Source organism: Podarcis bocagei (genome assembly GCF_964188305.1).
Source record: "Podarcis bocagei genome assembly, chromosome: 9".
Taxonomy (NCBI): Eukaryota; Metazoa; Chordata; class Lepidosauria; order Squamata; family Lacertidae; genus Podarcis; species Podarcis bocagei.
The window spans coordinates 31,303,668-31,375,559 of NC_138134.1; the positions used below are offsets into that span (position 1 = coordinate 31,303,668).

At 43.2% G+C, this 71,892-nt stretch overlaps 2 protein-coding genes across 2 annotated transcripts; one reads left to right on the forward strand and one right to left on the reverse strand.

Annotated features, from left to right (window-relative positions):
* The first annotated feature begins 3,005 nt into the window (after positions 1-3,005).
* AGA (aspartylglucosaminidase) lies at positions 3,006-18,391 on the forward strand. Its single transcript, XM_081208975.1, has 9 exons — positions 3,006-3,166; positions 5,141-5,294; positions 6,420-6,532; positions 8,078-8,190; positions 10,050-10,167; positions 12,393-12,468; positions 13,472-13,579; positions 14,592-14,725; positions 15,371-18,391. The coding sequence occupies exons 1-9, from the start codon at positions 3,025-3,027 to the stop codon at positions 15,469-15,471; spliced, it is 1,059 nt and encodes a 352-aa protein (XP_081065101.1). The 5' UTR covers positions 3,006-3,024; the 3' UTR covers positions 15,472-18,391.
* Positions 18,392-30,623: 12,232 nt separating this feature from the next.
* Positions 30,624-57,589, reverse strand: NEIL3 (nei like DNA glycosylase 3). Its single transcript, XM_081208900.1, has 10 exons — positions 56,933-57,589; positions 51,535-51,653; positions 50,191-50,325; positions 49,000-49,213; positions 47,239-47,313; positions 45,519-45,685; positions 39,847-40,016; positions 35,308-35,686; positions 32,839-33,013; positions 30,624-31,356 (listed from the first exon to the last, which is right to left on the reverse strand). The coding sequence occupies exons 1-10, from the start codon at positions 57,101-57,103 to the stop codon at positions 31,174-31,176; spliced, it is 1,788 nt and encodes a 595-aa protein (XP_081065026.1). The 5' UTR covers positions 57,104-57,589; the 3' UTR covers positions 30,624-31,173.
* Between the last annotated feature and the right edge of the window lie 14,303 nt (positions 57,590-71,892).

A 71,892-nucleotide genomic window follows, 5' to 3' on the forward strand; every position in this document is an offset into this window, starting at 1 on the left:
CATCTACTATATTTTTTTGGAAATGATTTGTCTGTCTGTCCAACTGTTCTCTGTTGGTTTGGATGCTTATCATTGCCAAACTCAGCACAAGGTTTCCTGAGATGGGGGTAGCAGTCATCAACATTTGGAAAGTGGACACCATTTTGAATCAAGATAGAGGACTGAAATATAATTCAAACATGACTGACTTTTTGCCTTGGGTTTGATTGTTTCTCTAGATATTGTCACCAAACTTGGCATGAAAGGTGTGAGCAGTAGTCTCCATCAATGTTTGGTGCCAGGCAACAAATTAAATCAAAATGGTGGACCAAAACATGACTTTGCCATAACATCACCATTTTGAGGGGTGGGGTCCAAACTCACAAATTACACTATTCACTTAAAAATCACAATTTTGGGGTACTACAAATTTCCAGGCATGGCTAGGTACTCCCCACTAGCAGCATATAATTTAGCCTGAGTGAGTAGAACATGTATATGATTGCTACTTTTTATCCTCCAACTTAAGTCTGAATGTGGAGGCTGCATACAGCAAAATTATTATTTCCTTAAGAACAGCATGTATATATTATCTAGGTCTTTACCACAGCATAATTGTCTATGTTGTTTTTTTCTTGCTACAATTGAGAATTGCCGTGTGTGTGTGTGTGTGTGTGTGTGTGTGTAATGGAGCTCACTGAAAAATCACTGTTGTTTTTGTCTGCTTGTTTGAGAACAGATATTCATTGTGTCCCTTTTTAACTTTTCTCTCCATTTAACCACATACATGTTTCACTCCCCCCCCCCGAAAGTCTATAAAAAAGAATAGGGTAGGAATACAACATTTCATATCAGAAATGAACTAACATCAGTATGTTGGCTAAATTATATGTTGTTGTTTTTTCTGGACCTCCTGTAATATCATCCTTATGGAACTTCTGATCAGAGGTCAAGTTATTGCAGCTCTTTATGGGTTTTATTATTTTTTGCAGACTTTTATAATAATAGGCTGTGAGGTAACTAGTCTTCCAAAGCCTGCAGCACCTTTTTTCTCTTTTTGTTGTTCTAATAATAATAATAACATAGCCTCAGGCTTTTTACAATAGTTTGAACGCTCTAAAAATATGCATGCATCTTCAAAACTTATCTTGTCTTACATGAGGTCCTGCCAAGTTGTCGTCCCATTTTTAAGAAATATGAACTATGCATATGGAACCAAATTAACCTCTGGCACTTCTCCACTATGTAGGAGTATATTCTGCAAGTGAAATAATATTATAAACGAAGTGCATTTTCAGGACGGTTATTCCGAAACCTGAAGTAGCACCTGTACCTAAAAAAGAAATACAGCTCTAAATTATGTGTTAATTTAGTATTCATATTCATGTGTAGAATTGTGTTTGCCACTATTGTATAAGCATCTCTGTGACGACTTTCTGTGCTCTCGTGTTGAAAATAATAATAATAAAAGGGGGGGTGAGAAACGAAAGTGTTTTTTCCCCCAGTAGTTATTCTATAACCTCCCTGCCACTGAAAAGTAGCATCAGCACCTGATTTATCCTAGGTGATTGTTGACTGGGAGTTACTGCTCATATGAGGCTATTCCTGTTATAACTCCTGTGAAAACAGGACATTCAATCCAACTAATGGCCAAACTGCATGTTATGATAGTCACAGTTTGCCCTTAAGTGGAGGATTTTCCTCCCCCAACTTGTAACTGCAATGGGTCTGATCTGGACTAGCAATCCTCCCCCTTCCCACTCGCAGGTGCTAACACACACATGCAAACACAAGTGCAGTTATTCTGTGGTGTTTAAAATATTTTACTTTGTCACTCTCATCATGTATTTGAAGTGGACAATCTCAGGTCTAGGGACCCAATGTGGCCCTCCAGACTTCTCTTACTGGCCCATGGGATGCTTCCTTAGCCATACACACACCCTTTCTTCCCAGGACACAATCCTCACCGGTTTGCTTTACACCTTCCTTGAGTGTTTTGTCTGGCTGGAATATGACCTTCAATGACTCTTAAGTGGCCTGGATGGAGGATAAACAGCCGTTTTAGAATGTGAACAATCAGATTATTCCTTAGGGTGGGAATGATCATATATGCAAATATAGGGTGGGGGACACCTGTCTTGACAGCAAGTACATGTGAAAAGGATCTAGGGATCTTAGTAGACCAAAACTAATATGAGGGCAAACTTAACATGCATCAATAGTATGATGCAGTGGCAGAAAAAGCTAATGCCAGTGTCCAGAGTAAGGGAAGTAATATTTTGCCTTGGTCACACTTCATCTGGAGTCCTGCGTCCAGTTCTGGACACCACAGTTCAAGAAGGATATTGACAAGCATGCCGATGAGGGTGACCAAGACAATAAAGGGTTTGGGAAAACCAAGCCTTATGGGGAGGCATGGACAGGTAAGCCGAGGCTGTAACTCTCTCTGGGCAGCACCAGGTGCCTAATCCTTGCTTGCCTGTCTCTGGCATGTTGGGGAGACGTGCTGAGTGGAGGAGGGACCCTTCAACACACACACACACACACACACGCACACACACACCCCATCTGAAATATACTCGGAGTCGAGTGTGAATTTCATGCTCTTTATTCAGCTCGTAGTAACGGACGTTTCTTTCCTTCGTGGCGTGCAAAAGATGAAACATAAATGCAAACAAGCGCTTAGCCAGGAACCAACTCTGCGAAGCAACAGGAGCGGCCTATTAAGGCGACTAAGATGGTCTCACCAACACCCCTCGTGGAACTCGACGATGATTCCCCCTCTAGCTCTCCAGTGCTGTTCTGATGAGAGGACGGAGGGGCCCCGCAACTGCCGCTCGGAGAGTAGGGGCGTCTGGAGTGACAAAGAGGAACCGCGCGGCGCACCCAGAAGGCGGAACTTGCCACCAGAGGCCGCTCCGCGCAAGACTTTTACGCGCGCCACAGTCTCCGCCCTTCGCGGGCTACTGCGCGTGCGGCGCATCCGCCGGGTGGTCACGGGATGTGGGGCTGACAGGGGAGCGACTCAGTGGGGCTGGCGGAGCCATGGGGCGCGGGAGCCGCCCGAGGGGACCTTTCTTGCTGCTGCTGCTGCTGCTGCTGCTGCTGGCGGCGGTGGCGAGCGGCGAGGCGCCCTCGCTGCCTCTGGTCCTCAACACCTGGCCCTTTAGGAAAGCCGCCGAAGCAGGTGCTGTCTCGCTTCCTCCAGGGCTTCCGTGGTTGCGCAGAGGAGAGGCTCGAGCGGGCGGGGAGGAACCCCTCGCCCCGTCCTAGGTTTGCCCCAAACTTTGTTTGGGCTCCCCCGCACCCCGTTCATGATCCAGCCCGGGTCTCAGCGCCACATCTGTAAAGATCCTTGCAGGCGGTTGTGTGCGTGCTGGCATCTGTGGGAGAACATCGCGCGCTGGCATTAGATGTCTCGAGCAGGATATGTTGAGCCTTCCTAAAGTCAGGCGTTGAGGAGAAACAGAAGAGCAAAGCAGTCGCTTTTTCGGAGCCCAGGCCCTCCGATCACTTGGGGCTAGTGAAGCAGTAAGGAGGCCCCCTGCTTGGAGGGTTGGGGAGGAATTCAAGCTAACCAGATTTGGGCTGGTTGGAGAGGGAGACTTCACCTTCAGCAGTGTCCTGCCGGACCCTGGGACCCAGTTGTTCTCTCCTCCCCCCTCCCTTCCCCTTCTTCTTATTTACGGGAGCCACTATCTCAGTCCCAAAAATCTGTCTGTGGGGAGAGGAGTGGGAAAAGCACTCTGTGCATGTTCAACAGTGCCCTTTTTTAAACAAGACTTAATGTTTGCATTGAAATACGAGAAAGGGTGGTGACAGGGTGGTGAAAGGGTGGTAAGCCTGGTCAGATGAACTAGCCGTCCACACTGCTACTGTTAAACTTCCTTGGCTTTTCTCTGCTACTTTCCTCTTCCTTGTTTGGTGTGGGACATTTTACGTTCTGGTTTAACGAGACATAATCTACATTACTTAGTGCACGTTAGTCAGCTTCTTAGTGTAGCACTGTTACAGGCAGGGCACTTCCCCCTTCCATTTCAGTGTAGGTCTTTTGGTGAAGGGGTTCTGAGCCACAGTAATGTGGCAGAAGGGCTCTTAGCATGACATTTTATTAACACTGGAAACACTGGTGTGCTGCTGTGTCTGCAGAAGTTCAGCTTGTGTTGTGTTCTGTATTAGCTACATAATTTGGTCTATTAGGCCACAGCAACATCTTGTGGCCAGTTGTGCAACATAGATTTCTGCTGGCAGCTCTTGTGGTGGGTGTCTTCACTGGATTCATAACAGCAACATCAGACAGTGCACAGATATGATTTTACACAGTGTGTAAAAAGCGTCCTCTCCCTTGCCCAATATATCCATAAAGTTTGTGCTAAAGTCCATCTTGAGGAAATTCTTGCACCATAAGTGACATGCCTGGCTTGTGAAGGAAGCATATGGAGCAACATTAAATGGTTTTAAACCCCTCAGTGAAATGCCATACAAATGGTTTTAAAATATTTTTTCCCCTTTAACTAGCACATTGTTGCCATATAGTGAGGGTTATCCCATCTCCACCCAGCCCTCCACCACCAGTCCATTCCTGTTTTGCTGCAACTTGATGCAGACGTGTAGCCAGGAAAACTTTCCCCGCCATTTATCACCATGCCAGAAAAAGCTTCCCCACTTAAAAGAGCAGGGCCAGGTTTTTTTATTATTAAAAATGGAAGTTATCTACCCTTGTGCTGCTTTGCTTTTACTTCTAAACATAATTGGCTCATTGGAGACTCTGGGCTTGAAGAAAAAGAAATTAGAATGAACTCAACATTTGTCACATCAGACAAATACGCCATTTTTAATCTATAGCTTGCTTGCCAACTGTGGCTGATGCCAGATTGGCAGGGCAGGGGGAGAATACAATGAGAAGCAGACAGTTGACAATTAATGTCTAGGAATCCCAGGTTTAAGAGTTTTGCCACCGATGCTACATTCCCTGAACATGATGGATTTAGTTTTCTTGTACTTATTGACCAGCCTCCAAAAAATCAGGACAATGAACACTTACACATTTGCACTGTACTGTGTATTCTAGGGATGGGAATTGGGGGTGTGCTTTTTAAGAATATGACTTCTACGTACTTTACATGTGGAGTGAGTGGGATTTTGTTGTTGTTCTTTTCAGCTTGGAGTACCTTACTGGCAGGTGGTTCTGAACTGGATGCAGTAGAGAAAGGCTGTGGTCAGTGTGAAGTTGAGCAATGTGATGGAAGTGTGGGGTATGGAGGACACCCAGATGAACATGGAGAAACAACATTGGATGCTATGATTATGGATGGGTAAGGAATCCCACATCATTCCTAACAGGCATAGGGGTTCTGCTATCAATTGCACGCAGCTCCTCCATGTTCAGAATCTTCCCCATTCACTTCAAAGAGTAGACAGTTTTGTTCTTGCTGCCCTCTCCATTGAAAAGCTGATGGGAACCTATGAGCCCAGAAGGGCATGCGTGCATCTGAGACTGAATGGGCTGTTACTAGGGATGGGGTTTTTCTTCTAAATCTTTATGTCAGTCTTATCCACACATATATATTTTTTTTCTAGTTTCTGTTTCACTCCTTGATCTCAAGAAGTACAGTTTCTTTACTGGCTTATTGCATTATTATGCACATTATTTCATTCACACTCCAGGGTCTCTAAAGTAACTAGCAGATAAACAAACATATGGCAATGTATGTAACTGGCCCTGCTCTCATGAGAAGCTGTGCACTAGTAGCAATAGAGTGTATGCATTTGGTTTAGCAAGTCAGGTTTAGCTCTATTTTTTCCTATCACTAAATATGCTTTAAAATGTCAGTTTAAAGAGAGCACATGCCCATCTGAACTGTAGTCTATAGCAGTGGTCCCCAAACTTTTTTACCCACAGACCACTTGCAAATTATTGAGGCTGACCACTTAAATGGTTTTTTCTGCCTGCTGTAGCAATCATACTGTGCTAGATGCTGTATGAATTTTAATTGTGTCTTTATTGCTGCTTTAATTTCCTGCATATTGCATTTTATTCTATTACAATGTGAATTCCATAGAATTCACATTATAATACATTAAAATGCAATATGAGAAATTAAAAGCAATTAGAATGCAGTTAAAAGTCAGAATGAATATTTAAAGCAATAGATGTGTTATATTCAACTACAAATCCACAGACATGCCACAAACCACCTGAATAAACCACTCATGTTCTGTGGACAGTCATTTGGGAATTCCCCATCTACAGGTTCAACCCATTTAGTCTAATGGGATTGCAAGTAACGTTTGGACACCAATCTTCATTTTTATACTTATCTCATGCTTGTCCTTTAGATGTGGCATACATTATTCTTATACTCTGCGTTTCTTGATTTAAACTTAAGACTCTGTTTGTCTGTTTTGCTTTTGGGTACATTTGTCTGTCTTTGGTCCAGTAATACTATGGAAGTTGGGGCAGTAGCTGATCTCAGACGCGTAAAAAATGCTATTGGCGTGGCACGGAAAGTGATAGAGCATACTCAGCACACCTTACTGGTTGGAGAGTCAGGTAACTTCCTTCATTTTGCTCCCTTGAAATTTTGGCTCCGCCATGCAGTGGTGGAAGGCAGCCGCCTCTGTCCAAATGAAGTTAAGTTGCCTTGCTGGTGTCAAGAACTTTGTCACAAGTTGGTTGTGACAAGTTACTTGATTTCATTAAGATACAGTGCAATGCTTTAGCGCAGGTGTGAGGAACCTCTGGCCCTCCAGATGTTGCTGAACGACCACTCCCATCATCCCTGGTCATGCTCGCTGGGGCTGGTGGGAACTGTCGTTCAGTAACATCTGGCAGGCCAAAGGTTCCCCCCACCCGCTTTAAATGGATAGGGGCCACTGTGCTCTGGTTTGGCTTGATAGGTTATTTCTGCTCTCTTCATCATGCACTCCAGTCTCATTAAGTTCACAATTTTGTTTTGTTTGTTTATTAAATTTCTATACTGCCCTTCATCCGAGGATCACAGGGCGATTTACAATATAAACACACACACACACACACACACACACACACACACTGGCAGCCAGTGCAGTTGAGCCAGGATTGGTGTTATATGCTCAAACCATCTTTCTACGGTTTTTATTGTACATGTTGAGCCATCTTCAGAGGCAGCCCCATGTATAACACATTGCAGTAACCTAACCTAGAGGTGTGGTGCTTACTCCCAGTTTAGAAAGGTCCCTTCTCCTCAAGGTGGGCAGTTGAGGCATTTTTGTTCTGCCAGATTTTTGATGTGTTAATTTTATCAAATTATGGTTTTGTTTGTGTATTTATTATGACTGAATGCCCTTGTGTGTAGAAGAGGGTTTTTGGTTTTTTATATACTTGGTTGGGGAACTCTTTTTGGAGAGCAAAGGTAAATGTTTTTTATAGATTAAAATAATAAATTTGTATTGAATCGCAGCCTTCAGTGAAAAAACTCATCACTGATTTTTGGAATTTTAGCATTAGGAATTATTATTTAAAAAGTATAGCTGCAACAGATAGCTCAGAAAGGATTCTGTGAAAACACAAGCTGTGCAATTATAAATATGATGTCCCCAAAAGCACTTCTCTCTTTTAAAAATTTATGGCAACAGGAAAAAAATAGAAACATACTTCAGATATATTAGATAAAAGCAACAGGATTTTTTTTTAAAAATAATACAGTCTCAAACATTCTACTTTTAATTCTTAAAGTTTCTATCTGACAGTGTTGTGGAACTTTGCTGTTTCTTATCACAAGTCTTTTATTTATGGATTCCATGTTGCAAATTGATATACTTCCTCTTAGTTTTCTATCAGTCTTCAGGATTCTGAAGCCCCCTGATATATGTTCTTGTTCTAGAAAATGAGAAAGGCATTTCTGTTGAGGACTAAATCATAATAATGTATACACTTGTATAGGGCAGTGACTTTGGCTCTGACTGCTGTAATACAATATGAAAATGGTTTACAAGTGTCATGCCGTGTTTTCATAGGGATCTCGATGAGCTGAAAAGTGTCCTCTTGCACGCTTGTTGAATTGCAAATACAGTTATATAGAAAAAGAAATTACTCATTATTTTCTGTTCCATAAAGCCTCACTATTTGCAGAAAGCATGGGGTTTCCAAGTGAAGACCTGACTACACAGAGCTCCCTTTCAGTGTACTTACAGTGGCTTAATCGAAACTGTCAGCCAAACTTCTGGAAGGTAAAACACAACTTTCCCCCTTGTTTTTTCTTGTTTTATAAACTTGGTGACTACATTGTATTAAATATTGTTCTGCAGTATGCCTCTGAGTGCCAGCTGCAGGGAATTGTAAGCGGGGAGAGTGTGGTTGCACCCAAGTCCTGCTTACAGGCTTCCCATGGGCATCTGACTGGCCTTGGGCCTGATACAGCAGGGCTCTTCTTATGTCTGCAACATTTCCAGCACCCCACTGCATCATTGGAGCAAGCTGTGTACCAAAGAACAAATATATGTGAATGTGTACAAGAGAGTTCTCCGAAGGAGCTAGGCCTATGGAGCCAAATGGTCCTGTTGATCAGCTTTGAGGGTCCTGCTCTTCAGTTCTCTTTGGCCTCCAATCGAGCTAGAATTGGTCACTGCTGATACCAGCTTCTGCTAACCAGTTCAGCTTGAATCCTTCCACTGCATCTGATGCTTGCTGTTTCATATTGTCTGCCTTGTAAGTGTTGGGCACCTGATAATCCTATCTGTGTCCCCCTGCCATCACTGGACAGTTGCTTTTAAGGAGTTTCATGTACCCAGGGACTTCCCCATGTTCTTCTATTCACCAGATCCTCTGTGGGAGCTAGGTTTAAGCTTCTTGGTTATCTTTCTCATATGTTTTCTGCTCTTCCCCCACCTTGGAACTTTTAAGCTTTGTGCCATGATTAGAATCCACACATTGTTATTTCATATAAACAAGCCCAAGCTCTGCCTGCTGTTTGCCTTATTTTTAAAATCCTAAACTATTTTTATGTTCTGGTTAAGATTTTTTTAAAAAAAATTGCCTCTAGCCATGCATCTGGTATGCAGGCTCATTTTAAGATCTGTTCTGAGCCTGCTGTGATCCTGATAAGTGTGTAACCATTAAGTCTATGTGGACCCGTTCAGCATGGGCATTTTTGTTTTTATGCTACCTCACTCAGATGTATAACTATGGGCACACTTAAAAAAACAAATCTCCAATTAGATATTTGCTGTTAAGAAATATAATATGGAGCTCCAGTACTATTCATTTATCATTGAATCAGAAGCCTATTGTGATTTGTGTAAAATGTTTTCTTCCTTCGTTGTGCATGCAAATCCCACCCTCTTGACTATCTATACCCTTCAAGTTATCCCTGCAGAAAACACAGACTATGTAGAAACCTGTAGAGGGACCTCTGCACCCAAGACCGTAGGAAGAAAGTTGAAAGATAACAACCTTTAAGGCTAGCAGGAGAAGTCTGTGTGGCTGAAGCAAAGTCTTTCTTAATTATTTCAACTTGAGCCACCAGCAAAAGGGGAAAAAACAGGGTGTGTTAGATTGTAAAGGGTGTTTGCAGGGTATGTGGAGTGGAAGTAGAGCAAGTTGAATTATCCGGCTTCAGCGCCTTTAGCCGTATGGTTTGTCTATAAAGTTGTCTCATCACAATCAGCATGGATGCTCATGAGGATTGAGAAAAACTGATCTTGAATTATAGCGGTAGGTGGTAAGACAAATTATCATGCTGCGTTTTTTGCACATAGAATGTTGATGTATTATTTCTCTGCTGGCTGTTCATTGTAGGAAACATTTGCAAATCACATAACGTGGAATCTGAGCGGGGCTGCGATAACTAGAGTGTTTTGAGTATTGAGTTACTCTAAATTGAGGGAGATGCTTTTGTCTGTTCATTGTTTAAAGCATCTGAGCTACAGTAATTTGCCTTCGATGAAACTTCTTCATCCTTGGCATATACAGAAATCTTACACTATTCTTTTAGGATGACGGGGGGGGGGGGAGGGATAGAAGACAGGTTTGTTTGAAATGCCAGTTTGTTTTTAATGTGATTTTAATGTGAATGAAACTTTGATTGCAGAGTGTGACGCCAGATGCTTCAAAATCATGTGGCCCATACAAGCAGGCGGCAAAGTTCACCAAAGAAGAGCGGAGTGTATCAAAGAAAAGAATAGATGCTCATAACCATGACACTATTGGTATGCCTTCTTGACAGCAGCTTATTTCATGCTGCAATCCCTCTGCTTGTTTTAAATGAGTCACCAGAGAAACTGAATGTGAATAATTTTAAGCAGGATATAAGGACGCAATCCACTTAAGAACAAACTCTGCCTGATGCAGAGATAACATCAGTGATTCAGCAAGACATTTCCCAAGCGTGAAGCCCTAGCACCCCATAATGTTGAATGCTGTGCTGTCAGATTACACATAGTTGCCTCTCTGCTGGTTGTGGGGCTCTGCCCAGGAGGGTGAAACGCTACTGCGTGTAGGAGCCTTGAAATGAGGAGTCTTGAAGCTGATCATCAGCAGCCTTGGATCCACTTGATCCAAAAGTTCCTCGGGCTTCTCAGCTATGTCAATATATTGCTGGCATAGTGAAAAATTTCACGGAAGCCACCTTCCACCTTGGCCAGCATGAGCTGGTAGGACTTGGGATGTGGAAGGACACCTGCCTTGTTACCCCTCACCCCATTCTGTAAATCACCCTACTTACTGTAGGAACCTGGCCTGTGCTTCTCTGTTTAGTTCTAGAATTAGGAATGTGACATTCTATTCGCCTTTCACCCTTCCTTCCCAGTCCCCGTACATTCATACATTCATTCTACAGATATACGATGAGCATTTTACATGGTCTGATGAGGCAGAACTTGTGTTGGTAGAACATGATTATCATCCAAAATCGAAGCACCACTTTGTTTTCAAGCAGGAACAGCTTAATTTACTCTTTTTGCTTGCTAGTTTGCTGAACGTGCATCAAGAGTGCTCCTTCTTGAAGAAGTAATTTCAAAATGAGCTTATATATTCCAGCGAATTGATCATCCTAGTGGATATTCCAGAACTACATAGGTCTGGAAGTTTTTTTTTTTCAAATAAGCTCAAGTTTCAACTTTACATTTTGCAAAATTAGCTGAAGATGGGATGGGGCGGGGGACGACGACTTTGTTTGGATCCAGCCTCTTCCATCTGCATAGTAATTAAATTTGGAATTTACAGAAGCACCTAAGTGACTTGGGAGCACAAGCTTCATTCCCAGACACTTAAGAGGCACTTCTAGTGTGATGATTAAATTCGTCACCACCAAGTAATTAGCATTTTAAAAATGTCAAATGCCAGGGTTCTTGCTAATCTAAAGGTGTGTCCTTATGAACTTTTGCACCTTGGCAGTTTGCCCAAGCCAGTGATTTATTTTTGCTTCCCTTCTTTGGGAGGCAAAGAAAGAGCAAAACTGAACTAGGCTACTGTAGGCAGTTGCATTCTGTAGGCAAATTGCCTACTTGGCAAATAATTGAATGCAAACTTTGAACAATTGCTTCATGCTGTGTCAGTTGACACTATGTTTATGGCACTCGCTGCCTTCCAGTAGCCAGTGCGTGAATTATCTGGATGTGGGTCTATAAATTAACAATTAAGTGTCCTAAAATATGTATTTCCACACTTGAAGTGAATGATTATAATGCCTCCCATCTGAAGCCAGGAGCCAAAGCCCATGTTTCTGACTTAATCTGCAGAATTATGGGGCAGACTGTGATCCTGGTGATCATCTGTCTTCGCAGATGGAAGATTTTCTTTCTTTAAACGTAATAGATGGACTCTAGGGTGGAGTTACTCCAAACGTGAAAGAGGCCTAAGGAAGGCAAACAGTTCCCAGGTGAAGTGGATCCCATCACCATCTAGTTGTGATAAGAAAAGATTGTGGCGACTGTCGTATATTACCGGGAACTCTTAAAATAGGTGTGAGGGACCCCCAGCTTCCAAACCTGATTGCACCTGTCAGGCCTCCCATTTGGCCTTCAAGACCATTTTGGCCCAACTGCACACAGCTGCTGTCATATATGTTGTCAGTATGGGCCAGGTCAAAAGGTGGCTTAGCTGAAAAGGGGTTTGCAGGCCCAGCTGATCAGCAGTGCCTGCAAAGCACTATGTAAAACAATGGGCAAGATCGTGCTTTGTCCAAGGGTTACATTGCCCAGAATTTAGAAAGGGAATTCCTGAGCTCCACCCACCTGTCAAATTTGGCCCATGAGGGGATGGGGAGATAAACATTGTAACTCACTGGTCAAACCCAGTTCCCCACTTTTGTCTGAAGGACAGCAGGAGTCTGGTCTGTTTTAAAGGGTGGTCGCCTAACATTACCCCTATCCAATTAACAAAATCATTAACCCATAATGCTGCTTCTAAATTCCCTACCTGTTTTCACTTGTAGGCATGATTGTGATTGGTCAGAATGGAAGCATTGCTGTGGGGACGTCAACAAATGGTGCAGACCACAAAATTCAGGGGTTAGTGTCACAATAAAATCAAGATTCCTTATTGATGAGATTTGTTTTCCTTTCTTGAGTGTTGCTTATAGTGAGCATAAGTGTGTATGTGAACTGCTGCTGTAGTGGTAATGATTTTTATATCACTTGAAAGAAGGATTTTGTGGGAAAGTGGATATGTGAAGAATGCGTGAATTTGTTTTCTGTCTTCTTCCTCTTCAATTCTATCCGTTTTAGAGCTGTGCTTGATTATATTGGATGTTTAAGTTAAGTGTTGCCTTGATATTTCACCCCAGTTCAGCAAATATAATAATAAATATTGCTGTCCAAAAAGAATGGAATTGACGCATGGGAAAACAAAATCTGCTATTATATACTGAGACTTACCACTACATCTTCTTGAGGTGGTAAGCTTGTGTCTGGGCTGTACTGACTACAGTCAGGGACCCCCATGACTGAACTATCCTCTGCACAGAAAACTAAATGTTGGGGAGAAGCAATTCTAAGTTTTGTGGTTTTTGGTTTGGGGGTGTGTGTCTTATTTTTTAATGGACAAACATTCTGTCATGTATTTTGCAAGGGAAATTCGAGCTCATAGTAGGAAACTTAGACATGCGCAATGAAAGTGCTCTGTATAGAAAAGTGTGGAATGGACAAATGATCGATGGGAAGACACCCCTAAAGCAGATCAGGATGAATGGCCTTTTGTCCTCATAAGCTCTCCTCCTAAAAAAAACAGAAACAAATCTGAACGAATGCTCAGTAAATACCAGACATGGTGTAACCTCTGCCGAAGCTTTGTACGAGCAAATCTGGACAAATGCTTTGTCTGGCAAAGTCCTGAGATTGTACATATAGCTCCAAGAGGTTTACACCAGGCAGGCACAGGTTTACTGCCTCAATGAGAAACACGCCTCAGTGTGTCTTTGTTGCTAGCTTGTTTGTGACTCTGTTGGAACTATCGGAATCTTTCCCCATCGCCCGGCTGTTTTCATTGGATTAACATTGCCTTCATCTTTCTTAGACGTGTGGGAGACTCTCCAATTGCTGGAGCTGGAGCATATGCAGATAGTACAGCTGGAGCTGCAGCTGCCACTGGAGATGGGGATTTGATGATGCGCTTCTTGCCCAGGTTTTTATATTCTGTGAACTGCTTTGGGTCTTTTGATACTGGGCTTAATTGTGAGACCACCCTGGGGTAAAAGATGGGCTTTGTACAGGCAAGCTCGGAAGTTGCACTGCACTGCTTCAAGCCTTGGGGGTGTCACTAGGCATGCCCATAGGTCTTTCATGACGTAGAAAAACAACATCATCTTGGGGATGTTGCTTAGCCTTGTCCAAAAAGTTGTTATCCACCAGGATTTTGAACTAATACAGTGGTGCCTCGCAAGACGAAAAGAATCCGTTCTGTGATTCTCTTCGTCTAGCGGTTTTTTTCGTCTTGCGAAGCAAGCCCATTGAAGGATTAGCGCTATTAGCGACTTTTAGCGGCTTTTAGCGGCTTATCTGCTGATCGGATCAGCTGATAAGCGGCTTAGCGGCTTAGAAAAAGGGAGGGGAGAGGGGGGGGAAAACAGCAGGAACTCGCAAGACATTGTCGTCTTGCGAAGCAAGCCCATAGGAAATTCGTTTTGCGAAGCACCTCCAAAACGGAAAACTCTTTCGTCTAGCGAGTTTTCCATCTTGCGAGGCATTCGTCTTGCGGGGCACCACTGTAATAACTATTTCACATTTCGTTTAAATATGCAGACTCTCTTTCTACATTCCTAGCCGTAGAAGAATTTGGAAGGGAACTAGTGTTCAGTTCATATTGCACCCAAGCATTAAGACCTGGACAAATTCATATTCCAAACCAGTTAATTATGAGTTTTTGATAACAGTTAGACCCAGGGGATTTGGTCACAGTGCATCACTAGGGCCAAATCAAACCATTCCAGAGATAGGGAACCACCACTAAAAAGGCCCTGTCTTGGTTTTTTATCCCGTGTCAACGTTGGGGCAAGTTCATGCAAGATTCCCTTTTTGTTATCAGCAGAGGAGGGGTTTTTTAAAGGTTCATTTCCTCCTCCTTGGCATACTATGCATACTATGACACTTGGAGAACCTTTGTGTTAATATCTGTTTGTTTATTTTCCTTAAATCAGCTATCAAGCCGTGGAGTATATGCGAACAGGAATGGATCCCACCATAGCCTGCCAGAAAGTTATTTCTAGAATTCAGAAATATGAGCCATACTTCTTTGGTGCCGTTATCTGTGCCAACGCGAGTGGAAGCTATGGTACGTCTACCTCAGAAGTTTGTTTCATGCAAATTTATAGGTTGGAATAAGTTCGCAACACTCGGATTCTGTGTTCGTTGCCCATTTGTCACATCAGCATGCAGGAAAGGGCTCAAAACAAAATATTCACTTTTTCGGGGGGGAAACAGAGTCTGCTTCAAAGCAATCCAAGATCAGTCATGCTGGGTATCTCATTATTGAGCCCTTGGATCACCATGCAGAATCATTTTGCTAATCGATATGACGTATTGGGTTAGGCTGCTCAGTGCACTTCTTTTATCTTTGATTTCCCACAGTTCTCCGTTTGAAAGATTAGAGACCGGTGGACTCATTACATTTGCCAGTATTAAGATGTAAATTGAAACAAAATATACTAAACTTGGAATTATATTTTAGGTTGTGAAGGCCATAGTGCTAGCTGGAGACTCTTTCGTCTTCAAGAGTTTAAAAAAAGTGAAGGAAAGATGACTTTTTTTTAAAGAAAGCGCAATGCTGGGTTAATTAAGGCTATAAAAGAACAATTGCACAATTGTAGTTGAATTAATAGTGGGATCCTTAGATGTTAAAAGCACAAGGAGACAGATTAATGCGCCTCTCATAGTTTGTTCTCTCTTTATTCTCTTATCTCTCCCTTTCCTGACACAGGTGCTGCCTGCAATAAAGTTTCAGGATTCACGCAGTTTCACTTTATGGCTTCTAATCCCACTTTGAAGCAACCATCTGAGCAAATAATAGACTGCATTTAACACAGCCCCCCCAACTTAAAGAGTTCACTGGAAGAAACGAAGAAGACAAAATTAAACTTTTGCCATTGCTAGTTTTTACAAAAATGAGTTGTGCAAAGAACTTCCCCATAAATTATAGCGCAGAGGGGTTACTGATTTGTGCCAAGGAGCCTCTCTTCTCTGTCTTAAGACTGTAATCTTTTGGCCCTTGGGAGGAGAGGGGGGCAGAGAAAGAGAGTGCCAGATCTCCACCCCCTAGGCTTTCCTGCTGCCCTACTGACATCAAAGAGAGAGCAGGAGCCATCGCTGTCTCATCCTCCTGACATGCTCCCAGAATGGGAAGATTTCCCCTCAAGATTTCTCATTAATTTCCTCCTTGTTATTTTCTATAGGAGGGTAAATGTTCCAAACTAAATAAGGTAAAAGGATAGAGGAGGGTTTTTTCGTGAGTCTAGCAGGAAACTGAATTTTAGGTGGCCTTCACTCTCCACCCCTACAATTTAAGATTGTAGCCTTAATTTTGCTTTCCCGTATTGCTGACCCTTAAGTAAATTTAAACAGAATAAGCTGAGTAAAAAAATTCACTCAAATATATGCTGAGATATTTCTCAACTTCAACCAAAGTGGCCTACCGTCTCTGGGAGAGAAGAAATGAATGTGTCAAGCCAAGCCACTTTGAACAAACCCTACCACAAAGCCTTCCTCTCGGCTGACTTCTGTTTTGAAAGATCCACCGGAGTTTTCTTTCCTATCTCTGGATGAGGAATAGCTTCCAGGACACTTCTGAATATGTCCCTTCTGCCAGTGACAGCTGGAAATGCAGCTTCAATAATGGAGGAGAAATGCGACAGGACAGGGTTTGAATACTAGCTATTGTGGGAGGCGGGGCGGAAATACTTTCCCCCGCTACATTCCACCTGATGTAAAAGAAACCACCTATCAAATATACAGCAGGAGCACTCGGGCTGTATGAGTCATGGAAGGACAGTTGGTTATGTTAGTTGAGTATTGACATTTTCACCAGAAACACATTCATTTTTAAGAACAATTTTTAAAATGTACAAATCCAGTCATTCCTTCTAGCGATTTACAAAATAATATTCCCCTTTTTACATGCTGGAGCTGCCGAGCTGCCACCCTGCTCTTGAATTTGTAGTACCGTATTTTTTGCTCTATAAGACTCACTTTTTCCCTCCTAAAAAGTAAGGGGAAATATGTGTGCGTCTTATGGAGCGAATGCAGGCTGCGCAGCTATCCCAGAAGCCAGAACAGCAAGAGGGATTGCTGCTTTCACAGCGTAGCGATCCCTCTTGCTGTTCTGGCTTCTGAGATTCAGAATATTTTTTTTTTGTTGTCCTCCTCCAATAGGTGCGTCTTGTGGTCTGGTGCGTCTTATAGAGCGAAAAATACAGTAGTTGTTTTTTTTAAAAAAACAACCAACAACACACCTCCAAATGTGTTATAATCAGCTACTACTTCCATGCCCTTTCTTGCTGCTAACAACAACAATGATAAAAAAATTATTATTATTTATACCCCACCCACCTGGCTGGGTTTCCTCAGCCACTCTAACTTCTGGAGCTCTGCTGTAAAGCTCGCTTAGGCCAGTTACTATCAGTCAACCTAACCTAACTTTCCTTTTGTTGCCAAGCCGATAAAGTGGGATCGCCTTGTGAATGTTGCCCTGTGTACACCCCCCCCCAAAAAAAAGATGGATACAAGTAGCTGCTAATAAAAGTCCTTCCTTGGACCCCTGTAAATTCCTTCCTAATTTGCAATATCTCTGCAAAATGCTTCCCACCAGATCTGTTTCCAGATCATTTCAGCCATAGGGCCAAAATCAAGAGCTTGGTTTCCAAAACTGTGTCCTAGACCTGCTGCGTTGGGGTTACAACCAAGATCAGTATTAATGCCGTCTTTGCCTTGGTGCAAGATTAACTTGCTGGACCCAAGTGTCACGCTTCTCATTTCACACCTTTCATAATAATAATAATAATAATAGTAGTAGTAGTAGTAGTAGTTTTTATTTATACCCCGCCCTCCCCAGCCAAGGCCGGGCTCAGTAGTCTCTGGAACCTACAACCTGTTTTACTCAACCGGTAAGAGATTTTGCCTATCCACTGGTCCCTGAGACAAGAGGCAATGACAATACTTTGAATGGCACTGATAAGGCTTCTACTTCTCCATCTTGATTTACTCTTGAAGGACAGACCCACAGGCGCTGTGCTAAACATAGGAAGCTACTTTGTACTGAGACCGTTGGTCCATTTTCACATGCTGGCTGGCAGCAGCTTGCCAGGGTTTCAGACAGGAATGTTCCCCAGCCCTACATGGAGATGTCTGGGATGATCCTGGGACCTTCTGCATGCAAAGCAGATGCCCTTCCACTGAACCAGGGACCTTCCCAAAGCACCATTAATCCCAACCTCCTTTTGGACCACTTTCCAGTTCAGGTCCAGTTTCTGGAACCTAGTCTTCTTTGCAGAAACCTATTAAAAGGCATTTAAGGGATACATCCACTCTCGGGCCAGGATGCAGCTGCCTCTGTCAGCTCATTCCCTGTTACTTATCCCCATGACTCTGGGATAGTGTATGTCTCTGTGTTGGTTTTGCTGGAAGCAGACTTTGCTCACACAGGGTTTCTAAGTGTAGGTCAAGTCCCTAAATGTATGGCGGTCAGAAATATTTGTGCGTGTTTGTGTTGTTTCAGAGAATATTTCAGGTGAATTTCCTTTTTCCTCTTTTATTACCAGTGTTAACTAAATTGTTTCGGTGAAGCTCATTAAGCTATTGCATCTGTATTTTGGAGATGTTTTCCTTTGGTGCGGCTTTGTGGAACATAACATTTGATTGGGATCGTGCTTTTAAAACAACAAGGGGCTCCTGAAGCAGGTCTTCAGACAAAATAAAACATTCTCTTTTTGTGTGTTTTGCAAGAGAAGGTCTTACCTGTTTGTTAAAATTAAGTGTTTAGGTTGATAAGGACATACTAGTCTGAGGACATACTATTCATGAGACTGAATTCGGATTGTCTCATTGGATTCTAATGTTTCTAAAGCCATTTTTAAAATAAAAATACATACGTGTTTCTTTGGGGTCTTACACTTCTCTCACTGGAAGCAAAAGGTGTATTCTCTGGAGGCTAGGACCCGAACCAATGGCTTCAAGTTACAAGAAAGGAGATTCCGACTAAACATTAGGAAGAACTTTCTAACAGTAAGAGCTGTTCAACAATGGAACAGACTCCCATGAGAGGTGGTAGATTCTTCTTCCTTCGATGTTTTTAAACAGAGGTTGGATGGCCCTCTCTCATATATGCTCTTGTTGAGATTCCTGCATTGCAGAGGACTGGACTACAGTCTCTTCCAGCTCTATTAATTATAAGGATGGACCTTAATAGGCTTTAGCCTTTTCTTACGATTTCCCCCTACAGCAGTCTTAACAATCCTGTAGCGTGCATATATTCTTAGAAGTAAGCCTCATTAAGTTCAACTGACTACCAGCTAACTGATTATAGGATTGCAGCCTAAGTAAAATTTGCAGAGACAATCATTTTAATGATTCCGAATTTCATTTTATCTTGTGTGGAATGGCAGGGAGAGGGTTTCTTTGCAACATTAAAAGGGGGGGGGGGAATGGAAGCTGTCCTTTGTATTTGGATGAATTCTTCTTCATGTATGTTTTGAGGATGAGAATCTCCTTTTAAGATTGCTCAAATAAGTACTTCTGAAGATCCTAGAGTCGGTGAATCTAAAACATTCCATATACCCCCTGCTTTGGAACAACCCAAATTATGATATTCCTTAATAGACTCTGTCCTAATAGCTTTGACATACTGTGCCCAATGAAGATAATTTCTCCTTATCACCATTATTAATTAGAACGTGAGACGTTAGCTGCAGTGTGGTTTAGGGAACCAATTAAAGGACAATAAGGATGGCAAGTGAAGTTGTAATTTTATTTGACTACTAAAGTATTAGCAACTGTATTGACTGAATTAGCTAGAACTAGTAATTTTGTCCTTCCGAGTGGGGTAAAATAAACTTTGGGTACCCAGCTTACATTGTAGACTGCTATGCAGAAGCCTAGGGACAATCTCACTTCTGTGATAGTAAACGGTGACCCCATGTGAAATAGTCATGCCAGGCAAGGAATTGTACCCCGGGTTCTCCCGGTCTTCATTTGACACTCTCATGCGGAATAGTCTGGTTGCCTGGACGAGTCTGCTTCAAATATTATTGACATGAAGAGGCCTCCACACAATCAAGGGGCTGCAAGACCACGCTGCTGGCATTGCCTCTGAGGTTTCATGGCTTTCTAAGTGTAGACATCTGCTTAGGAAGAACTGCCCTATGTAGATCTCTCTGTGTGTAGGCTTCCCCTGGAAGCTGGAATCCTCAGCATTCAGGATTCCAACTCCAAAGAAAGTCTCTGTACATTGGCTTGTGCAGATGTCTACAGCTAGTTCATGGATGATGAGGACAATTGTTCATCCTATACTTTTCTGTTCTCTCCCCCATCAATTTACTAATCACAAGAAGTATGGGTCTTTATGCTAGAGTGACAAGAGTGCTTTAATCTTCTTTAATTCTGCAAACCTAAAGTTCTGGTATGTACTTGAATTTCCCCTTCAAAATAGTGAAAGTCTGAAGGCATCCTCCGGGAGAGTTCCTATACCTTTGTTGTGTAATGATGGAAGAATTCCATCCACCATATCTTATGTCATTCCGCTGCAATTCTCCACAGCTCTAGGTAAATGAACCTTCTCAGGGTCTAGACCTGACAGCCACAATTCACGTGAAAACAATGGAGTTACATGACTAACTGGAAATTAGCATTGCCTCCCACCTCTGATTGCAGGAAGCTTTTCTAACTGTCTAACACTCTACATGGCCTCTTCAGAATTAATAGCAACTTCTTATTAACATAGTTTGTCCTGCACCAGACATGTCAAAAGTAAGGACTGCAAGATCTCAAGTCCAAAACATCACTTTTATTGTTCCTAATAAGCTGGAAGAGTTTTCACAGGTTGTCAATTTGCCTGCATAGATTGGGCTTATGAGTACATGACATGCTGATCTACGACATGCCTACCTACATTCATATAATGGTACAAAATCCAAAAACATCTGTTGGTCTACTTCTATCTATGATGGTTGCATTACTTCCATCCAGACCAGCGGCTGGAGAAAGCAAATTTAATTTGCTTGGAAACAGCAAAAGAAAATAGAATCCTGAAAAGGAAAACAAAAGAAATGCTCCTTAACTAAGCTCTTGTATTTGAAGCAGTCATTTTATACACATCAACAAGCACTGTAAAGACCAAAGAAGAAAACTGTCATATTTCATGCCAAAGATGTCTTGTCTCTAGCAGAGATCCCTACTGTTCTGATAGCCATTGTTAAAATTATATACTGAACCCCTACAGTGATGTCCCACTCCAGGGGGAATAAATCAAAGGTCAGCGATACAGAAAACAAGACACTGCTCTCATTAAATAAGGGTGAAAATGGCAACGGCATCACCTTTCAAATGTTCAAGCTGGCACTACTTAACATAGGACTAATCTGCTTCTCACTCTGGTTGCTTGGTCATTGGGATTTAAAAACAAAACAAAAGCAGGCCTTTAGTAAGTAAGTGCATAGTATGGTAAATTAAACAATGGTATACAAATAGAAACCAAGCAAGCTGGCTAATAATAGTGTCTATTTGGCATGGAGAGCATATTAATTTATATTAACATTCTAAACTATGATTTTAGCTCACCAGATCATTATAGAAGAAGGGTGATTTGCAACATACATCACTGCACATTCCTGCTCATTTGGACCAGGAATTTAAGCAGGCACAATGCAGGTAAGCTGGTACAGTCAACAGGGGAAGGCAGACTTCAAGATTGCAGGATCTATTTTGTGTTTCACTGGAGCCCTGAGCAAAAGCACATATGCTTAGATTTAAAGAACAGGTTGCCTCTGAGTAGTTGCTGGGCACACAGATTTCTTGTGCATATCACAGCAGAACTTCCATACTTCCACAGGGGGGGGGGGGGAACTGGTTACCCCAAGTTTTCTTAATTTCAGAAGTCTAATCCGAGGGGAGGGGCATTTTGTTGTCCTTGTTGAACAACTGGGAACCAGAAAACCTTGCTGATCTATTTCAGACCACCCATAGATCTACTAGGGCAGTGTTCTTCAACCTTGGTTTTCTGTATCTTGTTGGATTACAGTAATAAAATGTATGCCAAGTTGAGTGCACTGAAGCAAAGTTGGGATATAAATAAATAGAAAGAGATAACTCTGGAATAGAAAACCTGAGGACAAAAAGTTCTGGTCATGATTTTTTCTTTTCTTTTTGGGATAAGGAAAAGCAACTTACAGCCATCAGTAAAAGTCCTCAATCAACCAGGCTCTTCTGTCAGTAAATACAGGCTGCGTACAATCACCTAAGTAGTCATTAAAGGACTCTTCTCTATTTGCGAAGACCATTCTACAGTAGATACCCGAACAATTACAATTAACAGACGAAAGTGCTACATTGCTGAATGGTGTTTGATTAATAGCGGCCTTGTGGGAACTTTTCTTTCTTTTTTCTTTTAAAATCAAAATTATCAATTGTTTTCTATTACTGTGGAGAAAGCTTTACCAAAGACAAGCTGAGAGGTGGGGAAATGAATGTGTGCACAATGCACAATTTAACGAATTGTGGTGGTATGCATGTTAAATGTTAAAGATGCATCACAAACACAAATTCAGCCCCACCATAGATTACCATACCTCACCACACGCTCCTTTTACATTACATGGAAACAATTCCAGTTATTTGTACAGTGTCATCTATGGGCGTAATATTTCAGAATGTGCCTTTACTGCTTAATGCTAAAAATGTAGCATGTTTTCCCAGCTATGTTTGGATTAAAAAAAAGAACAACAACTGTATTTTGGACTGTATTTTTGTTGACAGTGCAACAGCAGAGATCATTCTGTGTGCAACTTAATGGTTAATTCTGTTAGTATTGAAGTCAACGGGCCAAGAAGGGTATAGGTAGAGGTATAGCTTAGCAACTAGGCAGGGGGAGGAGCATGATGTTTACTAAGGTAGCATGTTTCCTGATTGGCTGTGTAGTTACGAGGGAATTTTTTCTGTGTATATTTTATTGAAGGTGTCCCTGCTCTGTTGAAGGCCTGAACTAAGAAAGGAAAAGCCTTTCTGCTGCTTTTCCCTCAAATTATACACGGTTTAGTTCTGGGGGTTTTCCCCCCAGTAAATTGCTAGCAGGATTTTTCTCTCTCTCTGGATGCTGTCTGCATTGTTTAAGTGACTTTAAGTCTTATGACATTACTCTCATCCATATTTTCCCGGAAGCTGTGGCATTCAAGTATTTGTCTTGATCCCTTCCAAACCACCGAATATACAAATACTTTTTAATCATGGGAATACTGTACCTATCGATGGAGGCATGCTTATCCGAACATTTCCTACCACATGTGGTCTAGAACACAGTTGGTGTCCAAAATATGTTCTTCTCCGCACCACTGTAGTTATAACGACCTCTGATTGTTTGCTCACCTGCTTCAAACAGGAGCTAAAATTGCTGGCCTGTTGTCACTGTTAGAATATGCAGCTTCATTTGGACAAAGCAGCTGCAAACTGTTTTTGCTGTGAGAGCTGATTGCAACAAACTGATACAAAATCACACCTGCCTTTCCTCAAGGTGTATTAGAAACTGCGGTCTGGATGTGACAGAGATGGAGTTCAAATCCCATTGCTTTTGATGGGAGAAATCTAGAAGCAATTCAGGAAGCAGATAGTGGCATTATACATTCTGTAATGTTTGCAAGCTGGAAACAAAATTGAATAAGTAGGGATATCCATGCCATGTCTCCATGGAAGTTCATTTTCTTGGGCTACTGTGTGTGTGTGTAGCCTATTTGGGGACCCAGCCCAGAACAAGACAGTGGGGAAAAGAAGCTCTGGCCATCCAAATAGTTTTCTTCACTTTACCTTGGACTGATATCTTGCTGTGCAAACAGATTCCAACGTGGAGGTGTATTAAGGATTACGTGATGATGCAAGCATGTCCCAAGACACTTTATCTTATGACTCAAGGAAGGAGACAGCTTACCATGGACCTTAGGTAGTATGATTAGACATTGTATGTCAGGGCAATCCCTGCTCACCAGTCCTACATTATGTATAAAAGTCTTTTCTTCTTTCCATTTATACATCACCTTTCCTCTAAGCAGCTCAAGGTAGCATACAAATTTCTCTCCCTCATTTTATCCTCAAAAAACCCCCTGTGAGGTAGGTTAGACCTAAAGAGTGTGACTGGCCCAAGGCCTCTTCACGCCTGAGTGTGGATTTGAACTCTAGTCTCTCAGGTCCTAGTTGAACACTCTAACCACTACAGCACAGAAGTCTTTCATATTTCTCATGTGAAACAACTCAATCTGCCCTTTATAGTCATGAGTTAAAAGTACTTAAAAAAACCCCCAACCTTTTATGTTGGAACTTGATGGTGAACCTTGTAATATCATTTTCTCACCTAGGGCTGCTCAGTTCAGGAGAATTCAGTACTTTAAATGATTAAGAGAAGGTAGCATTTGGGAAGGGTTGAGTTACCCTGCCATCAAGCTGCCATAGTGCAAGAAGAAGTCTCTGCCAACAGTTAAAGGCCCAGGAACTAACTAACTAACTGACTAACTCCTTTTTTCTCTTGTACTGAACCTGCAGCAACCCTACAGCTGCTTGGCTCAACAACTGAGAGGCCTTCTAATGAAATCTTCCAGTAAATGGGTGTAACAAGACCCTTTAAAAACACCAGCGCTGCAGTGTTAATTACAACAAAAAGCATTTTAAATATTTTCCTCTATCCAAAGTGTCTTTCCTTGCTTTCAGAGAGAACCACAATTGACTGTTGATATACTATTGCCATTACATTATCTTTTCTTTTTCCAGCATCTCCCAGAGCAGAAGCCCAAACAAGATGAATGGCTGTATAATGCCGCTAAAAAGCTTCTGTGGGTTTCAGCCATCAGTGTTTCCACCTCCCAGCTGTTAGCATCCTGAAATCTGATGCTTACAATTGTTGCCTAACTTGCACTTAACTACACTTATGCTTAAATGGATCTCTCATTCCGACACGCGGTGTTCATCATCTGCTTCAAATTGCCACTCTGTACTTGTCTTCCTGCTTTCTTCTGATGAATAGTGTTAGGTTTGAATGCCGACTTGGGGGGAAATTTGGGGGCTAGCGCTGGGGTTGTGTTTTATGTTGTAAGCAGCCTTGTCAGAGCCGTCTAAAGAATATGAAGCTTTCTTCACATGCCAATCAAAAGGTCCTGTTCCTGGCATACACCTTTTACGAGGCCTGGAGAAGGCAAGAGCAGGAAGAGGCAGTGTCCTTGGGCTGATGTTAGCATGGGATACTGGCCTGCAGATGTGATCGGGGTCAGGGGTTGGCATTGGCCCACACCTCAGCAGGGGGCTGGAAGCACTGCGCTAGACATTGTCTCACTTCATAGCCTAGTGTGAAATTTATTTATTGCATTAATATCTTAATATTCCACCTTCTTCTCCAAGGATGCACATGTGGTTCTCATCATTTAACCCCCACAACAACCCTGTGAGGTAGGTTAGGCTGACAGGCAGTGACTGGTCCAAGGTCACTTGGTGAGCTTTATGAGCGAGTGGGGATTTGAACCCTGGTCTCCCAGGTCCTAGATAAGCTGTCAGGGACTGTGCTGAGGAGGGCTGCACAGTTGAGGAATGGTGGGAGCCTCCCCCTCCCCCTGATCAGGATCCTGAATCTTCCCAGGAGAAGTGGGACAGTATAGATTTGGAACAGTGGTTTGCAGAGGGACATAATTCAGAAGACAAAAGTTGGGAAGAATTGGGTGGTGAACAGCTAGGAGAAGAAGAACCGGGAGAGAGAGAGTTAACAGATTCCAGTTCACTGGATAGTGTCCAGCCAACCAGTCCAAGGTCACAGAGATTAGATAAGTAGCTGCACAGAAGGCACAGTGGTTGCGAGATCAGGATGCAAGATGAGGAAGTGGCGAGGGTGACTCAGGAGGAAGTAAGTGTAAACCTTAATTGGAAGTACCTTTACTCCGAGAATTGACTCTTTGTTCATTTGCTGTGATCATTAAATCTCTTTAAATGGTAATAGACTATTTTTGCTTTGTTCTGCTTATCCTTGGCCAAAGGGAGGGAGGAAGCCGCTCCCCCAAAGCCTGATATCAGCACTAACCACCACACTGACTCTCACTGTAGTTTTCAAAGCATGCACCTCAGCTGGTATCACAGAAGATATGCAGGTCTGATGATTACTTCATTGTAAGAGCTTTGTTGGATCACACCAAAGTTCCATCTAGTCCAGCATCCTGTTCTCACAGTTCTCACTCCATGCCTAGAAGCGGCGTTTTCAGCAAAACACTAAGAGTTCCAGGTTTTTCAGTGCAGTCCTTTTTAATGTGAGCATATACAAAAGAAACAGTCCATACAGAGTACTTACAAAAGAATACTCTCCACCACAGCACCACCACACTACAGCACAACCACCACCCCCTGTTAAACAGGCTTTCCTTTTTAAAACAGGTGATAGCCAATTACACTAATCACACTCCTGCTGAGTCACTCTGACCCAGCAGAGTATTGCATCATCCTGCTGAAGCCTGCAGACTTATCCAGTATCCTGCGAATCCCAACAGATATGCAGGTCTGATGATTACTTCATCGTAAGAGCTTTGTTGGATCACACCAAAGTTCCATCTAGTCCAGCATCCTGTTCTCACAGTTCTCACTCCATGCCTAGAAGCATTCAGACATGACATGAGCCCCACAGCTGCCTTCCGCTTCATGTTCCCAAACAACCAGTATCCGGAGGCCTAGCACCTCTACTAGAAGTAGCTAAAAGCAATCATGGATAGAAGCCATCAAAAGCTTAATCTTTCAAGAATTTTACCAACTCTCGTCGAAGTTGCTGGCTGCCACATCTTGTGGTAGCAAACCCTATAGTTTAACTATGTGCTGTGTGAATAAGTGCTTCTTTTTCATCTGTCCTGAATCTCCCGGAATTCAGCTTCATTGGATTGTCCCAGGTTCTGCTATTTCAGGGAGAATTTCTCTCTATCCACTTTCTCCACAACATATAATTTTATAGACTTCTATCATCATTCTTTCCCTCCCCCCCCCCACTTGTAATTGCGCTTTTCCTACACTTAAAAGCACCAAATGTTTTAACTTTTCCTCATAGGGAATATTCTTTCCTCCTGAGTATCTTCATAGTTCTCATGGTTTTTCAAGGTTGTGCCATAAATTTTTGTGTATCTTTCTAGCCTTTGTTGAAGCTAAAACAGATTTCCTAAGTATTTGTCTGTTTTCTGTCTCCTAATACAGAAGTCTTCATTCCCCCATCACAGCAACTAAGTTCTTTTCCACCTGTGTTATGTTTTGCAAAGAGAAGTGAGCGCATAAGATATCAACTGTAACAGGCACCCCTAACCTTCGGCCCTCCAGATGTTTTGGACTACAGTTCCCATCATCCCTGACCTCTGGTCCTGTTAGCTAGTGATCATGGGAGTTGTAGGCCAAAACATCTGGAGGGCTGCAGGTTGGGGGTGCCTGAACTATAACTATCGCCTAGGGAAGGAGTTGGGGACCAGCGACCCACAATATATTTTTAGACTTCTAGCTCCCATCAGTTGATGCTAGCATACATATGGCCAGATTCTCCACCTCTGCCCTAGGGTTTATAGAGGTGCTTCTTTCCAGCATGAAATCTGTCCTGTGTTTTAAACCCCTTTCAGTAATAAATATTTATAGGGGCATCAACCAATGATACATTCAGGATGTTACTTCAAAAGCTCATTGCCTAGTTACTTCCCATTATAACTACATTCTATGAAAGTCATTCGCAGTTCAAACCCAAAGGCTTTGACGCTTTCATTATATTTACATATTTCCTTCATACCTTCTTGTTTATTCCTGCTCCTGTCTTCCTTAGCTTTGTTCTGCTGTATTGTTTTCCCCTCTTCAAGGTATTGTATTATGTGTAAGACCAGTTCTTTTTATTTTAGGAGAGATACTGTGCAAACCCACAAAAACTTCAGCTGTAACTGCACAGTTGCCGACAATCTACTTTAATCTGCTTTAGTCTGATTCTAAGTTAGCTATAGCAGCACCTCCATTTGTTGCTAAAAGCAAGCTTCTGCATTTCTGTGTAATTTGTTAATGTGTTTATTATATCCTTTGCTGCCTCCCAATAGGAACATCCAGGAAATGAGATACTTGTAGAAGAGTTTGTTTATTCCGTGTTTAAATGACAGCTGAAGGCTCACTATTCTATTTACATTTACAGTTCTAGAATTTTTTAAAACAGCATTCCACATCTAGCTAAACTTTGGAAAACAGAACCATTAAAAGCCAAGGTAACGATTATAACAAAATCTTACTCTTTAACATCTTGCATTCTCTTTTGCAGAATTGCTATTGCTTTTCACAATCTACAATAGAAATGTTAATGCTGAAAGAACTATTAGATGAGAATTAAGCTATTGCCTTAAATAGCGTAATTTCATTTTGGATACTCTCTTTAAAAGATGTGCAATCCTAATGAAAGGTAGGGTGCCTTTTAATAGGCTGGTAATTTTAATAATGCCCTAATTTAAATTCAACACATTTTAAATGGGGGGGATAGAAAAACTAAAGTAAATAATTGACACCCCTCTCAATGAAAAACTGATGGCAAATGAGAGATCTGACTTTTCCTTTTTCTCTGAATTTCAGCATTTGGCATCCACATCGTTGTTTTTTCCTGCATATATCCCCAAACGCTATGAAATGTACAGCTAGCTATATGGCATAATTGGTTTCAGAGAGAATTCTGTGCATTTTGTTTCATAATACTTGCCGTTTGCCACCTTTTCACCACTGACAGATAATCTTTAACAATGTATGAGATAAATGCAACAGGTGGCAAGTTATGGGCAGGGCTTTACTTCTTGAAATTCTGTTGTTACAAAAGCAGCATCTCTACATCATTTGTGTCGCAACAAATATTGAAGGCTCCTGCATAATCTCTAGCGGTCCCCCCCCCCCCCGTGAGTCATTCAACACTAATTTAAGATGTTATGTATGTCACATATGTACATAGAGAATTGATTTCCTGCACTGAAACCATCTGGCAATAAGTGCAGGCGTGTCATTCCTGTCGTAGAAGCAGAATGCCTTTGAAAAGGAGGTGGAATACTGTACTGCAACTAAGCATGTCAGGAGGACAAACTTCAGTATTACCCTCATTTGACAGAGGCTGCCTACAAAATGAACTCTGGGTTCTAAGCCTAACATTCTGTGAAGGAAAACAAGGTGGCTCTGTGCACTTTAAGAGGGTTCAGAAGAGCAGCAGTCTTGTCACAGGAGTCAGGAAATGTTTCCCTCTGGGTTTACCAAGGCGGTTTTCCTGCCCGCAGTGCATCTCTTCTTGTACCTATGGTAGGTTGTCCTTTCGAAAGATCCCTCGTCAAAGTTCACCGCACACAACCATAGGGTTTCTCCATAAGCTGCTTTGCTTTAGGCTTTCTTGAACGACGGCTGTGTAAGCACTTTCAAAGTGACCTTAAAGAATAAATAGCACTCCGTCGGCATTAAAGCACTTCAACACAATTAAGTTCTGTCGCTGGCCCAGGATGATCTTAATAGGCGAGCTGAACAAACGAAGATGAGGTACAATTCAATTGCCATGGGAGGTGCTCATTTTAAGAGACTCCCAAGGAAAACTATATGCCAGGGGAGCAAATCAAAGAAGCAGAGGAAGTCTGGGATAGGAGGAGCAGCCATGGAGAGAGCATTTCATCTTTGAATGAGCAACTACAGGAAAATCTGTGCCAATGCACCAACAGAATCTACCACAACGGTACTGCTACACCTGCTGCTCTCCTTGCTGACTACCCCCACCCATTATATTTTAGCGGGCAGTACCATTTTTGACGCGGGTGGCGCTGTGGGTTAAACCACAGAGCCTAGGGCTTGCTGATCAGAAGGTCGGCAGTTCGAATCCCTGCGACTGGGTGAGCTCCTGTTGCTCGGTTCTTGCTCCTGCCAGCCTAGCAGTTTGAAAGCATATCAAAGTGCAAGTAGATAAATAGGTACCACTTCGGAGGGAAGGTAAACGGCGTTTCCGTGTGCTGCTCTGGATCACCAGAAGCGGCTTAGTCATTCTGGCAACATGACCCGGAAGCTGTACGCCGGCTCCTTCAGCCAGTAAAGCAAGATGAGCACCGCAACCCCAGAGTCGTCGGCTACTGGACCTAACTGTTAGGGGTCCTTTTACCTTTTACCATTTTTGAATGGGCTTCCATCTGTGATGGCCACCCATCACCTTAATTTGCCCCAAATACAATGCTCCGCCATGGATCTATATTCCTAACCAGTCTATAGATTTTGTAGATCTATAGGCTAGGGCATTGCATTTTGGGTATTTAAAATGCTGGGTGGACACTGCAGGTGGGAGCAGAGGTTTGCCCCCCCCAAAAAAACACAACCACCCAGGGACCTGGCAGGGAGGGCAGGGTAAGAGGTGCTTCTGAGTTCATGGGGCTTTTGGCCAGTGCCTAACCTAGCTAATGTTTGGAGCCAGAGCTGTCTTTAAGAATTATGCCAAGAGCCCAGCCCTATGCATGTGTATTCAGAACAAAATCAACCTAAATTCAATGGGACTTACTCTCAAATAGGCATGTGTCCAATCCATTTGCACAGGTCACCAATAAATGAGAAGAGAGTGGCCAACACTGCCATGCTTGTTAGCCAAACTCCATGGATCTAAAAAGATGGGTAAAGTGCTGTCCAAAATTCCACCAAATTTAAGTGCAAGTGGCCTATGCAGACCTAAGGGCACCAAACCACCCCAAATGCGTGTGCCTAATTCTGCATAGGGGATCAGGCTGATTGCATAAGCCAAGCTAAATTGACCACCTGTTCAGTTCCAAAGGAGCAACATTTTTTTCTTAGGACAGGTTCCTATATGAAGAAATATAAGGTGAAGGGAAAACCATCACAAGGTCACCTACAGATCTGCAACAAACAATAAAACATGCTAGTTAAATGCATCCCTTCTACTTTGGCAAGAAGCTCATTCAGAGCAATCCTTAAGAACAAACAGAGGCTCGTCATTGCTAGAAACAAGTTTATTGAATATATTAATCTTTCATAACTGATTACAAAGTGTATTAAAATCTATTCATCTTAAATGCATTGAAATATAAATGTTTATGGAAGCACAGCTTAAGAAATGGGAGTGGGGGGGAAAGCGCTGAAGGACAAACAACATGTAGAAACTCCGACTAAAAATGTATGTTTTGTTGACAGATTGTAGCACATTGTGAGAGACAACTAAATCCAGATAATTCCTGAAGATTGCATTTAAGCAATTTGGGGTGGGGTGGGGTGGGGTGGCAGGAAACAAGACAACAAAAGATACGACCGGGTATTGTTCAGATATGTTAACCCTTCCACATGAGAGCTTCTAGTGTTAGATAGATAAAACAAATCACAGAAGCAGTTAGGAGGGAACAAAAGAAAGCATGTCCAAATGTATAATCTAGATGGATTTGCAATCGCAAGATAACACTTGATCATGACCCTCCTAAAGTATCTCCCAGAGAAGAGCAGCGTTGTACACACAGTTTGAGAAGATTAACGTCAGATGGTGTATTGGAGATGAATTGCTCAGCATCCTGGGATAATCTTCATTCCTGGACCATTTTCTGCCCACTGAAAGAAGTCACACTGCTTATCCTTCCCAAGAGGGCACACAAAGAAGTTCTTTCCATTATTAGGACCAATCTTCAACACCGTCCTCATAATGCTGCGCTTCCTGTGATTGCAGAAGGGAAAATGCAGGTCTGCCCACTGTAGAGAGAAATCATTTCTCCTTTTAACATCAGATCCCTCTTTTAGACCAGTGGCAAGAAACTTGACTTTAATTCTGCCAGGTAGGTGGCAACTGCTAATAATCAGGGTAAATGGCTCTTTTTCAAATAACCTATATGTTTCACTGCCTGAGCTCCACTGGTTTGACTTTGTGAGAGTACAGTTTTCGGGAGTTTTATCTGACTCTGGAGGCAACATGGGTTCAATTTATGCAAGTAAAGTTCTGGTACCTCATAGCTGAATAGCAATGGATCTCACTTCCCCACACTTCTAACTTCCTTCTCTCCCTTTTCAGAATCTGAAGGTCAAAATGACATTACTGCACCTCTTACTGCATAGTAGGCCAGTGCAATTGCTGTGTTAACAGAACAAAACCCACGTGAAAATAATCTATTGTATATTGCGTTCAGCCCATCCTTGGAAGTTAGTTAAGAGGGCCTTTTACTCCCCTTTCAGAACTTCCCTCCATGTGTATATTAAGCATGTGGAGAAGGGAGGAGTGTATACACTGGCCCCACTCCCAGCCTATCTGTCCTCTGCTGGTTCCAGCCCCATGAGGTAGAAGGTCTGAAAAGGATGCCAAAGTCCATACAAAGAGACTCTTAGATTTTATTTTATTTTTGCAGCGACTACCACTAATTTGCACAGGGAGCCCTTTTCAGACCTTTCAACTAGCTGCAATGCCGTCTGGGAGAAGAAAGTGCTGCTCCTTCCTCCATACATTTACTCTGCATATGGAAGGAACAAATCCGTCTCCATCTGAGCAGGCAGGAGGTGCCACCACACATTCCACAATGTGGCAAAAACATCCCAGGAAGTGAAGCAGGTCTGTGGCCTGAAGGGAGCGCTGAAGACCTGACCGAGAGGCCCATCACTGAGGTTCCCCATCACTGCCATAGATGGCTATTGGTTGAAGAGGCAGAGAGATAGGGGGAGAACCCTCTCCCAAACTCCCTCCATTCCCATTCAAGGACAGCAATGGCTACTTGATTGAAGAATAATCTCTACTCCCATGTCTGCATCAATTCCACTCTTCAAATAAATCCCCTCTTGTGCCCTCCCCGCAAGAAGTCAATCCTAGCCAGGCGGTTAAATTCCACTTGTGACTGACAGGAGCATACCCCCCTGCTTCTGCTTTCAGAACTGGGGAAGGGATATCAATAAGCCATAGCTTTCTATGTGTCTATTAACTCTTCATAGTGTCAATAAATGAAAACCTTTTAGTGTAAAATCTGAATTCAAAGTCCACGACTCTACTCCATGCAGAAAACCATTCTGCAGTGGCCAGGATGCGTCTAGAAGTTATCTAGGCAAAGCTAACTTCATCAGTGACATTGTAATTCTCCTTCCAGTACACTAATCCTGAAAATACGAATGAAACCCATGAGTAATCATAATGGGTTGGAGGAAAAAAGTTGTACCCTTCAAGGGTGCTCGGCAAGGCTACGCAATCTCACGTACTTCAAAGTAGTCGCACCGGGCTTCTCTGGGTAAAGGACAAGCATAAAATTGCCTGCCCTTGTTTTCTCCGTCCTTCCTCACCACACGAAGAACGCAGCAGCGGCTGTGTTTACTGCAGCGAGGGTTGCCAGTATTTAATGTGTAAGAACCATCTGTCACATTAACTGGAGGTGCTCTGCAATGACAGGTTGCAAAATAATAATAAAAACTGCATGAAGTTAAAAGGGATTAGTTACAGCAGCAGCAACACGCTTCCTCCCTTCCACCAAACACTCTTGCCTTTCATACACAGCTGTCAATAATGCATTGTTATACACGTGTAGGGTTCAAAATAGAGAAACCGGATATTTTACCTGCCCTACTTGATTTTTCTTTAAATAAAACTGAAGGAATCTGCACTGAGCATCCAGGCAATTGAAATGAAGGGCAAGTGGCAAATTTAAAGTCCCAAAATTGCATGGCCTCTTATTTTATCTCATTTAAAAAAAATATAAAACAGCACTATTCCGGTGTCGCTGGCATAAATTTTGTCCTTTCATGTTGTTTAAAAGGCATTCCGAATTGGCAGCGGCAAGACATACTCAAGGTCCAATTCCCTCCAATTATAGTCTCCCCCTCTGGAAAGCTATTACAAGTGTCTTAGACCAGGCCATGGGGATCTCTACCTACTTGTCCGCTTCGGAGACAATTTTCCATGCTCTTTGATCAAAGCTACTTTAATGATCCCAATCATGTTCCACAGAGGAGGAAGTCTGACTGGCGGAGCAGAAAAGTATATTTTATGAAGGTGGCAGGGAAGCTTTACTCTCCCCTAACATTAGCGTCACCAGAAGAGTTGGAGAGCATCTTCGCTTACAAGGCACAAGGGCATCTTCCTTGATGGTTAATGTTTAAACAAGGTTAGTTCGCTCCCTGTTACTTTGATTTAGAAGCAGCCAACCTTTCTTTTGCTATAATTCTACAAGTCAAGGCCAAATTCCACCCGGCGGTGCTATTCTCGCGCTCCTGTATACATCGTAAAAGTGCTACCTGGGAACTCTGACATCCTCCTCCAACCCCCTCTCAGTCTTTGCCACCTCCCCAAAGGTCCAACTTTGGGTAACGGGGGTTTAATTGGCTCCTTACTCAAATGGGTTATATACACCCCATACCTTTACAGTGGAACCTTGGTTCTCAAACTTAATCCATTCTGGGAGTCCATTGGACTCCTGAAACTGTTCGAAAACCAAGGCACAGCTTCCGATTGGCTGCAGGAGCTTCCTGCACTCAAGCGGAAGCTGCGTCGGACCTTTGGCTTCTGAAAAACGTTCGAAAACCAGAACACTTCTGGGTCTTTGGGATTCAGGAACCAAAATGTACAAGTACCAAGGTGTTCGAGAACCAAGGTACAGTGGTGCCTCGCAAGACGAAATTAATCTGTTCCACGAGTCTCTTCGTCTAGCGGTTTTTTTGTCTTACGAAGCAACCCTATTAGCGGATTAGCGCTATTAGCGGTTTAGCGGCTATTAAAGGCTTAGCGGCTAAAAGGCTATTAGCGGCTTAGAAAAAGGGGGGGGGAGCGGAAAAAATCGCAAGACTCGCAAGACTTTTTCGTTTTGCGAAGCAAGCCCATAGGGAAATTCGTCTTGCGAAGCGCATCGAAAAACGGAAAACCCTTTCGTCTAGCGGGTTTTTCATCTTGTGAGGCATTCGTCTTGCGGGGCTCCACTGTACGACTATATATCCAGTCTTTTTCTCCAAGGGGCTCAAAGTGGCATACCTGGTTCTCTCCATCCTCAAGTTTATGTTGTGAACTGCCCTGAGATCTATGGGTATAGGGCGGTATACAATTTTAATTAATAACAATAATTCACCCCTACAACAACCCTGTGAGGTACGCTAGACTGGCCAAAGGGCACGCAGTGGGCTTCAGGGCCTAGTAAGGATTTGAACCCTGGTCTCCCAGGTCCATGGCTAACACTTTCAACCACGGTGCTACACCTGCTACACCACAATGCAGTTTTGTTTCTGAGCTACCAAGTAGGGAAGCAGGCAGCAAGGAATACATTGCTCTGCTGTGCAATAGAGAAGCCCACTAGCCCCCTTGCACCTACCATCAAATTCTGTAAAGTTCCAGGGCTTCTGCCCTGCTTCATTTCTAAGACACAGCAACTAATCTCTTGCCACTGCAGTTAGCCACTTGGTAATTTGCCCTTTCTTCTGATCTAACAAGTTGCCTGAGTCACAAGCGATTCTGTGACAAATAAGGGACACACAGCAGCAACAAACTCTGTTTCATGAGTTACCCATTATCCTTATTGGACAGAATATATATTATATCAAACCACTTCAAAAGCAAAACACGCAATAAACCCCAAACCAATGTTTCCCTCTAAACATTGCCTTGCACCCATCAATTTCTACCTTTCAAGTCCACATTCAATGAAATATACTTTAGAGGAATCCTGTTTAGGTCTGGAATTAACAAACCTGATTGCTAAATTCTCATTGATTGCCCCAACAGATGAAGATGAGGAATCAATCTTCTGTTTCTTCTGTGCCGGCTTTAAAGAATTATATTGATGGGAGAATGATACGGGTGTATTTACAGCATGGTGGTTGGTGCTGTTATAATCATTTTGTGAAGAATCACACAGAGAGTTTCCATCTGGAGTTAGACTTCTGCTTCCATTATGCTTTGGCAGAGGCAATTTGCTAGCAAAATCTGACAGCACCAATGTTGTTGTCCCAAACACAGTTTTCCTGTTGATCTTAATTTCTCCCCTTGGTTTTCCAAAGTTATTACATGGGTACTTGATTAAGCTGCTGTTAAAGGCTGCCAAAGCTTCATTCTTCTGTATTTCTGGAACTTAAAATAGATAGCAAGAAAAGGAAGACATCCCAGTTAGTATCCTCTTTGAACCACTTATTCCTCCCCCACTGAAATCCCCCCCCCCCCGTGCTCTTGAACTACATCTATACTGCTCTACACACTACTAATCATAGAATCATAGCATGGTAGATTTGGAAGGTACTCCAACGGTCATCTAGTCTAATGCCCTGCAATGCAGGAATCTCAACTAGATCATACATGGCACATGGTCATCCAACCCCTGCTTAAAAACCTTCAATGAAGGGAGTTCCCAAGCTCCCAAGGGAGCCTGTTCCACTGTCAAACAGTTCTTACTGTCAGAAAGTTCTTTAGTCGGAATTTCCTTTCTTGCAACTTGAATCCACTGGTTCAAGTCCTATCCTCTAGAGCAGGAGAAAACAAGCATGCTCCCTGTTCCATGTGACAGCCCTTAAGATATTTGAAGGTGGCTATCATATCTGCCTCCTCTTTTCCAGGCTAAACATACCCAGTTCTCTCAACAGACCCTCTTAAGGCTTGGTTTCCTAACCCTTGATCATTTTGGTTGCATCACGCATGTTCTAGCTTGTCAAGATCCTTCCTAAATTGCAGTGCCCAGAACTGGACACAGTATTCCAGATGTGGTCTGACCAAGGCAGAATAGAGGGGGACTATTACTTCCCTTGATCGGGACACTATACTTCCATTGATGCAGCCTAGAAGAGTATTCACTTTTTCTGCTGCTGCATCACACTGTTGACTCATGTTAAGCTTGTGGTCCACCAAGACCCCTAGATCCTTTTAATAGTTGTGAACATAGGAAGCTGCACCAAGTCAGACCACTGGTCCAGTCAGCTCAGCATTGTCTTCCCTGAATAGAAGCAACTTTCCAGGGTTTCAGACAGGGAAACATTCCCAGCAATCCCTGGAGATGCCAGAGATTGAATGTTGGACCTTCTGCATGCAAAGCACTGAGCTACAGTTCTTCCTTAAGAAATAGTTATCCATAATGTCTACTAGCCTTGGATGCTGATGCACATCCCCATTTACATCAATGGGACTCAACTCAGTTCAGGTTAGCATGAATGCACACTAGCAACATATGCAAGGATGGGGAATGTAGAAAGGGCCTTTTCAGAGGAAGTAAAATTTCATACATTCAATTAATTAAGGGAATTTTACATACATTAATTAAGTGGAGGGGGGAAAACTGCAAGCACATTTGCAAAGCTAAGCAGGATCCGGTATGGTTTCAAATTGGGTGGGAGACCATCTGTGCATTGATATTCCTGCATTGCAGGGGCTTGGACTAAATGACTTTTGGGGTCCCTTCTGACTCTACAGTTCTGATTCTAGCACAAAAGTATTAATTATAAGCATTAAGGAAATCATTTTACTTACATCATCTTTTTTATTAAAAAAACCTCTCTAGATTTTATTTTAATGTAGATTTTTGAGATAAAGTTGCTTTATTTAAACATATGTTAAAGAAGTCTTTAGATGCCAGCATTGGACTTTGATAACAGCTCAAAAGCTTCACAACTGGAATGAAAGATGCCGAGAGAGAGAAAAAGAGCATTATCGTGATTTTCTTCTAAAGCCCTAAGCCACGCTGCCTTTGTTGTATTGGGTCCGCTTCAGCTTCTAGGGAACCAGCTGGGTGCATAAATTCCAGGAGAGAAGTTAATTGGCAAATCTGACTTTCTGAACAGACTAAATCTTTAGGTTCCTGGGGCTGACATTTTAGTGGAAGACAATCAGCCAAGAGCAACTTTGGCAGGCAACTGAAATCCTTCCCGACTGCAGATACAGTTGCTCGCTAACCTCTCTTGCCCGGCACTCTGCTGGTTGCAGAAGGCCTACAGCAGGTCGGCACATCTTTTCTCAACCTTCCCTTACAGTCAGTCGCGGTCCAGAGTGTGAAAGGCTTCCGGGAGCTTCTACTGGAAGATCTTACCAGATGCTTATAGCATCAGTGCTCCACTGACAGCCAAGCCCACTCCCGGCATATTTCACTAGTCTATGTCATCCTTATGGGTAAAGGCACCTTCTCAGGGACTGCAATTGGCAGACCAAGTGCAAAACAAATAGACCCGAAAGAGGAAGAGTGACAAGAATGGACAGCAGTCCAAGGGTCATGCAACCTTCTGGGGCCACATGCCCACTGCTGGGCAAGGAAGAGGCAAAAGTGGGTGTTTCCCCACCCCTGATTTGCAGTTAGTAAGAATAGCCAGCAATTGATCCAGGTGAGACTGGACATGCAGGAAAGATTATATTAACCCAAACTTGGGGAGCCTCTTAAAAGAAACTGGCTTGTCCATTAGAGGGGGGAGCCTGATAAATTAGAACAGCACAGCAGAAAGCACAAAGGCAGGAGGAAGCAGAGGAAAGAGATAGCAAGGAGGACAGAATCATGGAAGAGAAAGGAGGAAATACAATCAGGGTAGGGCAGGGCAGGGCAGGGAAGTAGAGTGCCTCAGAGATTAGAAGCTGAACACTGCAGCTGAGAACAGCTCTTCTTTGTGGGAGAAATGAAAGACATCATTGCTGAGTGATTGGGGTTTGCTCCAACAGTAAAGGGACCCCTGACCATTAGGTCCAGTCGCGGACGACTCTGGGGTTGCGGCGCTCAATTCGCTTTATTGGCCGAGGGAGCCGGCGTACAACTTCCGGGTCATGTGGCCAGCATGACTAAGCTGCTTCTGGCGAACCAAAGCAGCGCACGGAAACGCCATGCTCCAACTGTAAAAGGTGTAAAAAAATAAATAAAAAAATACCCATGTGAAGTTTCAACACTTAGTTTTAAAATCACAATTTTTATTACAGGTTTTAAACACTTTTCATGCGTGTGCGCGTGCATACACACAAACACTTCTATTGTTTTTGAAATACTAACAGGATGGAGGACAGCTTTGGTCTCTTCCAGCTATAAAAGATTTTTTTTTCTCCTTACAAATGCATTCCCTTTCAATTTATGGAACATTTGGTCTGACAATTCAGGGAAGTTGCTGAAATCTGCAAAAAGTACCAAAGGTTTAACTGAATAATTCATGCAGCATGGGATGGGATAACAGCTGTGAAAGTATATATTTGAGTTACAAAAGGAACATGCTATTATTGCACAAACAGTTGTTCCTTGAGACAAGTTTCTGGGTTTATAATGCAGATTCTAAGAAGACGGGCATCTGCTCAGGGCTGTTTCATAGAACCTTTCTCTATCTTAATTTTCTTGAGAGAGGATTTCCTCTGAATTTCTTTCCTGATCTGTGGAAAGAAGGGCTGTCTATTCTTCCCACCCCATATAGCTAGGACACCTAAGGACCTTCTCATTTTTTAGTTTTTAATTGGGACTTTGGGGTGGCTGGTATATATTGGCCCTGTCCAACCCTCCATGCCACACATTCACAGCACAGCCTCATCTATGCACACATGCAAAAGGCACACCAGCAGACTGCCCCCCATCCCATTCCACAGCTGAAGCATACAGATTAGACGAATCATGGTTGGCTATCATTCTTTCTCCCCACTCATTAGTCATTGGTGTAATGACTGGGGAAGGGGAGATCTGCATCCATGTCAGGAATTTGGGCCCTGCCAACCCCAGTGCTGTGTCCCACTATTTTTTCCTTCTTGTCATGAAAACTGGCCAGGTCTTGGGGTCCCAGAAGAATTTGCCTGGGGAACCAGAGCAGGCCCTCAAACTAGGCTAGCTACCTCTACAGTTCCTACACATCAAAGTGGTCAAGTCCACAAAGAAAAGATAACAAGCAGTAAACATGTGTCAGGAAGCCACATCCAATAGCAACTTCCCAATTCTAACCGCATGTCTGTCACATGTCTCTAAATGTTTGGGGACATGTCTAGCTAAATGGGAGTGGGATTTTCTGCAGAGAGAAAAAGAGAGGGGGAGGGAACAGTGCATGCACCATACCACAAAGTATAAAGCACCTCTGAAATAAAATAATATCAATGATATCCTTTGTCTTCCTCCTCATATAATATTTCAGATTTGAAGCATTAGGGCAAGTAATAGGCATTTAGGACCAGCGTATTAATGAACATATTACCTGTATGTTGTGAACAGGAGTAGAAACAACACAAAGCAAGCAAAACGGTCCCATGTTACTTGCACTACTGAAATACATTACGATGCCAGACAGACAACCATATAGACTTACGCTCAGGCCTTGGAGTCAGGCATGCATCACAGAGTTTGACAGACGGCTTGTTTATCAGCGTGCATAGTGTACAGGCCCACTCCCCTTCCGATTCCTGAGCAACTTGTTCCTTACAAGACGACCCCCTGCTGTACGCCCAGCCAATTAAACCATTTCTTCCTGGCAGTTTGCTGCACAATGAAAGAAAGGGGAAAATTGATGTTAACATGTTGAGAGGTTTGTTCTGAGCATTGTGTTCCACCAGGGGGTTATATGGGAGATTCAACACTGGATTCTGATAGCTTGACCACCAGAGAGGGAGAAAGTTGGGCTGCTGTGTCTGGTAGCTTGGAGGCTCCAGTTTCGCCTTGAGGGTTTATCAAGGCTGCGAACTTGGCTATCGAGACATGGAATGGGAAGGGCACTATTCCCGCTCCTCAAAAGTATATTTTCCAAAAAACAACAAGAAGAGTTTACTTATTTCAAAGCACTGGGTGATAAAACACAGTGGCATATCAGCCACCTGTACCGGGGATGGCTACTGTTTGGCTCTCTGGAAGCTCTTCAATCATTACGCCAACCATTCCTGGTGGTTGGCCATGCTGGCTTGAACTGATGAAGTCCAACAATGTCTGAAAGGTCACAGGCTGCCCATCCCTGATCTATGCAATCCAGCCCTTCTAGACTTTCCAAATAGATTCAATACACATGCTAGGCCAGGAAGTGATGGAGATTAGGTTCCTCCCTTTCCCTGTACAGTCATAACAGCTGCCATATATAGAGGGCTCTATACACATGTTCCTATGGACGCGTGTAGATCAGAAGAGGTCTGCCCACTCTGTCCCCCACTTGGGATTGGAACTGTTGTTTCATGCTTCTGTATATCCTGCACTGAGATTGTTAGATATAGATGAGTTATTTTGAGCTGGGGGGTGGGGACATAAAAAGGAACTTTGTGTTCCGGCCTAATTCTCAAATTCTTCCATACTTGAAAATTGGATTTCAACAAAATAACCCTGATTGGGCACCGTTCCTCATGTATCCAAGAATCAATCATATGAGGAGGAGAGAGTGGACTTATGCTTGCTAGCTCCAACCCCACAGCCTCCAACATCCATTCATTGTGGGGGCAGCCTGTAGATGGGACAGGATGCTAATGTGCAGGCTCCCCTCTTGTGACTTGGAAACCAGGGAATGGAATGAATGAAGCCATTTTCAATCACATGTTTCTTCTTGCTTTCCCATCTCAGCAGTCTGTTATCCTGACCAAACCATAGTTTAACGTGGCATGCCATCACTGCAGTCTTAAATGTACCTACCCAAAGAGTACACCCAATTTTTTTTTTGGGGGGGGGAGAGAAGAGGACAAATACATAATTCATTCTAAGAAAAAGGCAGGTTTGCATCAGGCCAGAAAACTGCCCTCACAGCAACGGTTTGTATACATTGGATGCTACATCCAGTTAGAGAAAATGCACATATGGACCTTATCAAGGCTGTGCCTGCTTGTCTTGCAACTCAACCCATATCCATCCCATTACAGGTCATCCTGCATTGACAGTGTGAAGAGCATGGGCTGAGATTAAATCTGGGTACCCCATGTGCCAAACTCCATACGGCTCCACTCAGCCCACATTCCCAATGTGCCAATTTTGTCATATAAATGACAGTTCTGTCCTGGTTTACAGGCAGGCAGTATCTTTCTGAATACCAAGTTATTGGGGCACATCCATGAGAGGAGGCTGCTGCCCTCCTTGTAGGTTTTACAGAGGTATCTCATGGACCAAGGTGAGAAACAGGATGCTGAACTAGGCAAGCCTTTAGTCTTAACTAGCAGAATTCTTCTTGTGTTCTTAAAACGATCCTCCCTGAAAATCTCTTCCAATTTAGCTAGAAGGTAGCAGAATTTTTCTTTTCTCCCCTTTTCTGAATCGTGGAAAAAATATTCTCAATAAAAGCTTGCACCCCTGGTGCTCTCAGTAGACATCCTCCATCTGCAGCTTAACAAGCTGAAACCCTGCTGCCTGCATTATTTTGCATGAGAGAAACAAGGGGATGAAAATAAGATATCTGTGTGACTCCAGCAGTGAATGCACTCCTTAACCCTACTGCTTGAGAATCAGGGAATACGGCCCGAAAAATAACCACTTTGTCTAAGGGAGAGAAGAGGTGGGATGGAAAATATTTAAAGGAAGATGAAGAAAAAGTAGGTGGGCTACTTACAGCACCATCCTATGCACGCCTTCCTTGAAATAAGGCCCACCGTGGAGGGCCACTAGGGGGCACATTGGAAGATGGCTGACAATAACATCTCTCCGACCCATGCGAGGTAATTTGGAGGCTATGATGGGGGTAATTAGCCTCCTTAACCCCCCCAGGATTGTGGGAGGGACAGCCCTTGCCTGCTGTGCCCTATACCACCCCCGAATTTGTGGGGGGTGGGGGCACTAGGCACAAAGCCCTCCTGTGGGATTTCGGCACTCCTGGACGCCGTCCCTGATTCGCGCCACTAGATGCAAGAACTTCAAAAGAAACAATTTGGATGAAAGGAATGCACATATTTCAAGAAAGAAGGGGGAGTAAAGACTGCTAACAGAAGAGATCTCTGACAAAACAAGATAAGAATAAAACATGAGAAGATATGCCAAGACAAGGTACGGCAAATGACTGAGGGGGGAGGGGGAAAAAACTCTCCCTTCTTTTCTTATGTGATTAAACAAGAATCCCCTCCCCTCACGAGTCAGAAATGTCGTTTTAAGGACTTAAGCTGTGGATTTAAGGCTGTGTGGAGATAAACTTTCGAACCAAAGCACGTTTTAAGAAGAGCGTGGAATGTGTAAGAGCTTTGGAATGACGCAGTTAAAAATGCCGTCGCCATATTGAGAAGCTCTGTTGGAGGTATTGAGTCTGGGAGGAGAAAGAGAGAAATAGAGCTGTTTACCGTATTTTTCGCCCTATAGGACGCACTTTTTCCCCTCCAAAAATGAAGGGGAAATGTGGGTGCGTCCTATGGGGCGAATGCAGGCTTTCGCTGAAGCCTGGAGAGCGAGAGCGGTGGGTGCGCACCGACCCCTCTCGCTCTCCAGGCTTCGCGGACCTCTCGGCAAGCGGCAGGAACGCTCCCGCTGCTTGGGGAGAGTTGCCCGCATGCCGAAGCCTACGCGCGATGATCTCAGCACATCCACGCTTCGCGGATCTCTCCTCAAGCAGCGGGAACGCTCCCGCTGCTTGGGGAGAATTGCCGGCATCCCGAAGCCTGCGCGCGCTGAGATCAGCGCGTCCAGGCTTCGCGGATCTCTCCTCAAGCAGCGGGAACGCTCCCGCTGCTTGGGGAGAGTTGCCGGCATCCCGAAGCCTGCGCGCGCTGATCTCAGCGCGTCCAGGCTTCGCGTACCTCTCCTCAAGCAGCGGGAACGCTCCCGCTGCTTGGGGAGAGTTGCCGGCATCCCGAAGCCTGCACGCGCTGATCTCAGCGCGTCCAGGCTTCGCATACCTCTCCTCAAGCAGCGGGAACGCTCCCGCTGCTTGGGGAGAGTTGCCGGCATCCCGAAGCCTGCGCGCGCTGATCTCAGCGCGTCCAGGCTTCGCGAATCTCTCCTCAAGCAGCGGGAACGCTCCCGCTGCTTGGGGAGAGTTGCCGGCATCCCGAAGCCTGTGCGCGCTGATCTCAGCGCGTCCAGGCTTCACGGACCTCTTCTCAAGCAGCGGGAGCCACCGCTGGGCTCCCACGGCTTGCAGAGAGCTGCCTGTTTGGGGGCTGGGGTCAGGGGAAGCTCGGGCTGCCCCAGCCCTGTGCCTGGGGGGGAAATAATTTTTTCCCCTTTATTTCCCCCCAAAAAAACTAGGTGCGTCTTATGGGACGGTGCATCCTATAGGGCGAAAAATACGGTATATATTGTGGGTTAAACTCCTCAGTGGGACTTAAGAGCGACAGTTTTACGAGACTATGATGGAAAGAGTGATGTTATCTATGAAGGAGATGATATATGGAAACCATCTCGATTTGAGGATTGGAAGAACGGAAAATTCACACAGGACTATTATTACTATTGGTGTTTATCGGCTTAAGGAGACTATTGGAAGAGATCATAAAGAAAAAAGAGAAAATATATGAACAAGATGTGATGTGGAAACAGCAAGATAAGACGGGATAGAATTATGAACTCTGTTTGGACTGATTGGGACATTAACGCAGCAGCAAGAAGATGATCAGAATTCCCCTTCGGATCTTGAAATATGGGTCCCCCCAACAAAATTTAAAATTCGGCTTTGTAATTCGGAATTTATGTGATATGATTTAATTTGATGTGATTGGCCAGTTAATAAAAATTATTTTTTTAAAAAAGAAAGAAATAAGGCCCACCGTGTTCAATGGGACTTCCTTACCAGGATTTAGGATTGCAGCCTTGCTGTACCCCACTTTCTGTGGAAAGTGCCTTTAGGATTGCAGCCTTGCTCATTGAATGCAGGAAATGTTCATTATATCACTAAGTTCCATTGATGTACTACAGGGAGTCCCCCTCCCAAGAGACTGCAATCTACTCACACTATAAAAAAACTTCCTTCCAGTAGCACCTTAAAGACCAACTAAGTTAGTTCTTGGTATGAGCTTTCGTGTGCATGCACACTTCTTCAGATACACTGAAACAGAAGTTGCCAGATCCTTCTATATAGTGAGAAGGTGGGGAGGGGTATTACTAAGAAGGGTGGTGGGAATGGGAGATTGGCAGATAGCTGAGATGGGCTCAGTGTATCTGAAGAAGTGTGCATGCACACGAAAGCTCATACCAAGAACTAACTTAGTTGGTCTTTAAGGTGCTACTGGAAGGAATTTTTTTATTTTGACTATGGCAGACCAACACGGCTACCTATCTGTGTATAAAAAAACTGGCAGTGATCTACCCATTGGATTGACCAAAGTTGTTGAATTGCTGTTTTGATTTGGGGGTGGATCAGTCAGGATCACGCGAAAGACATGGATCAACCAGGGAGGCCCTGCGATCTACTGGCAGATCGCGATTGACCGGTTGGACATCCCTGCTATATAGCAATACTTTGGGTGGGTAGGGAGGGAGGGGAAGAAGTCTGTTGTCTGATTAATCAGGACATTTAAAAAATAAGGTGATTCAACCCTGCAGCCCTAGTACAAACATGCATTTATTTATGAGCAAAGATTGCAAGGAAGCAACTATTCTCCTGTAAATGTGGAGTACAAATATGTGATCTTACTGTTATACATGTTATATACCCTGATATTTTGTGAGAGAGCAGTATATTATTTCGGATAACAACTTATTCATTTATTTCCAGTGTATTCAGGCATTTTGTAAAGATAGATTGATAGCAATTGACCGGTTGGACATCCCTGGTGCACATTCAATTCTTTTCCTGTGGTAGTCTATCCATATCTACTTGGTCCCAATAAGTTCAATAGGACTCGCTCCAAGGTTTAGCGTACAGAATTGCTGGCTTAATTCAGGTGGCTGGGCAATGGGCAGGGGTAGCCCAGAGAGAGGAGGAAGGAGTGACAGAAAAATACAGAATGCCATTTAAAGGAAACAAACACCAAAGGTTGGGTTTTGACACTGGACAAGCTGGAGAGCTCTTGAGCAAAAGGTTATCGTTTCTAAAACCAGCTCTTCTCAGAATGCTGAGATAATTTAGAAAATGTTTGATAAAGGTGAACAACCTACCCAGGATCCACAAGCTGAGGCTTGTCCTTTTGGCACAGAGGACAGAAGTACGTCATTCTGTTATTCTCTCCTAAGCGGCACACCGTGATCTTTGCTCTGCACTGACTACAGTTAGGGCGCTTGTACACCCTGTAATGCTTATACAACGCTGATCCCGTCTTGCGACACTAGAACAGAGAACTGAATTATTATTCATGTGATTTAGAAAGCCAGAGCTCCAGCCCATTGTCAAATCATTTTATCCTTGACTAGAAAAAATAAAATAAAATCCAAAAAGAGAGATTTAAATACATTCACACTTTGGGCAGTTAAAAAAAGTTCCATGAATTTGAGAAATTCCTGTTTTTCTGTCCTGGAAATTAGCTTCCCCTTTATAGAATGATCTCCCCAGAGAGGAATAACCATGCATCAGCCTTGTTTTGGCACCGGGCAAAGAGGCTTGTTTTCCTCGGGCAGCAAAAATGATGCTATTTTGTTAAATCTGCTTTTAATATGTTCTTATAACTTTATCATTCCTTTTTTTTAAATTGCTTGTCAATCACTGCAGGGCTTTTGTTGTTGTCAGAAAAAGACAATGCACATTTTTTCTCTCAATTTTTAAAATTAATTTTCACAAAATTATAAATGAACAAAACTAACAAACAAACAAAAATCATAACCTTATTAAAAATTATACTTATTGACCTTGTTAAGTGACTTCCTTGCTTCCCCTTGGTGGAAATTCAACAATGCACTTTTTTATGTGAACCAATAAGCTCTTTAATATATATATATATATATATATATGCTTTCGTAGATTTTCACGGGTACAGGAATGTAGGTTTTGGTGTCTTCGGGTGTCTTCCCGTGTAAGAGTTGGGGTGTCTAGGCGACGTTTCGACGAGGTCTCACTCGTCATCTTCAGGCTGGTGCTTTCGGCTTCTTGTTACTAGAACAGAAGACACCCGAAGACACCAAAACCTACATTCCTGTACCCGTGAAAATCTACGAAAGCATATATATATATATATATATATATATATATATATATATATATATATATATATATAAAACAAACCCATATTTCTTATTTGCAAAATAAGCAAAAGGTTATCAGCAAGAAAAGAAACCATCAACATTTCCCCTAGCTTTCTGACTTATAGGTAAGCAAGACGTCGAGCAATGCAATTCATCTTTTAAGGACAGTGCAAAGGATGATGGGTTAGTTCCCAGTTCTCTGGCAGTTGCCATCAATGGTGCTTAAGCACCAGCCCCCTGGACAGAGAAAGCTGATAGTGCAGCACTCCAGGAGAGTTCACATTACGTTTTTCTTATTAAAAAAATAATCAAACAGAAACCTAGCATGCTGAAGACCAAAACCACTTCCCCTGGCTGTGCTACCTTTCTACATCCAGATAATTTCTGATGGCTTGGGAACATTGAATCATGTAATTCTCTGCCTGGGCTCTCTAGTGGAGTGGCACAGCTCTTTCCTACTTTTTCTAAATACATCAGTTGGCCCCAAGTCCTATGAAAATTAAAAGACTCAAGTGCATTTCCCTTTGGATTCCACAGGCAATTTTCAATCAGCCAGGGAGAAAAAGCCTCTTCAATCAATTGGCTGGGTGAAGCAATTTTATACTAATGGTGTTAAAAACATTTTTACTATCAAGGCACATGTTCAGCATTTACATTTTAATGCAGTTTTCGAAGATCTCTTGAGAAAGGGCTTTCTCCCTACCTTATAAAAGAGTAGCGTGAAATCCCGAGTCATTTTCACCAAGTGATGTACTTGCTCATCTGTTAGCTGACAGGCCTGGAATTTGGAGCAGAGGTTTAAAAAACGACGGCCAAGGACTCTCCAATGGGTCACTGCTTAAAACAAGGAAAGACTGGGGACATGGAACCCCTATCTTAAGATGCCATATCACTGGTGGCGGGACAGCTAGTATCGTTTTAAGTCTGGTATCCTATGGATATGTATCTGGGAGTATGCCACATTGAACTCTGTGGACTTTCTTCTGAGAAGACATGTATAAAATTCTACCACAAACATGAACACCAGGTAGTGCCATTAACTTTTGCCTTGACGATCACTTAAAGGGGATCAGTGCTAGAATTTTAATCAGCTTGGTTACAACTGAACTATAGCTGTTTCCAGGTCCCCTTTCCCACCGTAGGGGGTTGATATACAGTGGACCCACCATTTATAAAGGGATTTGGTCGGGGGGGGGGGCACACATAAAGTCAGGAACCCCCAAAGAGATAAATATCACCATAGTACTTTTCAGGCACCAGAAAATGATCATCAGGGACCAATTTTATCATCGTATGGCTTTAAAAAAAGATACAGCGGTACCTTGGTTTACGAACTTAATCCGTTCCTGAAGTCCGTTCTTAAACCAAATCCATTCTTAAACTGAGGGGCACTTTCTCTAATGAGACCTCCCACCAATAGTGCCCTTCCACCATTTGGCTTTGGTTCGTAGACCAAGGTAAAGTTCGCAAACTGGTACACTACTTTTGGTTTTGTGGAGTTCGTAAACCGAATACCGTATTTTTCGTCCCATAGGACGCTCCGTCCCATAGGACGCACCTAGTTTTTTTTGGGAGAAATAAAGGAAAAAAAAATTCCCTTTATTTCCCCCCCAAAACCAGGTCGGGGAAACCGAAACAGGTTGAGGAACAGTGGGATGGCGGCGCTGCGCCTCCCTGCTATCTCCCAAGCTTGTGGGGCTGGCCGATGTTTGCCCGGCGCGTGGGGTGCTCTGCGCCTCGCGCACCGGGTGGCAGGCTGCTATCCACAACGTGGGGAGCCCTGCGGGGAACTCCTGCAGGGCTCCCCACGCTGCGGATGTCTGCCCGGCGCGAGGGGCGCTCTGCTTCAGGGTGCTCCTCGCGCCGGGCGGCAGGCTGCTATCCACAGCCTAGACAGCCCTGCGGAACCTCCCGCAGGGCTGCCTAGGCTGCGGATGTCTTCCTGAAGCCTGGAGAGCAAGAGGGGTCGGTGCGCACAGACCCCTCTTGCTCTCCAAGCTTCAGCGAAAGCCTGCATTTGCCCCATAGGATGCACCCAGATTTCCCCTTCATTTTTGGAGGGGAAAAAGTGTGTCCTATAGGGTGAAAAATATGGTAGTTGGTTAACAGGGCTGTTCATAAACCGAGGTACCACTGTACTTGAATACTTTGTGAGTTTTTACTACTTTTTAAACTGTTCATTTTAGCACACTTGCCCAATATGGAAATATCAACCCGAATTATTTTCTTCTCAAGACCACTTATTTAATTTGTAAGGAAAAGCAATCTTGGTTACTTGCATGCCACATCCCTTTTGTGAGAAGATTGTTTTGAAGATTCTTCTGCTTTTTGAAACTGCCATGGCCAGGTGCCTAATATTCTGTTACCATTATGAAAATGGTACAGAATTGCATATATTTTCTTAAACTCTAGTTCTCGCAATTCAAACCTGCAAGCAGGAGGAAGCCAGGAATATTTCACATACTTTAACAACTGGATGGAGACCACTGTCAAAAAGTGCTTCATTCTTTATTATGTTTCCCACTCCAGGTAGGACTGCCTGGTCGAGCAACACATCACATAACATACGTCCCTTTTGCTTCTTAATTTCACTTTCTGCTCTTAGAAAACTAAATTTTGGAGAGCATACATCCAAGTTTTCTAGCATTCTGACTTTCTGTTCACATTCAGCAGCATTCCTGCAAGGTTAAAGGGGGGGGGGGTATATGTTGTAAGCGGACAGTAGGTGAGCAATGCATTGTGCAATTAAAATATTTAAGTAGTTGTTTTATCAGTAGGTAGTATCAGAGAGAGAAAACAAAACTGCCCAAAGCCAGGCTGGACTTAGCAGGAAGCAATCCATAGTTCTAAACCTTTTTTTTTTTAAGCTCCATTCTGATTTACCACAGTTTAACATTATGCCAGAACCCTAAACTGTGGTTAACCGTAACTATGGATTATTGAATAAAACTTCATAAGCAAAAGTTTGAAATTAGCTTGTCTAAGCAAACCAGGGGTGTGAAACCTTTTCCAGTGGATGGAACAAAATCCCATCCCAGATCTCTTTGGCAGGTGGGTGAGGCTACCAACCATTTAATCACCTGATATTTGTATACCAACATCTGGAAGACTACAGGACCCCCAATACTATATGGCAATACTTTGGGTGGGTAGGGAGGGGAAGAAATCTGTTGCCTCATTAATAAGGGCACATTTTTAGTCAACTTTTAAGAAATGAATGAATAAGTTGATTCAACCCTGCAGCCCTAGTACAAAGATGCATTTATTTATGAGCAAAGATTGCAAGCAAGCAACTATTCTCCATTAAATGTGGAGTACAATGTGATCTTACACATGTGTTCTTATATCGCTGTGCAATGTAGTGTTATACATGTTATACCCTGATATTTTGTGAGAGGGCAGTATATTATTTTGTCAGTTTTATGGATAACAATTTATTCATTTATTTTCAGTGTGCATCCAGGCATTTTGCAAACATCTATTCTTCTACCACCACCACCCCGCTTATAAAGCAAATAAAAGGAACTACTTGAATTTAAGCATAGTTTTAGCTTGATTTAAGCCATCTTGCAACGTTTCCAACTTGGAGCCACAGTATTTCCCCCTTCAGGAACTCTTGTAAAAACATATCACAGGAAAACATTCATGGCTTTACCTAAGTTCAACAGTTGCATCGTAGAAACAAACCAAATCATTAGTAAGTTGTATTTCCAGAACTGCCAATTCTCCACTTCTGTTCTGGCTTGCATCTGCACTTATACGCAAGGAACCATTCATGCCAAAGTGGATCCTAGAAAAGAAAGACATTTATGAATATCCCTCAGTTCAGAACATTAACTATTTCTAGCTTATCCCCTACTCTGGCATAACTCCAACTACAATGGCTATGGCTGCTGAACAGACTGATGAACTGGGGTATTGTTTGGGACTTTAGTTGGGGTTCTTCTTTTGCTGTAACTGGCATTATTTTTTGTATCTTAATCTCCCCCTTCTATGGTCATCAGCGGTTTAGCTATACAGTGGTACCTCGGGTTAAGTACTTAATTCGTTCCGGAGGTCCATTCTTAACCTGAAACTGGTTCTTAACCTGAAGCACCACTTTAGCTAATGGGGCCTCCTGCTACTGCCGCGCTGCCGGAGCCCGATTTCTGTTCTTATCCTGAAGCAAAGTTCTTAAACTGAAGCACTATTCCTGGGTTAGCGGAATGTGTAACCTGAAGCGTATGTAACCTGAGGTACCACTGTGTATATATTTGTCTCAACACATTCACCTCCATGTGAGCACCAATCTGCTAAGGAAGGCCTTTGTCACACTGCGTGAACAAACAGCTTTTTGCTAGACTGTGCATCTCTTACAAACAGACTCTTGTCTACCAGCTTCCTCTCTTTTCTGCAGTTCTAGACAATCACTGCAACCAGATGCAGAGCTCTTCTTATATTCTTATGTCAACGGTTGAAAAGTTTTAAGTCGGTATGAGAATGTGTTCAGTGGCCTAGTTCAAATGCCGCACTAAGCCAAACCACAACTTATCACAAAAGTGTGTGGGTGCACAGAGAAGTAATGCAGCCACTTTGATCCTTCCTGGTCATCGTCATGCTTTCACTGAGCTAAGTCATGGCTTGGGGTGTGATTTGAACCCAGGCTCATGGTTTAGCTCTCTCCAGACTCACCATGAGTTTTAACGAAGGTTTGTCCTGTGGTTTATGGCTTGTGGTTTGTTCAGGAGATCTAAACCAAGAACCCTGGTTTGGATGACAGAGTAAGCTGAACCATGGTCTTAGCTAGCTCAGCAACAGAACCACCAAGGAGGAGCAAGGCAACCATGAGCTCCTCTTTGGGAGCTGCACTTGAGTGTTCATGCTACACCATGGTTTGCAAACCATGTCTGTGTGCAGAGATGGAGAGTGCAAGCAACACCTTTTTTTAAAGCCCAGTTTTTTCAACAAAGCTTAATAAAGTTGGGCAATATTTCCTCCAAATTATGTACACTTTACTTACCTCAAGGCTTTCTGTCCAAAATACATGAACAGCTCCTTCCCCAGAGTTTCCACACCACTGTAAACACATCCATTAAGCACACTCAAGACGTCTTGACTGGATACTTTATTTCCAATCACCTGAGTGGTACGAAAACAATAACAACAACAATAAAATAAAAATAAGTAAAGGGAATTTTGTGCCAAATATAAATCTAAGACTGTATGATGGAACTCCTTCTAGATAGATTTTAAAAGCACAGAAACCAAATAGGTGCACCAAAAAGAATCTGAGATCAAAATGTTGGTTTTAAAAACACAAATGGCCACTTGGACAAATCTTCCAATGTTTGTACAAAAGAAAACTAATTACATTCGTGCTAAGCTCCGCTTTGGTCCTTGCCAGTTTGCTCCGAGTTTTCCAGCTGAAAGACTCGTGAAACCAAATACCCAAATATTTGTATGAAACCAACTTGTGCAAGTCTATGGTTATCCACTAGGATCCTTCTGTCAGTACAACAGAATGTAAGAAATGATTCAAGCAAAAACTCTTGGAAGACTACACGCTAAATGCTGAACACTATGCATCAACACTTAGCTATTTATTTGCCAAACTACTATAATATGCTGACACTGTTTATGAAATATCTTCCTTGCTACTCACACAATATTAAATAATTTAAAGGCCCAAGATTACTGTTTTCTCAATTGCCAATTTGTTTTTTGAATTTCTAGATGTCTTTGTGAAATAGAACATGTAAACTGAAGGTCATGGTGTAATTTATGATTATTTCAGACAGGATAACAACTTGCTGTTGGATGCATAAAATCTGAGAGTGAATGGGAGTGAACTTAGGCTTCTTTAGAAGTGGTTTTCCATCAGCCTGACCAAAGCCAGTATCAGTTTTGAATAGTTTGGTGCATTTCAAAAACATGTTTCAGGGCCAATTTACTTTTGAGTGCATCCAACAAGGCATACAGTTGATAATGACCTCGTTTTTCAGATGTTTTTCTACACCAGCCCTGCATAACTGGTTCATTCTCAAGCCAAACTCAGCCCACTGGCCATACATTGTGGCCTGACAGATGCTTGATAACCGCTTCATTTTTGCTCTCCCAGTCACACCACAAAAGCAGGAAATTCATCCAGCTTTCTGACTGTGATTCAAGTAAAAATAGGCTCATGAGGAAGGGTGGACTGAAGCTTATTCTGTTCAACATGTAACGAAAGAGTTCCTTAGTTTACAGTGTGCCATGCTGGCTGTAGGCTTCCACATACTATGCCCTGCCATTGTTAACCATGAATGTCATTTTTTCCTCAAGCTAAGCAAGGCTATGCCATCACTGGCAATCATCTGGAAGCAAATCCACCCACGGCATGGTGCCTTAATCTAGGTAAAGGTAAAGGGACCCCTGACCATTAGGTCCAGTCGTGGCCGACTCTGGGGTTGCGGCGCTCATCTCGCTTTATTGGCCGAGGGAGCCGGCGTACAGCTTCCAGGTCATGTGGCCAGCATGACTAAGCCGCTTCTGGCGAACCAGAGGAGCACATGGAAACGCCATTTACCTTCCCGCCGGAGCGGTACCTATTGATCTACTTGCACTTTGACGTGCTTTCGAACTGCTAGTTCGGCAGGAGCAGGGACCAAGCAACAGGAGCTCACCCCGTCATGGGGATTCGAACCGCCGACCTTCTGATCAGCAAGTCCTAGGCTCTGTGGTTTAACCCACAGCGCCACCTGCGTCTAGCAGAGGCCATGTACAACAAGCAGATGATACCTTTTCCAAGTTAACTATGCACAAACTGTTTGAAAACTGCTTTCGGGAAATGACTTTACTTTTCAAAGTATATTCTCTGGAGAAAGGAGCTAGAGTCTGGTTAGCATACAGAAAAATGAACGGTTATTAGCACAGTCAATTGCATTGGTTCTTAGTAGTCTATAATCACCCTGCCTCCCAGCCCAGTGGTCACTTCAGCCTGGAAGAAATCATACAACTGACTCATACAACAAGCCACAGGGCTTTCATGTCACTGGCATTTAACATGAATGGGGACTAAGTCTCCACAAACCTTTATCACAGGATAAAAGTGTTCTTAGATACCCCAAAACTGAGGAAAGGGGATGACATGGTTTTGTGAAAGACAACCCTCACTGAATGAAAACAACAACTAGAGAGAAAGATTATAACCTCGTATTACACTACATGTAGTTTTCTGTGTGCACAAGTTTGGGAGGTGCAGTTAGTCATGTGATTCCCTTGCCTGCCACTGAGGTGTGAAGAAATTCAAGTAAGTAAGATTGACTATTTTTATTGCTGTGTTTAGTGGGGGGGGGGGGTTCATGATACTGTGAGCTACCTTGGGTAAGGCATGCCCCCAAAGGCAGAATACAGTATAAATAATTTTATAAAACAATCAAATCCAGGATGTTTTACCACATGATCTGCTGTTTGTGCAGATCAGACAGAAGGATTGTAGCATAGGAAGCTGCCTTCCATCAAGTCACACCATAGAATTCAGGAAATCATGGGATCCTAGACTGGCCCATCTAGCTCAATACTGTCTCCCCTGACCAGCAGTGGCCTTCCAAGGTTTCAGCGAGGGTGTTCTCCCATCCCCACCTGGAGATGACAGGTTATGAACCTGGGACCTTCTGCATGCAAATCAGATGCTCTACCACTGAGCTATGGGCATGGCCTGTTCCCAAAGGGTTGCACTAAGTAGGAACACAGGCAGCTGAATTATATGGAATCAGACCAGTGGTCCATCTTTAGTTCAGTGCTGTCTAGGCTAGACTGGCAGTGACTCTCCAAAGTTTCAGGCAGGGAGCCTTCTCAGCCCCACCAGCAGATGTCTATAGATTGGATGTGGGGCCTTCTGTGGGAAACACACCAGGCTCAGTGCCAAGTGCTGAGTTGTTTGGCTTTGTGTATAGCTCCAAGGTGCCCAGATTCTAGTGAATAAAAAAAAGCTACAGTATCCTAGGGAAAAGCAACACAAGTTATCGTTACAAAGGCAAAATACAAGTTACCACTTGTTAAAAAATATATATACGAAGTGCTGTCAGGATTTACTATTTATGCCAAACATGTCTTTACAAACAACCTAAACAGAGAACGCTTTGTGCATTTTCAAGTTGGAATTTTTACTATATATTTCCAACGAAAGACCACGTAACCAGAGTACTTTTGAGGATTAGGTTTCCTCTAATAAAATTTCCTTGCTTGCACTTGAACAAAGACAGGGTGGGTGGGTGGGTAGTCTCCTGCGTACCCCCCACCCCACCAATCAGGAATACAGCCTTGGATGTTCACAGCTCATTAACCCAAGCTGCTCATTTATATTCCAACATCTTTTCCTCTATAAAGTTCCACAAGCCCCAACAGAGTAATTTTATGCTGGCAACACAAGTGATCAAAACTTGTGGAGAAATTGCATGCTGTGTACATGGGGAAAGCAAGTGGGGAAGCGGAGGAGGAGAACCCTATTCCCTTGTCCTGTGCATTCACACCAACAGCAGGCCTCATTAGTACATTTTTAAGCAAACAAACAACTCCATCCACCTGCTTTGTTTCCCCCCCCCCCCTGTGAACCAATTTCAGTATGTGATCTTTCCCTGTACTTTTCTTTTAAAAGAAACAAACCCTCAATGACAGTGACTCTATAGCAGATATTGTATAACGGGCTTCCTTATAATATTTTTTATTTTTATTTAATTTTTTTTTAAAAAAAATATTGCCATCTTCCTAATTAGGCAAAGTGACTCGAAGACACTTTCCTCATTATTTCTTACATGTGTTAGATGTTTGCCCAAGCTCTACCAACTCTTCAAATTAATCAGACTCGTTATGGTTGATTTATTATGTTAATGGCAAGAATATATTACAGATTGCCAGTTATTTCTTTTTAAGTGTTTTGTGCAGGGGAAAAACAAAAAACAAAAAAGCCCTCACAAACAGCTGCCCGAAATCGCTGAAACAGTCAGAACTGATGATTACTGGGGACGAGACGATTGTGTCAGCTATACAAACCTCATGTCAATCAGTCATGTCTGTTGTAATTCTGACATGCGACAAAGGAATGTTTACTGGGCAACCTTGCAGATGCTTAGTTTTAGGAACAGGACCGGCAGCCTGCACGCTGTTGCAACCTATACAATGTTTGACATGACCTGCCCAATACTGTGCCACAATATTATAATACAGAGCCTAACAAAATGGAATGAAGGGAACCAAAGGGCACCAGGCAAATATCATTGGTAAAAACTCAGTGGTAAGATTTATTTAAGTACAGTGGTACCTCGGGTTAAGAACTTCATTCGTTCTGGAGGTCCGTTCTTAACCTGAAGCACCACTTTAGCTAATGGGGCCTCCTGCTGCCGCTGTGCCGCCGGAGCACGATTTCTGTTCTCATCCTGAAGCAAAGTTCTTAACCCGAGGTAATATTTCTGGGTTAGCGGAGTCTTAACCTGAAGCGTATGTAAGCCGAGGTACCACTGTATTCATGCGCCATTTCCCCCCTTTACAGTCTGCAAATCTGCTTATGGCAATAACCTTTGTAAACGCATCACACGCTGATACAGCCCTAAAATCCTATCAACACATTCAGACCTTTCCATTAGTTTAAATGGGTTTTCTATAATGGATGCATTTTCGGGAGCAGCAGCTGAAGTAATCCTAGCAAGTCGTTTCAATCACGGGGCTTTGGGGCTGAGGCAGGAAGCGCTGTTGTTGCAACGCCACACCCTCATTGCATGGAAGCCTAGACAAGAACAGCTTCCTCCCGGGAACACGTCTGTGCCAATGTGTGGGTGTTCAGACCCAGGGGCCAGCGCTTTTCCAACACCAGGGAGCAGAACTAGCAATCTGCCCTCTGCCCTTATCACACCAATAATATGCAAAGCGGGCTTAAAGCAAGCTGGGGTGTGGATCCTGCTCACTGATCTTCATAGAATCGGAGATGGAAGGGACCCTGAACATCAATCGAGTCCTCCCCCTGAAATGCAGGAACATGGATCAAACCTGCAACCTTGGCGATATCAGCAAATACTCCCATCAGCAGCAGGCCCGCAGCCAACTTGGAGGCTGGTCAGGGATGGGAGGGGGGGAGCTGCAGTCCAAAGACACCTGGAAGACCACTGCTATTCCTCGTTTTTGCTTGTGGGCTCCCAAAAGCAGATCTGGCTGGATGTGCCTTTGGGTAGCCCTAGAATCATAGGGCTGGTAGGAACGCCGGGGGTCATCTATCTTAACTTAAAGCATCCCTGACAGGTGACCATCAACCTCTGCTCTTATGAGGGGGGAGGGAGCCCTGCGAACAACGCCGCCCGACTCCTTCCCTGCAGTCATTCCTATAACCACAGCGGGGGTGGAGCGGAGGTTTAGATGCGCACCGACTGCGGAGTGCAGACGCTACTAACCGCGTTAGGGGAAGAGGCGGCGGCGGCGGCAGCGCCTCGTCCTGCCGTGATGGTAAACCGGGACGGGGGCGTCGTCGGGGCTCTTCCCCGCACGCCCCGCACTGCCTGCCCGGGGGCCACGCGGGCCCGGATCTTCTCCCCGTTCAGCGCGCAGCCGGGACCTTCCACCATCCTCCCGCCGTGGGGGGGGGGGGGAAGAAAAGGCGTTCAAATTTCCCGCCTGCCTTGCCTGGCCGCTGCCCCGCCCCGCGCTTCCGCCTCCGGGAGTTTTGTGCGCAGGGTCCCGGCGACTCTGAGCTCGAGAGCGCCTTCGCATGTAGAAGGAACGGCTGGGATTTCAGGGTTCCTGCCAATGTGTTTTGCAGCCCCTGGATCCCCTTCCATCCCTCTGTCTTCTATAAAAGAGAAGGAGAAACTGCTTGCGTGTCTGGCGCGTATTCAAGTTCACAGATATTTGAGCTGCAGATCCTCTTCGCATTTACCGGGGGTGCGGGGAGCAAGCCCTATTGAGCTCAGTGAGGTTTCTGAGTAGTTGGAAGGGGCTCCACGGGTCATCTAGTCCAACCCCCGCTGCAGTGCTGGACTCTCTTGCCCAACATGGGACTTGCGATTAAGAGTCTCCTGCTCCACCGGCTGAGCTGCTGTTGATGCAACACAGAGTATATTTACACCGAAAGCGAAGCCTTAGAGTTGCCAGGGCTTGGTCATGGTTGTGTGGCAGAAGAGAGACTTGTTTTTCTTAAAACTGCGAAAGCCTGCAGCAGCACAGTGTGTCATAATTGTATATGCCACGGAAGTCCATTGATAATGATGTTTGTTCTGAGTATGACTTAGTTGGGGGGGGGGAGGCGTGAAAATATTATGTAAGTGCCCTTACAAAGAATTCCAGTTCATATCCATGCATTTGTCTGAGGTCCAGTTCATACAGTGCCCCAGTGCATAGGCTGTGTATATGAGCCGGGAATAGCTATGTGTCTTGAGATTGTGAATGTGTGTGCATGCGTGCGCATTCACACATGATCATGTAACCAACACTGGATAATTTAGCTGGTTAGAGCATGGTGCTGATAACATCAAGGTTGCAGGTTTGATCCAGCTGCATATTCCAGCCGATGATCCTCAGGGCACCTTCCAATTCTACAATTCTCTGATTCTATGTGTAATTCCTCTGCGCCAGACAAGAGGTGGAAAAATTGCACAACTACGCTTAATGTGCAGGCACCATTTGTTTTAAAATTGCATGCATGTCCCGTCTCGCCTTTAAGGAGCGTGCATGGTTTTCTACCTCCCATTTCGTGCATGTGACAAGCTGAGAAGGCGTGATTGGCTCAAGATGACCCAGTGAGCCTTGCAGCCTTGTTAGGATCTGAACCCGGGTCATCCAAATTCTAGTCTGCTCTAGCTCCTTTTTTTTCATCCAAAGATTTTACAGTATAATGAAGGGAGCCCAAAAAACTTTCTCTCTCTCTTGCTTGAGCTCTGCTGTAGGTTAGCCATTCAGCATATTGGAAAATATTAGCATGGAAGACATCAGCAAGTGAAGGATTCTCTGCCTTTCCTCTTAGTTTTCTGCTGCCAAGACGTGCCTCTTCTCTTTGCCACTGCTGCTATCCAAATGCCAGGATTCCAGGTGCCTTGTTGCAAGCCTTTATCAGCTGCTTGCATATGTGCAGCACTTCATTTTAATTAGCCTCGAGATCCAAGTCTCTGATGGAATAGCAGGGGTCCCTAATTATCTTCACAAACTAGTGATCTGCCCAGAAAATGAGGAATGAATAAGGCATTAGGCAGTCAGAGGCCAGTAGTATAATCAAGGAGAAAAGCAGAAAAAAAGTGGAGGATAAGGAAATCAGTTTTTCAATGACTTGTCGGATATAAATTAGTTTTAACCATCTTTGCATTTATTAAAAAATTGGCTGATTTTAAACATTGTATGTCTGTCTTCTAAACATATTTATCTGTTGACACACATAACACACATGCAGGTAGCATCAATATCTATTATATAACTTTTAATAATTATATTCATTTAGCATTTCATATTGTCTCAAAGATATAACTATATTAGCCTTGTTTTTAACAACTTGCCTAGTAGCCATAGGCAGAAAATGCAGATATAATACTGAAAAAATAGCTGTTTGGGTGAAATAATCCTAAAATATTTTTATTTACAGTGATAACCACATTGTCATCTGACAGAATCTGATGTCTCTCTTAGACACAGCAATCAGCTTGGATAAATTTGCTAAGTGAGACTGATTTTACCCATTTAAGTCTAGCAGGCGTTAAGATGCAACCTGTTCTGTTGATATTGAGAGATCTGTAAGTCAGATGATCAATAAGCGCTACTCAAGAGGTCTGGTGTCCGTTGTTGTCAGAAACCATTAATATATATTTTCTCCTGTAAAATTATAGAGCCAGCTCTTTCCAATAAAACATCTGCTACCCTTTGAAAGTAATCTGTTGTTTTTGTCTTTTTCAAACTGATTTCTTTTTCCGCTGTCAGATCCATGTGGGCCTTTGCTACTTTATTCCTGATTACCATGGGAACATCAGGTAGAAAACAGTAAGGTTATTGGCTTATTTTAAATTTTTTCTGGACATAATAGTCCAATCCTGTGCATATTTACTTCAAAAGACATATAATCACAATCAATTGGGCCTACACCACATAGGTGTGCCTGAAGTTTCTACAAGACTGGAGGGGGGGGGGAGAGATGATAGATAGATAGATAGATAGATAGATAGATAGATAGATAGATAGATAGGGGGCAACTACTTGCAGGCTCATATTTACAGATTGTGAGATGGCCTATTTGGCAGTGTACAAACATTCAGGGGTAGCTAAAATGGCACTAGTAAAATAGCCACCCATTGGTGTAGTAATGTAATTTTAGATTCTGAACTTAATCATCTAATGACCCAGGTATATAAAGGGGTCTTTGAGTGGCAGTGTATAATATAGTACTTCACTCACTTCAGACTCTGATCATAATGGTCTTATGCATCCTACCCACCCTTCAGATGATAATGTGCATACTACATCCCTTCAAAAGGTAATGCAGCCCTGCTGAAATTGGGTGTGCTCCTGTCCATCCTGCTTAAGTGGGTCTCTGGACCTCTGTCCCAAAGCGCTACTCTCTGCAGTACTGGTGGTGGGAGCAATGAACTCACCCATCCCTCTAATAAGTGTGTGCCATAGTGAGAGAAATCCAGCTAAATTAAACAGCCACGGTGTTAATCATTTTAAAAGGCTTTGGGAATCTGAGCGGGGTTTTTTTTTTTTAAGCATCTCCTCATGTGATGGCTGATCATTATAAATAGAATTCATTTTAAATGAATGAAGACTCTGGAGTTTTAATTATTGGTATTCACAGGCTGGACTTGACAAAGGGCCTGCATGCTCTCAGAAGCAACGAAGAATCAAAGCCATGTTATTGATAATGAAGCTTAAAAGGCTTAGCCATTCTTTATGTATGTAACCAAAAGTAACTGTTACGGACATATCACAACATAGAGGTTGTGTAATTTTTTGTGGGGGGGGGGACCAGTGTAAACTCTATCAGTAATCCCTTTAAAATGTCTGACATGCCATTGGAAGAGAAGCTGGGGAGGTAGATAATTTCCATAGGTAATTTTCAATTACCTTCATTTTTATCAGCAGACCAGTGATGATACACTGTAAAAGTTAAATGCATACACTTCCTCAGTGCTGTTCAGTTGCCATTTCTTCAGCAGGTGCAAAGCAGGCGTGGTGATGCTGTTTATCGGGCCATATTGGATTACTGCAGTGTGCTTTATGTGGGGATGTCCTTGAAGATAACTGGGAAACTTCAATTAGCCCCAAATGCAGCAGCCAGATTACTGGCTGAGATTTCATTTAGATCTCATATAAGCTGTTTTAAAACAGCCACACTGGCTGCTGCCTTTTCTGGGCCCAATTCAAGGTGTTCACGTTAGGTTATAAAGTCCTAAATAACTCAGGTCCCAAATACCTAAAAGTCTGTCCCTTCACCACAGAGCTTCTCAGATGCTGGGATCGGCATAGGGGGGCCTCCTGGTCATTCCTTTGTCCTCAGAGGTTCAGGGAAATGGCAGCCTGGGAGACAACATTCTCTGCAGTGGCCCCTAAGCTGCAGAACTCCATCCCATAGTGCATGGCCCCTGGATCATAGTCATGACGCCTTGCACAATCAGCCCTTCACACAACCCAGCTCACAGCATTGTGGTGAAAGGGAGCAACTTGTCTCACCCATCCACCAAGCTGTTTTGGTGCAACCTTCAGATGAATGGATGAAGCAGAGATTGCCTTTGTAATCTGAAGGGCACAAGGCTGCCATTATGGCCTGGCTGTAGGTTATAGCTATGTGGATAGACAAGTTAGAAGGCATTGAACTCCTCAATGCCTTCTTTGCCTCAGTCTTCTCCGATAAAGAAAACAATGCCCGACCTGAAGAATTTGGAGCAAATGATTCAGCAGAGGAAACACAGCCCAGAATAACTAAGGAGACAGTACAAGAATATTTGGCTAGTTTAGATGTATTCAAGTCTCCAGGGCCAGATGAACTGCATCCCAGAGTATTAAAAGAACTGGCAGATGTGATCTCAGAACCACTGGCAGTCATCTTCGAGAAATCCTGGAGAACAGGCGAAGTCCCGGCAGACTGGAGGAGGGCAAATGTTGTCCCTATTTTCAAAAAGGGGAAAAGAGAGGACCCAAATAATTACCGCCCAGTCAGTCTGACATCAATAGCAGGGAAGATTCTGGAGCAGATCATTAAGCAAACAGTCTGTGAGCACCTAGAAAGGAATGCTGTGATCACCAATAGTCAGCATGGATTTCTGAAAAATAAGTCATGTCAGACTAACCTGATCTCATTTTTTGACAGAATTACAAGCCTGGTAGATGAAGGGAACTCAGTGGATATAGCCTACCTTGATTTCAGTAAGGCATTTGACAAGGTGCCCCATGATATTCTTGTAAAGAAGCTGGTAAAATGCGGTCTTGACTCTGCTACCACTCAGTGGATTTGTAACTGGCTGACTGACCGAACCCAAAGGGTGCTCATCAATGGTTCCTCTTCATCCTGGAGAAGAGTGACTAGTGGGGTGCCACAGGGTTCTGTCTTGGGCCCGGTCTTATTTAACATCTTTATCAACGACTTGGATGATGGACTCAAGGGCATCCTGATCAAATTTGCAGATGACACCAAACTGGGAGGGGTGGCTAACACCCCAGAGGACAGGATCACACTTCAAAACGACCTTGACAGATTAGAGAACTGGGCAAAAACAAACAAAATGAATTTTAACAGGGAGAAATGTAAAGTATTGCACTTGGGCAAAAAAAAATGAGAGGCACAAATACAAGATGGGTGACACCTGGCTTGAGAGCAGTACATGTGAAAAGGATCTAGGAGTCTTGGTTGACCACAAACTTGACATGAGCCAACAGTGTGACGCGGCAGCTAAAAAAGCCAATGCAATTCTGGGCTGCATCAATAGGAGTATAGCATCTAGATCAAGGGAAGTAATAGTGCCACTGTATTCTGCTCTGGTCAGACCACACCTGGAGTACTGTGTCCAGTTCTGGGCACCACAATTCAAGAAGGACACTGACAAACTGGAACGTGTCCAGAGGAGGGCAACCAAAATGGTCAAAGGCCTGGAAACGATGCCTTATGAGGAACGGCTAAGGGAGCTGGGCATGTTTAGCCTGGAGAAGAGGAGGTTAAGGGGTGATATGATAGCCATGTTCAAATATATAAAAGGATGTCACATAGAGGAGGGAGAAAGGTTGTTTTCTGCTGCTCCAGAGAAGCGGACACGGAGCAATGGATCCAAACTACAAGAAAGAAGATTCCACCTAAACATTAGGAAGAACTTCCTGACAGTAAGAGCTGTTCGACAGTGGAATTTGCTGCCAAGGAGTGTGGTGGAGTCTCCTTCTTTGGAGTTCTTTAAGCAGAGGCTTGACAACCATATGTCAGGAGTGCTCTGATGGTGTTTCCTGCTTGGCAGGGGGTTGGACTCGATGGCCCTTATGGTCTCTTCCAACTCTATGATTCTATGATTCTATGAAGTGCCAGTCCCAGTAACCTTTTCCTGGAATTAGCTTCCTCTATCCCTACTTTCCTCCTCCCCTTTGCCTATTTAGCCCTCTTTAAGCCTCTGCTTCCTCCTCTTCCATTCCTTATTTCTTGCTACCTAGCTTCGCTGCCCTTAGTCCTTGTTTCATCTACTCTTTCTTTCCAGCCTCGGCCTACTGCCTCTTTTGCCCCTTTCCTTTGATCTCTCCCTGCCTCCTTCCTCCTGTCCTTTCCTGGGGCATCTTTATCTGCCCTCCTGTGATACCTGAGCAGCCCAAGGAGGAGATGTTGAGTCCCAGACCTTCTGTGACAGATCGGCATACATCAGACTGACTGCCAAAGACTTGGTTAATATATGGGCATCCTTGTTAAAAGACTTTCCATTAAATGTATGCACATGTATAAGCTCTTGTTGATGTTGTTCCCATCTGGCTGAGTTGCCCCAGCCACTCTGGGTGGTTTCCAACACATATAAAAACATAATAAATAAATAATTATTAGTAAAGAGGGGTACAATTTCAGGAAGCCCTAGCACTCGTGCTTGCTTCTCCATCACATTCAGTTTACTGAGGTCACCTGATGGATGCATTCATCCAACAATGAAGAATGTACCCACCCCAATTTGTAGGCAAGCTGTTTCTTTGTGTTGTGGTCATTCTGATAGTTGTCATTCAAATTCCATGCCCATTATAAAGAAAGCAATAACTTAACAATGAATGGAGAAGGTCACATTCATCCCTTCACAGCCCTTTTTTGAAACGGGAACTACTGTATTGGTTTTGAGCTGCATCTAATCAAGCTGAAACTGAACAAATGGATACATCAGATGGACCAACACGGTCAGACTCATATGTGGATGGTTGGTTTATGAGTTTGTTTTCTTATATCTTCGAGCCTGTATGGTTTCTGTATGACTGTGAATTCTATAAAGATGACAGTGTCCCCCCCCCCTCTCTCACACACACACTGCTCTCTGGTCTTTGGATTTATGCTTTCATTTCATTTACTTACATTATTTCTTTGGGGGGGAAATTCACGAAAATGTCATTTTGGAAGACACTTTCGGAAGACACTTAAATTTTGTGTTACACAGAGCACGTGTCCACTCAACAGATTGCTTTGTATGCTTGGCACTTTGCCTAAAAATCTGGGCTTAGCCTTTCAAGTGAATAAGATGCAAAACCTTGAGGTGATCCATCGCTCATTGTCAACAATCTGAGTATCCTGAGTTGCAGCCAGAGACAAATAAGAACGTGGTGAAGTTTTAAAATAATTGGTGTAATATGCTCCCTGTAGTTAATACAACTAAGCAGGTGGGTTGGCTTGTTGTGTATCAGCTGTATCTTCCAAGTAATTTCCAAGCAAAGAGTGGTGATAAATTGAGCTGCAAAGAGATGTCTAGTGAAGTTCCAGGGGGAGCAGTGTTAGTGATGGTCTTATTTAACACCTTCATTAATGATCTAGAAGATGGATTAGGCAGCTCATTCATTAAATTGGCATATGCTTCAGAGACGTAATAGCCAGGTAAAAGTTCCCAGACAAATTTCAAAGCGTGAGCATATAACAGTAAGCTGGCAAACTCATTTTGTGTGTATATCAAGCACGTTTTAGCTATTATCATTAAATATTATGTAATTAAATATTTAATTATCATTAAATATTATCATTTAATATTTCCAGTGCCTTCCCATTTAAAATAGAAAATATGTATGTTTGTTATCAAGGGGGGGGGACACACCCCTGTATCCCAGTCCAGTGTTGCATATGGGTGTCTATACTATGAGATGCATATGCACTTCTGTATGCAAATGGCACCGTGAGTGTTTGGGTTTCCCCATTCTTCGTAGAAGGAATGGCTTCATATGTGCTCTGAGAACTGCTTCTGTGGTTGATCTGAAGGGGAGAAACTCTCAAGACAGGGAAGATCTATCTAGGCATGTAGAGAAGCAAGTGAGAAGCTCCATATTGCAGTACATGAGACTATATACAGTAAGCTGCTACAACTTTCTCCCTACCCACCCCCAAAATTATTGCACTTGAACCAAGCATGTATTGCAACAGTTGTATTCTCTCTCTCTCTCTCTCTCTCTCTCTCTCTCTCTCTCTCTCTCTCTCTCGTTTGAATTGTCTTGTTCCTTGCAAATCTTTTAGGAGAAAAACATTAAACAAGATCAGAAGAGTTTGCTCCTTTTTATCCCTACAGCCCCATCCTCTGTGTGTTTACTTGGAAACAAGTTCAAACAAGCTCAGACTCACTCCCTGCTAAGTGTGCATAGAGTTACAAGCTTCTTAATATAGTTTCACAAAAGCAGGGTGGTTGTTTTGGTTTTTAAAAAAGGTGGGTTTTTTGCTTTTGTTTGTTTAATAAGTATAAACTCTGTTGCGATTTTTGCATTGGGAATAAGTCCAGCCTGCCCCCTGAAGTGTGTTTTTTCGTTTTTATTTCCTTCACTCCCGCCATTCTCATTTGTCTCGACTGGAGTAGTACGTATTTGGCAGCTCTGAAATGCAGACCCATGCAGTCTTCAAGATAGGATGCAAAGCTTCCTGACTGCTTCCTGCTCATGAATATATGGAAGATGCGACTCTCATCATGTACACACTGACTGATAATGTGAGGGGCTTAATACCGAAAAGAACAGGAAGAAGTACATTCTCTGCAGGGGGAGAAAAATGTATCACCTTAGACACAGAGCTCTCTGGTATATTGCAGTTTTAATGTGCAGTGTCTATATTTTTGCTCAGGGTAACAAATGGTCTCTGTGAATAAAAGTACAAAATCCACATCCTCCAGAGTGAGCTAAAGTTCAAGTGTGTGTGTGTGTGTGTGTGTGTGTGTGTGTGTGTGTACAGCAGGCAGTTTTTATGCTGGGCCCTGATGCCTACCGTGGCTTTGGTTATGAGCAGAAGCTCAAGACGATGCAGCAGCGCCCTCGAGAGGAGGTTGGCATTATAGCACGAGCAAAGCTATGGAAAACGGAGGCGGGGGGGGGGGGGAATGCAGCCGAGGTTTCCTTGAGTGCATCTGTCAAGGAGGAGGCTAGAAAAAGCAAGAGAGGTGACAGGCTGGGCAGCAAGAGGAATGGCATAATATAAAGTGCGTTAATGATGCCAGCAATTTGAGCAGGTGAGGCGCATGAAGACAAGGTGGCACCTAGTGATTTATAGGAACAGTGGAGGCAAAGCAATCTTTATAATGCGTAGGTTTCAGGCCAGAGGGAGAAGCCCATGCATTAAGGGTTGTTGGTTTTTTTTGCCCAGGTGCTGCCCATTATTGTAATATTTCCCAAGATGCTGCAGTGATTTGCTTGGGTCTCTTTAAAAAAAAATGGATGCCATTCACATGTCATAAACTTACTCACACTGTGGCCACATTCACACTCTGTGTTTAAAGTGCTATGATGCCACTTTGAATAGTTATGGCTTCCCCCCAAAGGTTGCTGGGAGCTGTAGTTTGCTAAGGGTGCTGAGTGTTGGTGTTGTCAGGAAACTCCTCTGCTATTCCCCCCACAGGGCTACACTTTCCAGATTTCCCTGGGGACCGGTTGTTAAACCGTTCTGAGAACAGTAGCTCTGGGAGGGAAATAGCAGGTCTCCAAAGAACTCTCAACACACTTAAGAAACCACAGCTCCCAGAAATTATTTGAGAGAAGCCATGACTAAAGTGGTGCCATAGGGCTTTAAATGCATGACATTTAAATGTGGCCATACGGAATGTGATAGACAGTACACTTCAATAAGTGTAACATATCTCATTCTCCTGTAATACAGTGTTCTGGCAATACTTCTTTAGCTGTGGCATTTTAAAGCCCAACAAGTCTAGAAAAGGTAAATAATAATAAAATTATTATTATTATTATTATTATTATTATTATTATTATTGGCTGCCCATCTGACTGATGCCCTAAGTTCCTATTGCTTCAGTTACTTAATAATATTCATGGTTTGTTTCCTAATAATCAGACCAATCAATATGACTACCCACAGGACATAGCATACCCTCCAACATTTCTCCGATGAAAATAGGGGAGGGGAGGTAATTATGAAGGCAATTTAATCTCATCGCCCAGTACCCTATGGGGCAGAATATATAGCTCCTCTCTGGAAAATGGGTTGCTCTGCTCATTTCTGGCCTAACCCTCACAGTCTGAAAATCTCCCCTCTCACTGGAAACAAGGGTAGGAAGAAAGGAGAGAAAGGTTTAGACACACTCAAAAGCATGTCTGAATTTTCTGCTGGTGTTGGGACTTGGATGGCTCTATTATCCTCCAGATCCCAGTTCCTCCCCCGCTGTCATGAACTGGCAGGACAACAGGGAGGAGGAAGAGGATTCCGGCGAGGGGGTGTAGCTGGGACTGGGACACACCAGGCAAGCTGGGGATAGGGAAGGAGTGGTTGGTGTAGGAAGTACTCATGGGGTGACGGAGGATGGCAGGGATATGGAGGTCAGTGCACAGGAACCAGAGCAGCAGGACCCAGAGCCAGAGAGATCCCTGTTTCCACGAATACGGCAGGCTCTGAGGCATAGGGAGAAGCAGGAGGGGCACTCTAGGAGGCTGAGGTAGGCAAAGGCCCACAGCCCAGTTCATTAGCAGGCCAGGTGGGACTCGTTAGCTTTGGGAGGAGGTGTGTGATTCCTCAGCTGGAGTAGGCTCAGAACAGGTGAGGGTCACTTGCCTCATCAAGCCCAGGTGCTGCAATCAGCATGCAGAAGAGCTGAGGTGCTGTGTCTGCTCAACTGCCTCTGTTGCTGGACCTTGACTTGGATGCTCCTGGACCTCCACAGACTGTGCTTTTAGTGTGTCGAATGCTGGACTTCAGACTTGGCTACTTAGATTGACCCTGAACCTCTTTTCCTGAACTTCACACTTGGGATTTTGGACTCTGAACTTTGCTTGTGTGGATTGACCCTCAGACTTTGAACTTTGCTGCAAGGTAGGCCAGGGGTTCGGGACACCAGCATATCTTGAAGGCACCCTGTTCTGGATAATGTCCATAAGCACTGTTACATTGCTACAAAGATATCTACCTGGCAAGAGAAAAATATCTCATTTTTAAGTATTCAGAAGCAGTAATGAATGGTTTGCGAACCTCTTTTCAGGTAAGAAGTGCAAAAGCCATTTATCATACAGCATAGCAAGTGAGAGTGTGAGAAATGATTTATTGCGGTCACCAGTCACTTCAGCGAAAGTGGTTTTCACAATGACCAAAAAAATGTGGCTTGCATTCAGCAGGCAGTTACAGAGACGCTGGCATCATATTTAATTATAGTTCAGTTGTGTGAACATAAGGATACTGCTTCATCGTAAGGGAGTGTGGGCTCACCTCAACTGTTTGTGAGGAAAAATTCAAAGCTCATATTTTCCAGGAGGATTTTTTTTTTAATGAGACTGTTGAAGAATTGTTAAGTGTCAAATCAAATCAAGAATTCTCAAGATCAGTGTAATCAGACGAGGCAAAGTATATATTTGCTCAGAGAAACATCTGTTGAATTTCTCCTGAGTGTCATCAGCAAGATGGCAAGCTTTATTGCTCTAACAGTGTTTTCTTTCCTGATAGGTCTTTGAAAGTATACAGTGTATTACACTGCTTCACTTTGATTCTCATTTTCCAAAAAGTGTAACTGCCTGCTTGTATTATGATAGCACACTCTTAAGTACCATTTATTTATATTCATAAGTGTGTAATCTATCAATCTATAATGGAAAAGGCATTCTAATAACATGATCAGGTCCTATCAGACTGGGACCCAAAAGAGCCATTAAGCCTGAGGGCTTTATGCTCAAATGGCACCTCAGATTTCTGCACTTCTTAATTATTTGGTGTTCAATAAGTTTCACAATATGTTTTTATGCACCTTATACCGAAATGTGACACTCTCCCAGCTTAGAACTACAAATTTAAGGAAATAAGAAATGTGTTTTGATAACTTACAAATTTTTGTTAAGTCATATGGGTTTAGTCATATTAAAGAGCTTAAAATATTAACGACTGTGTATAAGGCCTCACGACCTTCAAGGTTTCAATGTGCAGGGCTAGGTTAAATGTACCACTTGTGCCAGCCCTTCCCTTAAACAGTGAGGGCTAGCCAAATGCAGTTTGCAGTTGTACTGAAATGCAACTTGAATATCCATCCCATTTAGCTCTTTGCTGCAAATATTGCTCATTGTGGTCAACTGTACCTCACGAAAAGATCATGACATAAGAGCAAGAAAAGCCTTTAATTGAACCTCCTTTACAAATGCAAGTAAATAGACAAATCCCACAAGGAACTCTTCAAAGTTCATTGGGCTTGCATGAGGGATCGCTTTGGCCCATGCTTCTGGTGCTCAGCGCCAACCTACGCTTGCTGATTCCTTTATTAAGTTAATTGTTTGGGTCATCAATCTGTGTCAAAGAAGCTTTTGGAGGGCTTGATGAGATTTCAGGCACCAAGCTGGGAGGCATTAAAAAATGATAAATTTACATCCAGGTAAAAACGATGCCCTTCAGCTTCAATAATGAATCACCATTTTGTTTACAAATGAGGATTCCGTTTGAGATGCGGCGAGCAGAGACAGTTTTAAAGGGGAAATGGCACCACCATTGTAAATGATATTGGAACTCAAGAAAAATGTGACAAGGAGAGAGTGGGAGATATTGGGTACAATTATGTTTTTATGCAGGGAATTATGGATGCACATTTGAATTGATACTGCCTGCCCCATATTTAAACACTAATAATGAGGGAACTTGCACATAAAATGCCTTCAGTGGAAATACTTTATCTGTGCTATTTTCCTTTTATAAGTGTTCATTATTACTTAGGACCTAATGAAAAGAACCTTTACAACCTGTAGTTAAATACTTGTCCTGCTCTTTATGTCCGCCTTCAGTGGCCCAACGGAGATCGTTCTGTCACTGTAATAATGCCTCGGTCCAAGGCAGGATTCCAAAACTAAAAGTTTTCAAACTGAGTAAGCTGTTTTGAACTTTTCCTTTGCTGTTATATCATTGCTGGTCAGTACTATTTTTCTAGAAAAAGAAGTGCCGGAACTCACCACGTTCTCTTACAATGGCAATGGTGCCCATCTGAAAGGTGCTGGAACTGTGTTCCAGTGAGTTCCAGTTGTGGAGTGGGGGACAGTGTTTCCGGTACTAACTCCTGTAAGGGACAACATCTGCAACATCCACCAATAGGGGACCAATAGCGGTGAACTGGTGTGCCAGATATATTCTACTCTGAAGTTGTACATATTTGTAAACCATTTTTTTTTTAAAGACAACTTTATAAAGTCATTTATAACTGCTGTTACCTGCCTTTCTTACAAGGTGGAGCAGGCTGAGAGATGTTCCCTCCTTCAATAATCAATAGTTACCACCAACACATTAAGTATTACTGAAGTCTGGACTTGTGGAATACAGAATATTCTTGAAAGGGGGCTGGACCTTATCACACCTCCTTAGGTCAGGGATGGGCTACCAGTGGCTCACCAGATGTTTCTGGACTACAGTTCCCATCAGCATTGGCTGTATTAACTGGGGCTGATGGAAGTTGGAGTCCAACAACAGGTTCTCCAGTCAGATGCAAGCAGAATTCTGTGAGTGGAAAAAGCGTCTTCCTTTCCTGAGTGGCAACTGCTTCCATTCACAGAATGTAACCTTTGAGCCAAACTATGGTTGACACAATGCATGCGGCAGGGGGAGGAAGCAGGAATGCAAGAAATGAAATATGCACACATGTTCATATTTAAAACACTATATAAAAGTATTAATGCTACTTTTAAGAAAGAAATCAGTGCTAACAAATCAGAGAGAAAACAGCATAGGTTCTGACGTACTCATGGTGTTTGTAATTATTCCTGAACATTTCAAGCATAGCTCATTTCGGAGGAGGTTTATTTTGTGAAGCATGTCCTTCATGTGCAATGTTTATAACTATATTCCATATCCTATAAAGCTATTCACATAAAGAAGATAGTTTTCTTCTAGTAGTGGGCAAGTGCCCCTTAATCACGGCTGTGACTTCCAAATCAGTTTCATCCAGTACTATTTTTCTAGAAAGGGAGGTGCCAGAATTCACCATGAATGCCTCCCTCATTCTCTTAGAATGGCAATGGCGTCCACCTGAGAGATGCCGGAACTGGTTTCAACTACCACTTGATTAAGAAAATGTAAAACAAAAACCACTAATATGCTAACTGGAGCATTTGGGATTTAATAGCAAATGACTGGATGAATATACCACAAGAGAGTTTTCCAAAATCTATACATTTCCAAAATCATTTTAAGAAACCTCAAGTTTTATGGCTGAAGAGATCGCAGGGATCAGGCATACACACTACAGCACATGTTATGCCATGCGATCAGGATTTCTATAATTAGGCATTTGTGAAAGAGTCAAAAGGTTCATTTGAATTTAGCAAGTATGTGATCTTACAAATTTTAAAGCCCATTACTTGCCTGATCATAATAGAACACAAGGCTTGTTCATTGATATTTTTAATATAGTTGTTGTTGTTTAGTCATTTAGTTGTGTCTGACTCTTCGTGATCCCATGGACCAGAGCACGCCAGGCACTCCTGTCTTCCACTGCCTCCCGCAGTTTGGTCAAACTCATGCTAGTAGCTTCGAGAACACTGTCTAACCATCTCGTCCTCTGTCATCCCCTTCTCCTTGTGCCCTCCATCTTTCCCAACATCAGGGTCTTTTCCAGGGAGTCTTCTCTTCTCATGAGGTGGCCAAAGTATTGGAGCCTCAGTTTCAGTATCTGTCTTTCCAGTGAGCACTCAGGACTGATTTCCTTCAGAATAGATAGGTTTGATCTTCTTGCAGTCCATGGGACTCTCAAGAGTCTCCTCCAGCACCATAATTCAAAAGCATCAATTCTTC

What these genes read in the sequence shown, in the direction of transcription:
- AGA (XM_081208975.1), top strand. Translation starts at nt 3,025, where the DNA reads ATGGGGCGCGGGAGCCGCCCGAGGGGACCTTTCTTGCTGCTGCTGCTG. An exon ending in GATGCTATGATTATGGATGG is followed by an intron (nt 5,295 to 6,419) that starts GTAAGGAATCCC and finishes TCTTTGGTCCAG; the next exon opens with TAATACTATGGAAGTTGGGG. An exon ending in GCAGACCACAAAATTCAGGG is followed by an intron (nt 12,469 to 13,471) that starts GTTAGTGTCACA and finishes CATCTTTCTTAG; the next exon opens with ACGTGTGGGAGACTCTCCAA.
- NEIL3 (XM_081208900.1), bottom strand. Translation starts at nt 57,103, where the DNA reads ATGGTGGAAGGTCCCGGCTGCGCGCTGAACGGGGAGAAGATCCGGGCC. An exon ending in CCGCCTCTTCCCCTAACGCG is followed by an intron (nt 51,654 to 56,932) that starts GTTAGTAGCGTC and finishes CGTACCACTCAG; the next exon opens with GTGATTGGAAATAAAGTATC. An exon ending in CCCGGTGCGACTACTTTGAA is followed by an intron (nt 31,357 to 32,838) that starts GTACGTGAGATT and finishes TTCTCTCTACAG; the next exon opens with TGGGCAGACCTGCATTTTCC.